Source organism: Clupea harengus, chromosome 5, assembly GCF_900700415.2.
Source record: "Clupea harengus chromosome 5, Ch_v2.0.2, whole genome shotgun sequence".
NCBI lineage: Eukaryota > Metazoa > Chordata > Actinopteri > Clupeiformes > Clupeidae > Clupea > Clupea harengus.
In genome coordinates this window covers 3083752-3155840 of record NC_045156.1, presented here as the reverse complement: position 1 = coordinate 3155840, position 72089 = coordinate 3083752, and the positions used below count along the sequence as shown (strand labels likewise).

Sequence of the window (72089 nt, the reverse complement as noted above, 5' to 3'; positions counted from 1 at the left end):
TCGGATACGCATGCACTGTCACTACAGACAACAGCATAGTGTATCACACAAACTTGTCATTTGTGGGTGCACCCCAGACATTAAAGACACTGAGAAATCAGAGTACAAGAGTTTACTGTGCCAAAACCTTGAATTCCTACACAATTATGATGGTATAACTAACCTGTGTACCAATAACCAATTTCTAAATGTCAGCAGAAATTTGATTTTGCTATGTACAGACCGTAAAATGTTATTAGCTGTAGTCAGGGCTTAACTTGTTTATGCCAAACTGAACAGACGCCAGTAAGATTTCAGATATTATGCATCAGATGCAGCAGAGATCTGTTTCTTTACTCTCAATGTAATTCCTTGATTTATTCTTAAATAGCTGACTAACTATTTTAATTTTATGGAGTGGACTGTGCATCTAGAAAGAGACTCTACTCTTCCTACATTTACACAATCCATCAATACTGTGTTTGAAGTATTGGTTGATATTGTGGATTTATAAGTGTGCTTTTTAGTATTGGTAGCATCCTCACCTCTGGGCCACAAGCACATCAGTAAATGTTCAATTGAACTCTGGGACTCAAGGACATCAGTAAGTGTTCAGCTCAACTCTAGGACTCAAGGACTCTCCTTCTCTGTGTACTTCTCATAATAATTCACATACTTCTTCAGTCCGTGCCTCCCAAAACGATCCAGACATTAAGGAAACAGAAAGTAAAGTTTGAAGGCACGTATTTACTTACGCTTGGTCTAAACGTGGTCCTGCTTACCGCTCTCAGCGTGTTAGTGACGCCAAACCTCAGACTTCTGGAAGCCCAGCGGAACCTTTCAGCTGCCATCGAGTACATGTAGTGTGTGTGAGGGAGTTTATTTAAGAACCAAACACAGGTCAGCCTTTCAGGGTTCCGTTTTTAGGAAAGGATGTCTCTGAAAAAAACATGTGAGAAATTGAAAAGAGTTCTCTTGGTGAATTTGGGGGGAAAAAAGCAGAAGAAGAGAAAAAAACAAGGAATGGAGAAAAGGTGTCAAGGGAAGGACTTTGACACTAATGCAAGCTGAAATGCCCTCTAATGCCACTGCTCTAAATTGGAAAAATTGACCTTGCAAAGAGAGGTGACACAAGCTTGCTCTCTGAGATGTTTGGGGAGGGAGAGGGGGGAGAGTGGGGTATGTATATATATATATGTGTGTGTGTGTGTGTGTGTGTGTGTGTGTGTGTGTGTGTGTGTGTGAGAGAGAGAGAGAGAGAGAGAGAGAGAGAGAGAGAGAGAGAGTGTGTGTGTGAGAGAGAGAGAGAGATTTTGTGTGTGTGTGTGTGTGAGTGCGCGAGTCGAAGGGAGGGGGTCAAAAGGGCTAAATGGAGTGTTCGGAGCAGGCTGCTGTGGAGCCTGCAGGCCAAGTAAATATTTCATGAGTAATTTAATATCTGGAACACGAGTGCGTCCCTCACAGGGGGTGGAAACAGACAGCGATCTGGGAGACAGTTGGGTAAAGTGTGTGAGGGAGTGTGAGTGTGTGTGCGTGTGGGAGTGTGTGTGTGTGTGTGTGTGTGTGAGTGCGTGTGACTGTGTGTGTGGTTTTGGGGGGGGGGGGTTGTGAGAGTTAGGGATGAGAGAAAGAGGGAGCAAAAGAAGGAGGAGGAGGAGGAGGTGATGGTGGGGGGTGAGTTGCTGTGAAGACCCGCCACCTCACGTTGCCCTCCCTTTCTCTGGGTCAGTGCAAAGGCGCAATCTGTCTCAGCCCCTACACACACACACACACACATCACACACACACACACTCCAACTGAAAGCGGCTCACAAGGGGCAGGCTAGCACGCACACAGCGTACCAGGATAAGCCCTTTCGATGTCTACACAGAGATCGCTCGTGTCAGACCACATTAATCCTGACGCTTCTTTAGTATTATATGAACTCCACATAGTAGGATTTCAGTGCAAGAGTGGTTTTCATGGTAATGACATGAATCATCTGAATATATATATATATATTTGTGGATGTGTTTGTGTGTGTGTGATGGCACAGTCATATACATACATCTATACATACACTGTATATACACATAATTCTGTGATGATTTTAGGGTCAAAATATTAAACATTGGTGGTGTTTTATATTTTTGATGTATATGATTTCCACCCTGAGCTGCGTATGCTGTGCTGCACAGTAAACAGCATTTCTTCCGCGACTTTGCGAGTGGAATAGAGTTCTCATGCTTTGCTTGACGGCCTCCTGGCACATTCAGTAATGATGATAGGCTTCTGAGGCTGACATGAGTCAAACAGCTCTGATTAGAGCCAGGAGTGTTTGGTGCATCCGTTACAACGAGCAAAACGCAACCAGCTCATTAATTTTTCAGCCTTCCCCTGAGGCCACGTTTTGGAGCACAGTGACAACTTGCAAAAAGATGTTAGTGTTTGCAAGCAAACAGAGCAGGTATTCAGCTGTGTCTACTCTCCGTTCGCTATAGCTACATGCTGGTAGATCACAACAGCCCGAAATGCCCGGCGTTTCAGTTTCTCTCTTTTTTTTTCAAACAAAACCCACCGTGAAACATCAGGTGTAATTACGATCACCGGGCATGATCAGATTTCCACATGTGAACTCACACCGATGCCCCCTTGGCCCTTTGAGGTGAAAATACAGGTCAACTGTTGACAGATGAAAAATTTCCCAGGTCACACCTCCAGTCCTACAACAACTCCCATTCCTGGCCAAGGGGAGGAGAGGGACACGTCACCTGGGAATTTTTCCAGAGGCTGCTGACAGAAAAATCAATGGCTGCCAATATATTGTCACCCGTGTAGTAGGCAGAATGCATGACAGAACATGTGGGGGAGGATTGACAAAAGGAGGAGATCGAGGGTTTCGAGGATGGGGGTGGGATTGAAAAACAGACAAAATAAAATGTGGATGAAACGAAAAATAAAGGGGAAGATATAAGAGTATGTCTGTTTGTAATATCCAATTTCCATTCCCGAATCATTTGTTAATATTAGGTTACAGAGTAATGAATGTCTTCTGTTGACAATGACAGATGGCATGGGTTGTGACACTGTATGCACAATAACTGATTTGTTACCACAGGTGCACAAAATCATTAGGAAGAAACCTGCAATCTGTTCAGGAGGGGTGAAAAAACAAATATGTTATTCACGGCAACAAGCTCCAGGAAGTGAGCAAAACACCATCAGTTGTGGAAGAAAAAGTTGTGCTCTTTAATTTGCTCCCCCGTTCCTCTCTGTAAAAGATCGCAGCTTCTGTGTCTCATTAAGCGAATGTTTACTTTATGGTTTTCTTCCATGAATGTCGAATTAGTTTCCCACCCCCGTGGCACTGATTGACTATTTCTCCCTAATTATCTTGCACACATGCTGTGATAAATGAGTCAGGACAGTCAAGAGTTTAAAATCTTGTGAACACATGTATTGCTTCGCCATAACAGGCGAAACCCCAATGCCAACAAGTCCAGTTTTTGTTATTAATGTTATGATCTGTTTAGCTTTACTTTAATTTAACTCATTTTTTAGAAGTGAAGGCATAATGTAAACACTTCATGATGTGTATAACAGTATATAGAATATATTTAATTCCCTCATTGTATGTGGATAGCAGAATTCAAGCAGAATTAAAAACTCAATCTGCAGGAAAGCTCTGATGTTATCAAATCCATTGTAATTAACGGTAAAGCTTTTGACATGCCTGATGAGCTAGGTTACTGCAGTTAAGAAAAATCCCACCTCCCAAACCATGTATTGAATTCAGACTCAGACTCTTTACCGAACCCCAGGCATTATCTCCTATAATTCTGTTTTGCCCATATACGTATTCTATATCATTTGCATTCTGTTTTTTTCTTTCCTTCGAAAATATAGGGATTATCTTTTTTTTTTCACACACTATTTTTTATTTCCCTTTGTTTAGCGAAATGCTGGAACTTAATGTAATCTGAGCTCTAAAGAGCAGACAGGATCAATGGTGTGTGTGTGTGTGTGTGTGTGCGTGTTTGTGCGTGTTTGTGCGTGTGTTAGTGTGTGTGTGTGTGTGTGTGTGTGTAGTCCATGCTTGCGTGTGTACAAATGTATGTCAGCAAGAGAGAGAGAGAGAGAGAGCGAGCAGGAGTGTATGTTTGTGTGTGTGTGTGTGTGTGAGTGTGAGTGTGTGTGTGTGTACTGGATTATGTGTGCGCACAACCATGTACATGAAATCTGAAATGTGTGCATGAGAAAGTGTTCATGGTTTATGTGGTTGCATGCGTGTGTGTCTGTGTCTGTGAGAGTATGTGTAAGCAAGCAACGGCCTGCTGCTAGGGCACAGGAGCCCCCTGTGCCGTCACCTCCCATGGCCTGACCCCGGCCCTCATAAGCTTGCCTGGATCAGGGGTGTGAGACAAAGGTCACTGGCTGGTGAGAGCCAACCCTCTGAACTCTGGGATATTAGTCGGGTCCTGTCAATTGTCACAGCCCCCCCCCGGGCAAGGCTGCTGCTTAATCTGTGTCACACAAGCGATGCCAACAGACCAGTGCTCTGACAGTGCCCTCTCCATCAAAGGTGGGCACCAGCGAAAAAACACTGTTGGGATCGATGGGTCAACTGAAGTAATTCAGGGGTGTGATTACATTTGACTGTGTTAAAGAGGCATGTTAATTATGTGCGTAAATAACTGGCACCCACCCTCACGAACCTTAACCTTACATTGCTGTTTCATAGGTTGGTGTTTACATTTGTGTGACCTTCATTTAGTGTGAAGCGTTCTGGTAATGTTAGTTACTGGACATGAATGAATCTATCTGTGTCTATTCTCACTTACTTTATCTTTTATGTCAGCCACTGCAGTCATTTTTAAATGATAATTTTCTGAAGTAGACAAAATGTATATTTTAAATACATACATATACAAACATACATACATACATACGTACATACATACATACATACATGTGTGTGTGTGTGTGTGTGTGTGTTAAGTGCAGTAAAATATTCACTAATTTAATAACTGAAATCCTACATTCATACATGGTAAGAAAGTAAATACAATAATTCTCAGTGATAAAAAAGTGTCCATGTGAAATTTGGATGAGAAATATTGACAGGCCCTCTTTGCGCACTCAGGTGTTTCTTTGCACCTTTGGTAGAAAGCTATATTGAGCGCAATGCTAAGCGTGAATTGAAAATGCTCAATGCTAAGTGTGAACAGCGTGAATTGAACATACTCAATGCTAAGCGTGAATTGAACATACTCAATGCTAAGCGTGAATTGAACATGCTCAATGCTAAGCGTGAATTGAACATGCTCAATGCTAAGCGTGAATTGAACATACTCAATGCTAAGTGTGAATTGAACATGCTCAATGCTAAGCGTGAATTGAACATGCTCAATGCTAAGTGTGAACAGCGTAAATTGGACATGCTCAATGCTAAGTCTGCAGGAGCACTGAACCACAAACTGGGCAATAACATGTTGTTGCTTCATGCCATACATGCGACCCCATCGCAAAAAAGAGGCCAGGGGCAGTCCATACTGCCCACCCGGAATACACCACACGCACACCCAAACACACACACACCCCAACCACAGCTACCGCCCACATGACTCTTAACTCCGATAACAGTGCAACAAGCATGAAGCAGGAATAAGCACACATAGCAGATGGAATGTCCATCCATTTGCATTTGTCATACCAAACCGAACAGAACTCCACAATAACACTACTCACCCCCACAACTATACCCCCCCCCCCCCCCCCACACACACACACCCCCCCCCCCCTCCACACACACACACAAATACACACACGCACATCCATACATACACACACGCAAACACAGGGCTCTGCATTGTCAGCATGGCTGACGACGGGACTCGGTGACCTACATCGACCACATCGCCCTAGCGGCCCTAAAGAGAATGCCGTGTCCAGATGCCCCTTCTCCACACGTTGGGTGGAAAATCGGTCAGAGGTCAGCGTTAGATGAGTGGAAAAGGGACGCGGGCAATCAGCACAGCGTCCGCGGCAGAACAAAGGTGGCCCCTCTCTCTCTCTCTCTCTCTCTAATTCTTTCTATGGGGACTGGCCCCCGGCCGCCGGGGCGAGCCTTTTCATCTGCGCTCATTACTCGAGAGGCTCTGGCTCCGACGGCCACACATCTGACACGAGAGGTGACAACCCAGCGTGCACAACAACATGGCGACCGAGGTGATAATGTGGGGAGACAAGTAGAGAGATGGGGATGGGGGGGGGGGGGTGGGTGTGTTGTGTCGGCTAAAGTTATTGTAGAATGTGTGAATGACCGAAAAGGCCAACAAAGAAAATAAATTGAGGAGTATTCTTCCCCTTTCTCTTGGTTGGAACTTTTTTGAAGTGAGTTGTTTGTCTGGTCACCGTGCTGCTGCATACGGTAATGATTCCCTTTCGGGGAGGGGAGGCTGACCTGACTGTGTTGCGTTTCACAACCAAAGGATGGTGCTACAGACTCAGGATCAGCGGCGCTGCTCTTTGATGTTTCCCTTTTGATGTGATCATATTTAAAACTAAACAGCCAACCTTAAAGTACTCCTGCTCACTTTGATGTTTTGCATGCCCTTAACATACCCCCTGATGGAGCAGCGGTGGTGTATGTAAATCTGTGCTTGGGAGACACTGCCAGTGACAATCAGACATTTCCTTGGTCTAACGATAGATAATACGTCAACACATGGTATCAATGAAAAGAGAGCACTTTCAGTGGCTGTAAATATTAATATTGTTCCCCACTGGCTAGAGTTGCACCAGAGAAATACAGAGGCACTCTCTTCCCATATTTTCGGTTGAGGGCAGAATCTGTAGTCAAGATATGATCTACCACCTCATCCCAATGGTTGTTTGTACTGTATTCCTGTCATGTAAGAAGCCAAACTTCATATTCATTCGACCATCGATGTCAGCAGTCGCTTCCAGCTTAATTTACACAGCTGGCAAGTTTCAGTGTTGGCTGCATAGAGAGAGACACACACTTCTCCATTCCCATGCACAGCAGCACAAAATGGACACCCGCTATCCGGTCTTCCCCTGAGGATTGGTCTTGATTGCAAAAAAATGTCATCTGGGAATGGAAAATCCTGTGGGATTTGTGCGGGTGGCAATAGTTGGCATGAGGGCCATGGCTTGGCATATGAAGACAAAATAAAACAGTTGGAACATGGCCGCGAGGCGAACCAGCACAAGGCGGCCAGCCCTGTTTTCATTAAACTCTGGTTCCTTCCGACAGAGAGGGGGAAAATGTCAGCAGCGCGTCTTGCGGACGGGTTCAGCGACTTCGGCTCCAACCACACAGCCGTGTCTCTTTTTGCCAGGGCTCGTTCTCATCGACATGTGCTCTCCGCGAGATAGGCAATCTGAGGGATCTCCAACAAGCGGCGTGCAGAGTTCAGCCTTTTTCATTGCAGATGCCGTCCTTGGCCTCAGAGGGATCTAACCGCAGTTCATCTTTCCCAGATTATCAAGATGTTGGAGAGTGAAACATTATAAGTGACAAAATAGATTTGCCTGTAGAAAACTGAAGAATGATGGGAAACATGTTTATAAACCCAACCAAGGTCCACAGGGTCCCTCTAGTGGCCACTGAGGCTATCACACATGTAAGAGAGTGGACACCCCTAGACTTCTTCACCCTGTCAAACACAATCACACAGTGAAGTTCAGCTAAAACAAGTAAAGGCAGAAATCAATTCAAAGCACAAACACTTAAATGGAGTTGGTCCATAACCTCTCAGTCTCATCCTTAAGATGGAAATTCAGGGAATACCAACATGGAGAAGAATAAAACAACTGAACTGAATAATAGATTTTCCCCAGAAGAACGCCTTACAATCCATTCTAAGCTATAGCTGAATTTAGGTGTTATTGGGTTCTTTTTTACCATACTTCAAATAGATAAAAGTTAATAGACACCTCTAAAAATCACGAGAGGACCCTAAAGGACCCTAAAGTTCTAACAATAAAACTATAAAGCGAAACAAAGCAATAAGACAGGATTCTAAAAGATGCATATTTAGAAAAAAAATGTATTTAACAAGATCCATGGCTTTAAAAATAGGAATTTGCTCTTCAAAAATATAAAACTAATAGATGAACAACCCAAACAATAAAAAACAAAAAGATGGACCTCTCATACACAGCACCTGGAAATTCCAGACATTTGAATTAATAATATATATTCAAGCAAGAATGTGCCGAACTATAGCAGTGCAGAAGTGTTTTAGGTTTACGTTTGAAAAACGTTCATATTTTTGACCTTCCCTCAGGTTATCTGGCAGGTTGTTAGAACAGTCTAGAAACACAGCAAGGAAATTCTGCCTCTCCAAAAGCTCTCACTCTGTGTTGTGTATAAAGATCAGTCTATTCTGGGAAGAGCTGGGGGGCCTACTTGGTTTAGCGAAATGGATCATTCTGACACATGTCCAGACACAAGGCCATGTACTGCCTTCTAAACAAGTAAAAGAACTTTACAAATCAATAGAGAAGCTGTTGGACGGGGGTGTCTGCAATCTTAAATAGGCAATGTCCTCTTTCCTCCTGGTCTGTGTCAGATATTGAACAGGTTTACACAGAGTTCTGTACAGATTCTTATGGATTTCTTTCTTTTCCTTTTTTAGGGATGCCATATGGGAGAGCTTTCCAACAGTGCAGCAGGCTATATAAAAGTGTAACCTCTACAAGTATTTCTTCTGGTGGTTTTTATTTGTTTGTTTCAGATGATGACTTTCATTTTTGTGTTATTCCCCAGCCATTCTCTCTCTGTGATCTGTTAGTAGCTCATCTAATCCTTAGATTAAACAACCAGCAAGAGTATAGACAGAATGTTAGCTGACATTCTACATGTTGCAAATGGTATCAAATCAATGCTACTTGATAATGCTAAAAACCAGGGGGTGTCCAATATATAAATATTTATATAATTTATATATTAATATTTAAATGAAACCCTGTCGATCCCTTTAAATGTTGAATCACCTTTGTGTATCAATCATCCAGATACTCTGGCCACAGTAAATAGGAGATGACTGACATTTGTGTGAAACAGGATTTGAAAAATGGAATGGGAAAAAGCGATACTGTGGCAGTTCGGCAGATAGCACAAAGATTTGGCATGGAGAGTGGCTTACAAGCAACTGTGAATGGTATCCAGATCAAGACGTTTTGCATCTGCAATTGCTACTCTTGTAGGCCTATGTTAAGCTGTTTTCAACACTGGTATTTTACACATCTATACTTTAGACTCTGGTTAGTGCTAGAGTTATTCCAGCAACGAGTATTCCATAAAAGTGATACATTTGGTCAAAAAGATAAACCCCACTGTGTCATCTGATATAAGACTGATGTAGTGAGCAATAGGCTCAAGGATATCAGTACTTTTAATAAGGGGCTACTGGGTTATTCGTTTATTTGATGTTTTTACAATATCATACAAATAAATTGCCGAAATGCAATAGCATGTGTAAGTAAACAAACAACCATGCTAGATTACCATAGGCTAACACGCCAAAAACCAGTGTCTTTCTGCAGGATTCTGTGACGTGCAAAATGTAACTTTAAGTCATGCCACAGTACCTGGTGTTCATGCCTCGGGTTCATCTCACATGCCACTGGATTCTATGATTTGTTAATAGTAGTCTACATGGTCATGATACAAAATGGTTATTTCTACCATGAAATGTCACATGCCACATTGAACTTCTGCCATTTAATTCTAGCAGTTACATGGAGGTGTAGGGTGACTAGCAGAGGATTTTCATGTTTCCTCTTTGGCTGATCAAAATTATGAATCATCTGCCATGGTCTCATTACACACGTAGGCAGGTCCATTAAAATTATATTGTAATAGTCTAGTCTAAAAGTAGTGAGGGCCTGCACGTTGTGTGAGATAGGGTCTGACCTTCTGAATATTGTAGAGTGTGAACCACCAAGACCCAAGAGAAATTGAGTTGGTCATCAATCATAACACCTAAGTTTTGTGCAGTTTTAGTTGGGGTCAATGACGAGAGAACCCCGCTGGGTTGGACGAGGCTGGCAATATCTGGTGGACTGGAAGGGCGACGGACCAGAAGAGTGCTGTTGGCGGGGGGCATCTCTGTCACACTTCACGCTGTTCCAGGGGTCTACCGTTACAGGGAGCCTGCTTCAAGGTACACTTCTGCGTATCGTTGAGTGAGTGGCTTCATCTGCTGGACCTGTCCGTGCTCAGGGGTATTTTGGACAATTTCCGCCTATTTTTCACTGTTTAATTTAAAACTGAATATTCTATGGACATTGCATTATAACCATTCATGTCTTAAATTAAAGAAGTCACTTGGGCCATCAACTGAAATTAGTTAAAGTTTTGTATTATGCTATTTTAGTTTACATTTCAGAGCAGCAAAAATAAAACATTTGTCAGAAAAAAACATAAACGCCCACTGTTTTTTTTTGCAAGTTTCAGTGTAGAACTGGGTTTTGGATGTCATAGCAATCTAACATTTACATTTCCTGATTCAACAACATATTGACAGTGTGTGTAAAAAATTTGAAGCAGATAGACAAAGGTTTACAAGTGTTACACATCAGTTTCCATATGGTATCTTTAGACGTCTCCAAGTGTCTCATAACCTCTCCAAAATCACCAAATACAAAAGCAAATACCTGTCACTACACTGTATGTCAAGCATTCGTACTCATTCTTGACTTCTGTACTACAGCAAACCATTTAAATTAGTTTCAGTGTAATATATTGTATTTTCTTGTGAGGATATATTTGATGTCTATAGCCCCTCCAAAATATACCCAACAACCTATCCAAATCCATATAGATCCATATTATCATGTATGTATGTATGTATGTTTCATGAGATAGCCTGTCTTGATGTCCCAATTGGAGCCCCGCAAGAAACACTCGGTAGTTGGAAAGAGAAATAGCAAGTTGTGCCTCCAGCAGGGACATTTCTGAAATGAAAAGAAATTGGCAAATGTTACTCACAACCCACCACAAATACCATGTAGCTAACGTTAGCAGCTTAGATAGCGAGCAGGCTGGCTAGCATTCATAGGCTGAGATCCCCCCCCAACAATCATTAGAAAGAAAACGAAAAAAAAAATAGAAATATTAAAAGCACGACGACACAAGCGGTGCTAATTATAAACGTAAAACAATGTGTTTTTTAAGTGTTGAAAAATCATGATCCCCCTATTCCTCAAAGTGGTTTGGTTCACATGCTGTTTCCCAATGGGCGGGGCTACCGGCAGCTCCGTATTTCAGTCAATCAGCCCACTGAGCCCAGTAGATGGTCAGGTTGTGAGATTGTTCCTGTTCCTCCTCTCTCCCCTGTCACTGCCGCTATGATACACGATATGTAAAGAGATTGACCTCATTCTCGAACGCAGTTAAGATCTGTATATAATATGTCAAGCTAGCTAATAACCTACAAAGATTCTTTATTCTTATTCTTAATTCCGTCTCTGGCGAGAGACTCTGGGGAGGTATCTATCTAGCATAGCTATCATAGCTAGCTAGGATGGTGACAATCTTGAGTACAGTACAATAACGTAGCAGTGTGGAGCAAGACAGCTGCTGGTAACATTATTGTTCAAGGGATGTGTGTGCATGTTGCCATTCACAAAATGCTACAAAGATTAAAATATAAAAAGTTCACAATGGCCTTTTGGGAAGTTCTGTTCAACATTGATACAGTATATTAAGCTCCATGCAACTTGCTGGTGTTTGCTATCGATAGCTCAGCGTGCAATTTTACAGACGGTAACATTAAAATTTTGATGGTAACATTAACATTTTTATTTTAACATTAACAAATTTGTTGGAGAGACTATTTATGTACTAGAAGTGTTTATAATACTAGTTGACATGAACCATAACTGTTTGGGTAGGGTGACCAGATTTCCAAGACCTAAAACCGGGACACTTTGCCCGTGACCGTAATGCTCGTGCACGCTTTTTATCCTGAACATGGGCCAGCCCAGGTCAGACATAGGCATAGATTTTGCCAACAGCACACGTAGGCCTACTGTTCACAACATAATGGGGTATCTCAGTTAATATTCATGCATTTTCTATGTAGCCTACATATCTAAGAAGTAATATTAAAAGACATTGAGTGAGTTAGTTTTGTGTGGGACCAACTTTATTTTTCAGAATTAAAGCATTATTTTGGAAAAATGTACCCACTGAACTTGTGAAAAAGTTTGTGAAAAGGTATTTTTCATTGCATGGCAATAAACGAACTATTTTGAACTGCTGCCACAGGCTTGAACTAAAGTTATTGTGACCCTTTACAGTAAGGGTACATGATTTATGAATTATTATTGTGATTTACTTCATTCCTTTATATCTTATGAATCATCAGGAATTGACATGAGTTTATAGCCTCTCATTCATGACCTCATGCATGAACAACACATCAACTAAAGCATTAGGTGGGTACATTATTATGCACAAGTTGTGTTCAAATCAGAATTTGCACAGTGATGACTACATTGTTTTGCATAAAAATAAATAATCATGATCATACTTATTAAATCATAATTCATAATGATGTGCCATATCTAATGCTTTAGTTGTGTTGTTCATTTATAAGGTCACGAATGACATACTATGAACACGTCAGTTCCTGATGATTCATGGGATATTAAGGAATGCAGTAATACATAAATCATTAATGACATAATGCATAATAATACATATACTACATCAATGAATTCATGCGTGAATTCATGATAATTGTATCCTGTACCCTTAGCGTAAAGTGTTACCAGTGTTATTCCAACAACACACACACACCCTATTGGAAACATTCATTCCGTATATTTGTTACAGGAGTGAATTTGATGAAGTATCATTTAATTGGCTGAAAGCCTGCTGTGAAATTGCGCACAGGTATCAGCAAAATTGTCTTCGGCATTGTCGTAGTGTAGACTAGCTATTGATATAGCCTGACCGTTAAAACGAGACCAATAAGAAGAGGCTTTGCAACAATGTTTACAAATGTACATTGTAACGCTGACTGCACAGATTATGCAGACGCAGACCGCTACGATTGATTGACACACACACACACATTGTTCAAATCATACGCTGGGCGCTTTATTAGTCTTTCTACATGGGTTTAGTTAATGATCGGGCTATAATAAGACCACATCAGCTATGTAATCGCTGACAACCGGGACAATTTCATAGTGGTTGGTGTAAACCGGGACATTTTAGCGTCCCGACAGGTTTTTGTCGGGACTCGGGACACGCAACTCAAAATCGGGACTGTCCCGGTAAAATCGGGACTGTCCCGGTAAAACCGGGACGTCTGGTCACCCTATGTTTGGGGATCTTCCCTCATCTAGATAGTTAGCTAGATAGCATAGTTCGTTAGATAGCTACCTGCAAGCAGCTTCCTTTACTTTAGAGCAGACATATGTGTGTTTGTTGATCTTTGATATATTGAGTTGGGAGTGGGGTCTCCCACACTGTTTAATCCACAGCTGGCACCTTTCCCCCTGTGTTTTGGGCTTTGGAAATTCGGGAAAAAACGACGTGTCACTCTAATATCTCCGTGCCAGATGTAAAATGTTATAAGAGAATTCGGCATTTAGCAGCTAAGTTATGCTAGCTCTCGTTACAGCAATTTTTTCATGTCCCCACCCAGGAATTACTCCACTGAAATGTTACCATGTATTGTCCCCCCCTACAATGAAATGGGATATCCGCCCCTGCTAGCATTCTTGCTAATTCGCCAGACAACTAGGTAGGCAAGCCAATATTGTGGAAAAATACCAAAATGCACACTAATAGTTTTATGCATGTCTGAAACCATAAATGCAGATACAGATACTTACATGTCATGTCGAGGACACAATCAAGCCATCTGATATAGCCATCTCCATAGCCATCTGAATAGCGTCAGTCATCTCCGGTTTCGCTTGAGCCAATCACACCTCTAAATTACTCAGACAGGCAATGGGTATATCATATTAAACCTGAGAATGAGTAATGTTGGATATAATAGGTGTCAATCAGTTTCTAGTGACTGTATTGGAGAAACAGACATTTTTGTAAGCGGTTGGTTTGCTAGGCATGAAAATGACGGTAGAACACAGAATAAAATGTACTGTGGCGAATAATACCTACACAGTTGCATAGAAGAGATATATGGCTTTGATTATTCAGGTATGTTTTAGAAAAAATATATATGTCATGGCCACAAGGAGTTCGAGAAAATTGAGATTGTATGATATGGGGAATTGGAGACGCGTTTTTTGCTGTGATGTGCGTACATAAATAAACCACAATAATATCCTCAGTTAAACTGTCCAGTGTCATTATTGAGTTGTTTGGATAGATTTTTTTCATTGCAGAAAACAAGACATTTTGGCAAAGATAGCATGTTTACATGGACGATTAGTTTGATGAGGCATCAAAACTATGCGCACAGCAGGGGGCATATCCAGCTTTTCTTTTGGTGGTTTTCTAGTGAACTGCTGGACACAGGCATTTGATATTACGTGTGCTTGTGTCAGTATTAGTGCTTATTAAGTTGGAATACTGTTTATAGTTAAATGTTTTTTATTTTCGTAGCTACATACACGTTATTAAGATGTCATCAGCTCGGTAACGTTGACGATCCCGCTAGGGGGCGCTTCTGATTCAAACTTGAATCGGATTGTCGGCGCTCAGTCATGATCACCTGTGAACAGTGTTGGGGAGTAACGGAATACATGTACCGGCGTTACGTATTTAGAATACAAATTATGAGTAACTGTATTCCGTTACAGTTACAATTTAAATAGATGGTATTCAGAATACAGTTACATTGTTGAAATCAATGGACAACTTGATGCATTTCCCAGAAGCCCAACATGAAAACGAATGAAAATGAGCTATTTGCGTCATGATCAGTAGCTGCTAATGGAGTCGGAAGAGGAGCAGGTGTCAGAGCCGGCACAACAGAGCCAGGGCAGGAATGCTTTTCTATTTCACGTTAAAGAAAGAGAAGGGAGGACGTAATATAACTGTGCAGTGCAACCTCTGCTTGCCAGCAACCAACCTCCTTTCAGCGTCCAAAGACTCCACCTCCAACCTAAAGAAGCATCTTAAAGTAAATTAATTTTTTAATTAGCCAAGGGTAGTCATCTGCTGTAGTTTAACTGGTCACCTTTCTATTTTATAGTTGTATCAGCCTGATCAGCGACTTTACATTCTCCTATGTGCTGATTTACTAGCCCCGGAGGTTGAAAGACTCTGATTAGCCCAGTTTGACATGCTAGCTAACATTAGCTAAAATGAGCTCCTGTTTGCTTAAACTGCGGTTAGATTTTTTGTAGTATGCAGTTCGGGACTGCAAGCACAAAATTGTATCTGCGAGTTCAGGTACTTGTTAGTAACACTACTGTGGAAGCTTTTATATGTTTAAATGCTTCCACATGGTTTTAGTTGCATGTATGCACGCTCCACTCATAAAATGCAATTCAATGTGGAAGTAATCCAAGTATTCAGAATACAGAATACAGAATACTCAGATTAGTTAATGTAACGGAATACGTTACAGATTACATTTTTGGCCATGTATTCTGTAACGGAATACGTTTTGAAAGTATCCTTCCCAACACTGTCTGTGAAGGAGGGATCACGCCATTGCTCCAGCCACAAGATGAATCCGAATCCACAAACTTTCTTTGTAAGGGAAGCAGGCTCTGCTTTAGGGGGGAATTTTGAAGGTCTGAGTTTTTTCTGTGGATAAGTGCAACATTTGTTTATGGATCAGCACTATGAGTGCAAGGTTTTAGTAGAGCATAACCTTATGAAAACCAGACTTTAAAAGTCGAAAGATTGTTCTTTGTTTGTGTTTTTCCCTGCCACTGAATTGGGTTTATTAAAAGCTGGTTGTCTGAATCGCCTCTGCCACTGCATCTGTGTTCCTAATCTTTCAGATTTGAAACAGACACAGTTTAAAGGCTGAGATATATGAAGAAGAGATAATCTAAGCTTTAATATGTTCCATATTCTGTGAGGAGCCCAGGGAATAGGTTCAACAGAGGAACACTTGTTTCTTGTCAATAGCTCTTTAGAAAAGAAATTATTGTGATTTATATGATGATGTGTCTTAAATGTGTGATAAATGAGGCTTTTGGTTTTCCTAACCTGTAACTGCAAAGTTTTCTCCCATTGAATGTACACGAATGGCCCATCACACAGTAATTACTGGGAGGCTATAATCAGCAATAGGTGTCTAGAATGTGTAAGCAATGTAGAAACCAAATTATGTGGGTTTTTCTTTTTCTTTTACCATTTTTATGGTATGTTTATCCTCAAATTAATTTAGATGGTATATGGTCTGATGAAGAACTAATAAACACACCTGTCATCCCCATTAGCCATTCAAGCTATTCAGTATGTAATGCTGTGCTCCGGATCGGAAACCCCACAAATATATCACTGTAATGTATGAGTTACTAAGATAGAGTGTTAGTTATACGGTGATAGTATTCACAACTAATTTGTCCTTCATTCTACCAAATATGATTAAACGGCATATGTTATTGCACCCGTGAGGCAAGCGTGCTGCTCATACAAAAGCTATCATTAACGTGAAGTGGAGTTAACTTGCGGCCAACACATTGTATTACAAATACTGACAACATAGCTGATAAGGTAGGCCTACACCTGGCGATTCTCTCGCCTTTTATCTTTCACCTTTGAATAATGTAACTTATAAACACGTCGTTTTAAAGCGCTGTGCCCGTCCTTAAAAGATGTGTCAATAAACAAACTTCTGCATCATGTGATCTGTCTTTTTCGCCACTGGTACTGAATTGCCAATCTTTGTATTTCGTGTAACAAATGTATTAATTTTCCTTTGTCCCGCTGCAATAAATACGCTTACTTCACTCAACATTCAGAAGGGAAAGGGAGATAACCCCGGAGTTAAGAATATAGATCACTTCGGCTCTGGAGCAGTAAACAAATGTCTCCCCTGTAATCTCAGACTACGATTAGCAGGAAAGGTTAACAACAGGCTAATTAATAAAATACAATACTTAATAGACTAACAATACAATATTTATTCGTTTGAGTGTTGTTGTTTAGTGCAATGGGGGTGTATGATCGTTATTGTCTATAAAGTAAGGCATTTTCAACAGAGAAATCTCCCGTTCATCGTGTCCATTCGCGTCATGGGGTAGGCAAAAAAACATTACTCCACCTACTGTTTTGGCGTTGAATCGCTTTGCAACACGCACAACCCTTGGGGAACCTAAAGGAACTATAAATCAAAACAACTGCGCTTATGTATCTTACGTGCTTACGTTTCTGCGTAAAAACCGAGTATAAAACACCCTTTAGTTAGCTATGTAGCTCACTATTATGTAGATATAAATCTGTAAGACCTCTTAAACACTGGATTATAAAACCACCATTTAGCCATAAAACTTCTTTACAGTAACAGGCCTTCAGAACCTCCAATAGGATTTGATTGCTGCAATTTGGAAGGCTGCAATATCAAGACTAGCCACCAGAGGGTGGCAGGTGTTCAATGACTGATCCTGAGTAAGTTTGAGTGTGCTATCTGTAGTGAATATACAAGCTCTCAGCATTCATGATGACTCTGAGTTGCTGGTGTATGTATGCCTATATGAAGTCTGAATACAAATGTCTTTAATAGCAGGTCAAGTAAGGACAGGGCAACACTCAGAACCCTCCAAGGGATTTGTAATTCATAGCTCATTTAATTTGGAATAGTGTTTCTTGTGCTTGATGGATGGGCCACAGCATAGAAATACCATGCATTCCACTGCATTAAATAGGTTGTCTGGAACAGTCTGCTCTGTATACTGGACAGCGGGTGACTTTGCAAATAACCTTTGCAGAATAGTCATTGTTCTCCAAAGATAATATTTTGTGTTAGAAATGAAGTCTCTGACTGCAAAGACTAATGGATGTATAGACCTTAAAGAATATTACTCTTTTCCATCATAGGTCGCCTGTTGGTAATCCTGTATTCGATGCCTTTTAATCATAATCATCATTTACACTTAAAAAACAAACCACCTCTGTAATCCACCTCGGGGTCTACCTTATCTTTACTGGGTGACCTTTATTCTTGCTTTGTTTATTAATTCAATTCAATTCAATTTTATTTATATAGCGCCATAACAATACAATTGTCTGTAGGCGCTTTACAGAGCCCAGAGCCTGAACATATTACACCTTTCCAGTATTCCCCTGTAGCCTCTGTGTGTTGTGAGACATTGAACAGACCCTGCTAATGTTGCGTTATTATTTTCCTTATTGAACTTAATTCATTATGTTCAAAATTGCCCAAAAGGGTCCCTGATAGCTTCTGCCTCTGAACTTTTCATTCTTATTTCTGACACACCCGTGCTTTTACTGTTGTTCACAGCAAAGTGCTCATTCTTCCTCCATTTGGGTAGTAGGCCTGTGCATGCTTTTTGCTTCATTGATCATAAGCTTTGGTAGATGAAGGGGACGACGCAGCTTTCACTCTAAAAGGGCTAAAAGGGGGTACTCATTGAGACTGACGATGGTCAGATATCAAAAAGCATAATTTAAAGAGAAATGACAATAGAACATTTGTCTCCTACAATACAGAGTTATTGCCATGAGTCAGTTTTATGTAGAAGTAACTAACTACAAAGGTTTCATGTGCGGAGCTGCATTTTGGGCGCACACCATGACTGTTGAGGGAGATGTCATGCTGGCTTGTGAATTAAATTGTACAGTAAATGCATGTTATCTTGGACCTCTCTGCCATCATCTTCCTCACAGATTGAACAATAATGTTCTGTACGCAGGGGTCCTGCATATAATAATCTGTCAAACTGAGCTGTGGATTAACTCTAAAACACTTCATCAAAGGAGCCAAGTGAAGTATGTCGGATTGATCAGCTTTGTGTTCTCTCCGTTGATTCATCCATCCATTTTGTTTTTTGTCGTAATTACTTGCAGCACACGACAGCATGAAACCGGCCCCTGTACAGGGATCGTGGCGTGCGAGCCGTGGGTTCAAGTCTGCGACAATCAAATCCCCTCTGCCTTGTTTGCATTCCGCGTCGAGAGAGAACCCTGCCAGGGCGACGGATTAAGACAATGAGCACAGTGAGAATGCATTAAATTATCCATTTGCTTCAGGACACAATAACTTATCCAGACCCCATACTGGAGTGAGAAGCAGAGTAGCACCGCAATCTCGAGCTGCAGCAAATGCACAGAATTCCGCTCTAGGGTTTAATAATAAAACACCTTCCAGTCCCCAGACTGTGGCGGAAATGTTTCCCAGCATATTTCATGATATGTGAAGAACGTGAGCTGACAGTGTAGTGTAGACTATGGGTAGCGTACAGAAGCCCATTTCAAATTATCCATGGGAATGCAATAATAGTGTCGTTTGCTTCAGTCGTTTGATCTAATTCTTTCCACTGTGGAGAACACCTTTGGGAGAAGCAGCTGAGCATCACAAGGTAGAGGGTAATTTCAGTGTCTAGGCCACGGTGTAAGTGTCCGTCTGAATGGTTCATTGATGCGGTTCATTGATGAAGTTCATTGATAATGATTGTCACAGCGGCTATGATTAGCTCACTTCACATAGGATTTGAAGCATGCCTAGTACCTTTGATGTGCATGTATTTGATTTCCTTAATGCAATCAGAGGTTTTGTTATTTATATTATGCATTTGCTGCCTATGGAAGAAGGTGAAAATATAGGATAGAAAAGCCATTATCTTGCTCTTGATCAGTGGTATCATGCTCTATGTTCTATTGCTCGTAGCTTGACTATTCTCTCCCTTGTACGTCGCTTTGGACAAAAGCGTCTGCTAAATGACTAAATGTAAATGTCAATGTAATGCAGGTGTGATGTTTATGGAGGCACTCACTAGGCTGTGAGTTCTTTTGAAATGTTTCCTTGGCCTGATCCCCTATTCAGAGGAATATTATATTTTCACCACTGCTGAAAATCTAAAGCCATCTCGAAGGCCCAGAAATGTATGTTGTGTTTAAGCCACAGGCAGTCTCTCCTGGACAAACAGTCGTCTGGGGGGATACTGGCTCAGGACCCAGAATGGCCGAAAGACATCCAGCGAAAGCAAACTTTTCTATTCCTTTATGGCATTAGGCTACAAATCACCCGAGACTCAGTTCAGTGTGTTTGTATTTTTACCTCCTAAATTTGGTTCTTCCCTGGACATACCTGTGAGGCTACAGGGAAGAAAAAACAATCCTTTTGTTTGGCCTTAATCTTGACAGATCCTCTTTGTATGTGTGCGTGCTCACGTGTGTGTGTGTGTGTGTGTGTGTGTGTGTGTGTGTGTGTGTGTGTGTGTGTGTGCGTGTGTGTGTGACCCTTTTCGACAGATGTCTCTGACTGAATAAAAGAAAAACACAAACCATCAAAAGCAAATCGCTGTCTGTTCCTCCGTGCCCCTGTCATGCCTGGGTAGAGAAGTAACACAAGCACGTGCAGAACGGTCCTCAGTGACAACTCACACGGTCACAAGTCATTAATTAATTATGATAATAATTAGCTCATTTGCAATTTTCTCTGATTAACCTGTTTAATACGCTCATAAAAGGGCACATAGACATTGTTTTTGCCCCCATGAAGTTGTTGATGATTACGAGACATAATTGAATTGCTCTCTCAGTCTGTTCCTGATTTTGCCGGCTTGTATACAACCCCTGTGGTGACTAAGAGAGGGAGTGTTCAAAATGATAGCTTCTCTGTCGTTAAACTCGGTTCTGAAATGATTGTGGGATACGCACCCCTAAACGAATCCCAAACAACACTGCAACAGGGAATAGAGGACCTGTTTTTCTCATTTTCAATGTTCAATGTTTAAATGTAAAATTCTTTATTCACCCCTTTTTCTGAAAAGTTCTGTTAAAGCTCTTGTGACTTTAAGCCACCTCTGCCCCTTGATGAGCCCAGTGTGCTCTGATTGGCAGGAAATAAGGATTGCGTTATGGGTTTGTGTCAAAAAGGTATACAACACACTTAAGGAAGGGGGGGCGGGGGGGCAATGGAAAAGTATAATAGAACCCTCCTTAAAAACTGGTATAAATCAATGTTGAATTAGCTTGGATAAAGATGTTTACTCAAAGCCTGTGGAGTGACAGCATAGCTGCGGTGGGCATATGGCTTTTTAGAATCTAGCTCCGAGGAGAGGCTGAGCTAAGAGTGGCGGATTAACTCACAGCCCAGAAGGAGGACAAAACTGTTTTGGTTTAACTGTTGGCAGCTGATTGCTTTAAACATTGAGAACCCATCAAACAGTTCATTTTTCAAGTCTGACAGGTGCCCCATCTAATGAAATGTGATGGCGGTTGTTAGTTATCATAAATCAACCCTGCATTGCGCATGCAGTGATGAATATTGCCATAAATGCCATAGATGCTTGAATAATGAAGATGAGTTTGGAGCTGATGACGTCAGAATCCACAATTCGCTCTCAAAAACTCTAATTTCTTCTCATTTCAAAGCACATGCTCACATTTAGTCCAGTGGATTCATATCTGTGACCCTCTAGATGTGCCAGACACACAATGATTTGCATATTCCTATCCTCCTTAAAGATCATATCTACTGTGATTGACTACAGTCAGGACAACCATGTAAGAGATTTTTGCCAACTCACTATCTCGCTTTCTGTCTCTCTCTCTCTACTTAATCACGTGTCTACTTGACTACCTCTCTCTCTCTCTCTCGCTCTCTCTCTCGCTCTCTCTCTCTCTCTCGCTCTTTCTCTCTCTCTGTACCATTACATGTGTAGCTACTCAGATTTATTCAGCCTCCACCAAATTACTCTTTTTCAATTCCTTCGTCATTATCGTTGTAATTTAAACTATGGCCATCTTGTAATTCCATCCCAGGAGGCCATGTTTGACAACGTATTCCAGTCATGACAAAGCAGAGCCTTAAATATGTTGAATTGTAACTAGACCATGTAATTAAATGGCTGTTAGATAAGAGTCTGATGGTAATATGATGATCAGTGTGTGACAGCAGATGTGAGTGAGATAATGGCTTTAATCTCATTAACAGAGATTTTTTTTTCAATTTGCATATTCACATTCGCACATGCGACGGCAGAGATACACGAGACATAAGAAAGACTCAAACAACTAAACTGAAACAATTATTGTGGTCATTCGATGGGCCATTAAGATTGGTCATTGGCAGGAGAAAGCGTATCAGTCACGGCAGCTGATGTTTACATTTCTGAGATGCAGTCTGATCTGGCAAGTTTAAAATATTTTATTCATTTTTGACATCAGGCAGATGGCTATATTTTTCATTTGTCCTGATGAAAATGAAAATGAGCCCGAATGTAGGTCAGACAATGAATATGATGAGCGTATTTGGTGTATCAAAGGTTAGACTGCTGTCTGCCCTCCTGCTCGTGTTGTGGCTGTCTGTCATCGTGTCTCACTGTACAGTAACAGTCTGCAGAGGTAATAAAGCCTACATGTAGAAAAATACAAAATGGATGGCAGGGACTGGAGAAAGCCAAGCGGTATTCTATCAGTATTCAAGGGATGATGTTATTTGTGTGCCTTCCCTAATAGTTTTGATAATTGAAGTCCTGTATGGACTCATGCACAAGCTTTGAATGTGACTAACTTGAAAGACAAACTGTGAAACTGGATTAATGGGGGGGGAAAATGAGTGAAAGTAAATCTTTTATTTTGGGCGCATCACAGATCACATGTTTTGTATAAGATGTTTTGAATGTGCAACACAGGTAATGTCTCTTCAAGGGCTTAAATCAGGACCACCCAAATTTTCTATCTCTGTAAAACTTGTCTGAACTTTTGGCCTGGACAGATTGACACACACATGGATGTGCATACCATCAATCTCTCTCTCTCTCTATCTCGCTCTCACTTTCTGAAACACACACACACATACAATCATACACCATACACACACTACTATCTTTTCCTCTTGTGGGGGCGTCCATTTCCCTGCGCTGGCAGATGTTGATGATGGCTGCTGTAGATAATCCCGAATCCTGGGCCTGGTACCAGGCGGAATTAACTCTGGCTATGATCACAACATCTGTCGGCTCCTCGCGCCGAGTGCCTGCACAGAGAGGAGGAGCGGCAGACCCTCGGCACACGCGTCTCCAGGAGGAGGACGAACTCACCTCCGGCTCTCACCGTCCCACACGGCCGGTAAGTTTGCACCCACGGCGGGTTTTGTAGTTGTGCAGACTTGGGAGTTGCACGTTTTTGAGTGGTTCTAAATTGGATGTGTGTCAAAACTCACAGATGGAATGAACAGGCTGATGAAGGATATTTATCTGACATTTATCTGAATAGTCAACGGCACATTGGTCGCCAAGTTTATGTTTGTTTTTATATATTTGAATTAGAAAGACAAAAAAGACAATGGTCGAATTATTTTAGTTAGTATAGTTTTCAACAGTTCATAGATAGTGCAGCATCGTGCGCTATTGGGGTCAGCTTAAGCATTTGTGTGTTGCGTGTTGCGTGTTGCGTGATGCCTATCATTTAGCACATCAAGGATTTGGGCCAAAAAGATGACTGTCCCTGACTCCCTGTGTTGTAGTTCTGTCGGTTCTGCTTAGTAATTCCAGAGATCATGCAAAAAGCATCCTTTTTAGGGATCAGTGAGAGAGGCAGGCCAGAATTATCCTGTTGGCAGCAGAAATTTCACGGTGCATCTAAAAATGATGGGTCATCGCTCGTAGCATGTTTTTCAGTCTCAGCCGTTTGATGCTAGAGGCAATATTACACAGGCTCAATCATTGCATAGCGCTACAGTCAAGTTCTGTAAAACATAGATATTTTGGAGCATGCTTTACAACAACACACTCCACTGAAACACTCACCGTGACGTAAAGATCATAGTAGCCACTGAATGGCGATATGTCAGAACAGATGTACATAACGCGTTGAGCTTATCATCCTTAAGACGGCCAATGCAAGGTGAACATATTCGCAAGAGTAAACATCACATGGGAAATCCACGTGCCTGTCGGGGTACATGACGAACAGGCAAGAATGGTGTCAGAGGCGGCGCCATTCAAGTCACCATGTTTGTGATGGATTTACAGAGCAAAAGCTTCTGGCCCACCTGAGGTTTGTTTATCTGTGTTTACCATTGGAGAAGTCAACATCTGAAAAGCATACTCCACCCCAACCACAATTATGCCTGAAGATTGAAATGCGATGTGTTTCGAAAAATAATAAAACAAGAAAGCGAGACATTTAGAGGTCTAAACACTGGCTGCAGAAAGCATTATTCAACTGATCAATGTGTGCCTCATCAGAACTTCTTTTACAAATGATGCAATTACGCCGTTACGAAAAGACTTTCCTTTTTTGGGGATTGCCGAGTAGCCCAAGAGATCCATATTTTAAGGCTGTGAGGTTGTGAGAATGTAAGATATCAAATACCGAATGGATATCAAAGATATCCATATTTTGTTTTTAAAACTGTCCATGGGGGTAAATAACATAATGAATTATTCAGCAGTGGATTGATGTCAAAGTTCAGGAACACCATCACACATATTGAAAGACAGGAAGCAAGAGCATGGCTCAAGGTCAGTTGTGTGGGTAAATCCATTACATTCTTCTAATGCTGTGCAGGTAGTGAGAAAAAGTCTATACTTCATCATATTCCCATTTGGTCCTGCAAGCCATATTATTCCCTTCCTTTACATCTCAATATCTGTGTGTAGGCTGCTTTGGATTGGCAATAAAACAATGCTTTAGAGGTTGATAGGTTAATAAATATCTGCGCTGTTCAGCCACACCTTCTTCTATGCTGAACATGCTACTTGTGACGCTTGCTTTGCCAAGAAAAGAGAGAACAACCACATTAGCTTATGAGAGGCTTACAGCTGCTGTTCCGAGCAGAACCAGCCCTGGCAATGCTAATTTAGATATTCAACATGAGAGCAGAGACAGTGCCTGCCCTCCTCAGCCCAATAAACACGAGGGCTAACAGCTCGAACCAGGATTTGGCTTTTCTCACATGAAACTCTCCCCCGCCGCCCCAGCAACTCTGATGCTATCCTTAAATATTAATTGGAGGATGAGTCAGCTGAAAGACTGTGTGTGTGTGTGTGTGTGTGTGTGTGTGTGTGTGTGTGTGTGTGTGTGTGTGTGTGTGTGTGTGTGTGTGTGACTTTTCAGCTTTGAAGATCTCACCATGAAAGATGTCTTTTCCAGTCTGGTGGCGTCTCTAACAGCTCTGGTGCCGTCACTGGTAGACTCGAGCTGAAGCGCATTTAAATCTGCATTAGAAACAGCACACTGTTTTTCTGTTGACTGAACTTTTCATTATTGATGCCTCTTTGATTGGAGCGGTCAGAGGCTGACAGATGTAATGTTTGTAACATTCAGTGGCAACAAAAGGCAGCTACCTGAGGCACATGTGGTAATGCACTGTGCAAATGCCAATGACAATGAATTGACAGATTGAGCAAACATTTACCATTGCACACACAACCCTGTGACACCACGCGCTATGCTATGTTTTTTGATTATCTTTCCCATTCAATGAACTGCTGCAGCAGCAAACAGTGGTTTCAGATAACATTGGCCCAGACGTTGAATAGATATGGCCCAATGATACACAGTCTGTTGCAACAGTGCAACATAGAGCCGTGGTCTTTGAGCCTTTTGTTCCATGTTAAAAAGAGGCTGGTACAAAGGCAATCTAAATGAAATCATTAGAAATAGCTGCAAGAACTGTAAGGGTGTTTTGAGATTTGATGGCAATGAAGCATGGATGTGACATGAAAGCGTATTTGAATACCAAATTCTTCCCACTGAGCAGGCCGTAGCAATTTTGAGATGCCATTTTTGGCATTTTATTTTCATATTTTTTATAGAGGCATTTAGGCATTAAAGGGAGCCTGAGATTGCACAAATAACACATTTCTTAGATTTGAACTTCTGCAGGTTGAACATATGGAACAGAAGGCTTTCTGTAGCCTTATTACCACAGTTCAGAGTACAATTTCTGCCTGGCCATATGCACCTGCATCTGTTCTTGTTAACTGTTTATTTATTTGAAAAAAAAAAAACTAAAGAAAAATAAACCTACAGAGCCTAGACTGAGGTCAATCAAGGCCACTTCAAAATAGTTACATTTTGTTTTTAATCAAAAACAGGTTTCTTTAAATATGTTCATTAAATCTGTATGATTTAATTTTGGTGACTGTGGAAAGAAGATCTGATAGTTTGATCGTCTTTGCTCTGAACTGTACTTCACAGAGGCCCAGCCCAGCTTCAGTGCGTGTTTGGGTACAACTGTTCTGATGGGAAATGAATCCTCCTTAGCTTTAACTTTAACTTGAACTTTAAGTTTAACTTGAACTTTAAGTTTTAAGGAAAGGATGAATAGGACTGTAGGGGTTTCCTGCCCAGCAGTCTGAGTAGACACAGTACAGCACTTACCTTTCCCTCATCAAACTCTGGAAAACTCCCAGAGGCTTCGCAGGATGGTCCCACTTATCTGTGTGTGTGTGGGGTTTAGTTTGTCTGTGTGTGTGTCTGTGTGTTGTTGTGTGTGTGTGTGGTTTAGTTTGTCTGTGTGTGTCTGTGTGTTGTTGTGTGTGTGTGTGGTTTAGTTTGTCTGTGTGTGTGTGTGATTTAGTTTGTCTGTGTGTGTGTGGGGTTTAGTTTGTCTGTGTGTGTGTCTGTGTGTTGTTGTGTGTGTGTGTGGTTTAGTTTGTGTGTGTGTGTGTGTGATTTAGTTTGTCTGTGTGTGTGTGGGGTTTAGTTTGTCTGTGTGTGTGTCTGTGTGTTGTTGTGTGTGTGTGTGGTTTAGTTTGTCTGTGTCTGTGTGTGATTTAGTTTGTCTGTGTGTGTGTGTGGGGTTTAGTTTGTCTGTGTGTGTGTCTGTGTGTTGTTGTGTGTGTGTGTGGTTTAGTTTGTGTGTGTGTGTGTCTGTGTGTTTGTTTGTGGCTTGTGTGTGTGCATGTGTTCATGTGTACACAAATGTGTGCAGTTGCGGTTGAGTGTATGTGTGTGTGTGTGGGTGTGTGTATGTGGATGTATAGCCTTTCTGTGTGGGTGTGTCACAACATATAGAGTGTAGCAGGTTGTTCCTGTGCTTGTGCAGAGGCTCTGTCAACCGTCCCTGGGTAAACACGGTTTCAGAAAAAGAGGAAAGTGCAGTGGAATGCAAACAAGTGAAGGTTTTTGTTGATTCACAAATTCTGTGCAAGCTTTTACAGTATGAGATTTACATCCATGATTTACATCCAAGTGGTGAATGAGACATGTGGCGAACACATATTTTGACTGTCAGTATACATTACCACCTTATTTTCTACCATGACATTAGTAATTACTTAGTGTTAGTACATTAGTAAATAATTATTTAATGTTGTTGGAGAGGTGTATATTATGAACTGTTTCAGCTTTTCATAAAGTATTGAATACAAACAGTGAGCAAAGGCACCATGATTTTCAGTGGTGAAATGTGTGGCAGTGAGGGTGACTTAAAAACACTGGAGAACTGAAAACACCAAAAATCTGTTCCGGAACTGGACTAATGAATGAATGATGAGACCTAACCTCCAAGGCCACCCTCCAGAGCCTCAGAATAGACCTGGGGTCTTATTGTGCATAAATAACATACATGCTACCAAATAGGTAACACCTGAAACCTCCATAATAAGCCCTGTGCAACCAAGATGTTATAGAAATGCCATATCCTGGTATTAGTAATCATGACAGGCAACAAGATGTGATGACCGGATTATAACATAGTAATGCAAGTTTTATGATGGGTGTTTCAAGTAAGGTGTTACCATTAAATATTTAGCCTAGTGGATGAAACAGTGTTTGTACATGAGGAATGTGTAATTGACCTGGGCACACTGTGGTTCATTGTTTCATGAAGCTGTGGTTGCCTCCTCAGGACCCATGATGGGAAAGCCAGGGAGTAAGGTCTTACGAGACCCCTCAATGGATGGAGTCCAGCCCCAGCCTCAGGTAACACTGTGTGCTATGATGACGTGTGTGTGTGTGTGAGAGTGTGTGTGTGTGTGTGTGTCTGTGTGTGTGTGTGTGTGTGTGTGTGTGTGTGTGTGTGTGTGTGTGTGTGTGTGTGTGTGTGTGTGTGTGAGAGAGAGAGACAGACAGAGAAGGAATGCGGACAAGAGAGAGGGTTTGTGTGTGAGAGTGTGTGTGTTTGAGAGAGACAGAGAAAGAGAGAGAGATAAAGAGAGGTATACATTTCAGTCCCAAGTATGTTTCACACATTCACAGTGTTGTGAGCAGCCGGCTCTACCAGTGGACACATTTGGAGCAGATGTGTACAGTAGTGTGGATGGACCTGCCACCGAATTCTGTTGATATTACATAACATGGATCAACTCCTGCTTTGTTTCACAGTTTAGAATGCAAAGCGGAATACTGCGCTTCCCTGTGGGCCTAATACCAAACAACTTTAGCTGTATCAACAGGGATTGAATCAACCACATCAGAATGTTAATAGATTGCTGCACTTTGAAAAATATTTGTTTCATAATCCCCGGTTACATGAACCAAAGCACAATTTTGTTTATCTCACCCAGCAATTTATCATAGGAAAACATTTTTTTATATATCTAAAGATAGATTGGTAGATTGATAGGTAGATAAATAGATAGATGGATAGATAGATAGATAGATAGATAGATAGATAGATAGAGTACTTTATTGATTCCCAAAGGGAAAAATACAGAACGCGTTGCTCACTCAAAGCTGATTGTGTTTGCATGTTTGCTATAGTAAACGCACTGATCATCTCACTTATGAGAATTACCCACTGCTGCCAGCCCCAACACTAATCCCTCTGTGTGGGAAATGCCCCTGGCTCACATCAGTGGACCAATTAGTGACCAGACGGACTAAGCTCCTACCTGTATTTTGAAAAGCGCCGATAAAAGCAGGCTGTGACTGACCACTGGCACACAACATCATCGAGCAAGATAAGGCCAGTGGAGACCGCAGAAATAGAGGTGAATCATGATTGGTTCCAGGACAGACTAGGAAATGGCCGTGTCAGGTTTATCAAATATGTTTGTGTGCCAAACATATAAATTATACTACATTATAGTACTGTGTTATCTGTAGTATTATAGGCCTGTTAATATTATATACTGTACATTTGTGCTTAAATGGGTATTTTCAAGTCCGACAATCTGAACTAGCAGGTGATGGATGTGCTATCAGTCTTTGATTTTCAGTCTTTGGATCAGTCTTTGTTTTTAGGAGTACATCTGATGGTGAATGCTTTATGTAATCTGACTGCTCTGATGACCCGTCACATCTGACACACCGACTGACAGAGTTAACACTCCATACCCCCAGCCATCTTACATTCCCCTTACATGACGATCAGAGCCGGGGAAATCTCTTTTGTCTTTTTTGGCTCCCTGGTTGTAATCCCACATCTCCAAAACAGTGGCAGGGAGACTCCATGTTGTCATCCCATAGCTCAGGAGCTGCAGCACCAGGCTACAGTTAGCGGCGGGGGAACTGGAGTGAAGTGAATTGAATCGCCGGGATTAAGATTAAGACTCTGCTCTTTGATGGGTTTTAGCAGGGTAAATCTGGGTGGGATTATGATGTCACTAGGTCCCTGCTGCTGTCAACGGAGAGAGAGAGAGAGAGAGAGAGAGAGAGAGAGAGAGAGAGAGAGCGACTGGGAGAGGGAAATTGAATTGTCAGGGGAGCGCCGCTGATGGCCAGGATTACGGCACGGTCGGCGTGGAGATGGTGAAATGCCAACAGCCGATGCCACACCACTCTCACCAGCGAGGTCTGGCACCTGACACGGGGAGAAACAAGCACTTAAGGAGAGCAGGATTACCAGCGCAGGGCCGGAACCCGGTAGAACTAATAGCACCGCAGAGGGAGCAGAGAGGGCCATGCCATTTCCATCACCTTACACATTTCACCAGCTGTAGCTCCTCACTGTACTGTGCATGTGGTGAGTAGACTGTTATGGTCATTGAGCGTCAGTGCTTGCACAGAAGGAAAGCCGTATCCAGTGAGTGCCTAGACAAATTGGATTAATTTACTGTAAGCTTGAAGTGTGTGTGTTTGGCTGTAGTGTCATTTTCGCTTGTGTTGCTGAATCCAGTGTTCTTTGCTGTGTGACTGCGTGGTCAATTATGGCTTCCTGGAGTTATTTTAAGTAACATTGGAGGTGACAAAGTTATGTAAGTTATGTAAATGTTATCAGTCTGTACGAGAACTCGGCATCCATGCAAAAACAAATGTTACTTCCTCCTGACATAGAACAGCTGTGGTCTGCTGTGGAGGGTCTGCCAGCGGAACCTCTGGCTCTGAGACCTAAATTAGCACCCTTCCAGTTCGCTCCAGGCACCTGCACTCACCTAGACTTCACCTAATCATTCATACAGTCTGCTGTGGCGCACCTGCCAGGGGAACTCTGAGCCTGTCAGACACAAATGACCCGCTCTCTAATTCAGCCCTGGCACCTGCAACTAGCTGAAACTCCACCGCACAGAGTTATTACTGTAATCTGCTGTGAGTGACCAGCAAAGGGGACCTGTTATACTGAGAGCAAAATGACCCACTTACCCCCTTTTTACCCCATGGTTCCTGGAGCTAACCGCAGTGTGTGTTTTCTCTTCTCCTTCTAGCCTACGCCGGTGGTGGCACTCGATGGGCTCACCAAACCCAAGAAGATGAAGGTGAAGTGGACTCAATTGGGTCTGGTCTTCTTCCTGCTCCTGTCTGTGGTGATGACTGCTTGCTTCATCTGGCAGTACCAGCTACCCAAGATACTCAGTGGTACGTTTTGACATGAGAAAGACCACCCACAAGTCTGATTGCCATTAATGAGTAACCTGATATCTTTCAACTTTGACCTGCATAGATATATTGATGAGACCCTGAGTGGGATTATGTTTGGTTTTAGAAACAGTGCTAAGTTATTCTACGGCTAGTATATGTACTGATGTACTGTGGGAAAAAGGCAACTTCAAAGCAACTTTTTAATTATATTATGACATTGCAAAGTGAGGTTGGGTTCCATACATTCCCCTGTCTTGCTAAGGGCTTTGAATTGATGTATTGCCCCGCAATGGTGGATAATGGAGAGCCTTACCTTTCAAACCCATATATTCCCCCGCATATTGTTTTTGCTCTCAGTAAACACACACCACACTTTCATGTACATAAATGAAATGTCACATCATAAAGAAACCCTGTGGTGAGCTGGGTGTTTCTGTGCATAACAGAGAGGAGTAACGGATTTAGAGAAGCACTGACTGTCAGCCAGGTGTCTGCTTCAACCACCCCCCAGGGCGCAGTGGATTTTACCTTAGCAGGCTATTTATTTTTCCCTCTAATTGAACTGATGGATGTTCCAGTGAAATGCATGGATTTTAAGGCCAATGTTTAATGTCAGCACACATTAGCCTATCTGAAGTCTCTCCTGAAATGACCACGAGAGATAAAGTGTGTTTTAGATGTCTGAGATATCCCTGTTGATGGATAGTAGGAAAGTTAAAAGCGTCGGTAGCACGGTGCTGTTCAGTGAGCTTAGGAGGTTTGTTCCAGGTCAGAGGCCTAAGCTGGAAATCTATATCGGTCCAGTAACAGTATGCACTGTCTTGCATAGCTGCAGAATACTAACAAAAAACTCTTCTTGCCATTGATTTTCAAAGGAACTGGTTTTTTTTTTCATCACACAGCGAAGTGAAAAGTATAAGGACGAGTGTTATGTGCTAATTGGCGTGAGGTGTGTACAGTGTACAGTGTGATAAAGGGAGGGGGTGAGACAGAGACAAGATAGAGGCGGGAGAAATACAGACTGCTCAAGAGAGGTAACAGGCTCTTTCCTTGAACCGTATCAATGTCAAGAGTTCAGCTTGACGAGACGCGCCGCACAGAATTAATGAGCCTGTATGTATGCGGCAGCCACGAAAGCGCCGTTGGATGATGAATGTTTTCCCAAAAGAGCTGATGAATCTCATATCACATCTTTCCCTGTTGTTTTCATCAGTCTCACTCCATCTCATTCGCTAGCTCTTGGATCTCGTCATGTGTCTTTCACCGAAAGGAGACGTCATGAGCATAATGGCTCCTTTCGAGTGAGTCTCTCTGTCTGTCTATCACTCACTGACTCTCCCTCTTTTCACTCTCTCAGATGACGCTCTGGGGAAGAACGCCAACGCTGAGCGAATGTGTCCACGCTTTCCTGAGCCCGCCACGCTCGAGCACCCCATTCCTATTTTGAAAGAGGCGCTGGAGAAGGTAAATCCTGGTGTGTAAAATCCATCACAGCAGGGTCAGAAACCAATCAGGGATCGAGGGGGAAGAAAAATGCCCCTGTGATGAGACCATGGAGGGAGCATATGACACTGTAATACATCTTGTTGGTAATAAATAAGATCCATATAAAAATGTCTTAGCACTTGGGAGTCTTGGACTCTTTTAGGTAGTCTGACATGCCTTGATGTTTTTGTATACTTCCCCTAACTAAAATCATTTAGGCAAAAGTGGCATGTATGATTATATTCTAGAAGACCTCAGCACTAATAACATGAGAGTAAAAGAAATGTAGTAAAGTAGTTTTTTATTTAAATCAAATCTAAACACACCCTTACAAAAACCTCAATATTCCCCACAGGGAATAAGAAACTTATAAGGCACAATTCTTCCTTAGCATTTTATGCAGTGGTTTATTGTCATGTTGTGTTTAGCAGTTGTGTGCTACAGACAGTGTACTGTATGTTGTACTGTGAAGGACGCCTTTTATGCATGTTACGCATGTTGTGGCTGTCACCAGCCAGTTGTGCGTTATTGTTGTATCCTGTTGCTCAGGATCTATCGTTGGGAAGTTGTTGTATTGGTCAGATTAGGTTGTTGGCTATGAGTACTTGCAAATGACAATGAGAGGATTGGCTGCTGTGGGAAGTCCCCAACCAATAGCACAAGGAATTCAACGTCTGTTCCTGTGTATAACTAAAAAATAAATGTCATTCCCCAGGTTGACGCACTGCTGCGTCAAAGCATCAACCCCATCAGCTTGCCTGCTATGTCAGCCATAATCATCTACAACGACACTGTGCTCTGGACAGGAAATTTTGGCAAGAGGAATGGCAGCGACCCTACCTCCACCCTACCAAATGAGTACACAATCTACAGGTATGCTTCCTGATTTAGGGCACAGGAGATATGCTGTCAGAATTGGACACATTTTTGGACACAGTTTTCTCCTGTTCTCTTTGCCTTTCTTACTTAGCTGACATGAAGTATTGATTATAGTGTGATACTGTGCAATTACAATGAAATAACTGCATACATCAGACATTTAAAACACATAGGTGGTAGATGTATGGACTAAATTTCACAGTACTATTGTTGTTTTTAAAACATACAGATATAACCCCTTGGAGAAAAAGAAAACACCTTTAATATTTAACAGCTATAATGAATTTGGCTTCAAGGCAATACGTTATGGGTGGCAGGTGTTCAGATCATATGTTTTAGCTGGATGGTGTTTGTCTATTTCAGGCTTTCCCTGATACCACTGGTGCACCTGTCAGCATGCCTATGTTAGCTTGTCTTCACCTTAAAAGAATAACCTTGGCTGCTCTATTTTGCTGGTGAGCTAAATGGAAGTGAACATTTGACATGCTGCACTATAATCAGTGTTGAAACATAAAAAGAAGCAGAAGGAGTAGTACATCCAGAAGAAGTTATATTGCATGTCTTGTGATGGTAATTACAGACTAGTGCACCAAGATCTCTAAATCATAGTCAGCTGTGCATCAGCTGTGTCGCAGCTCGTTAAGCAGTGTCTGTGTAATGCAAGTTCAGGTGGGGAAAGCCAGACAAAAGCAAATTCCTTAATGAAATACTGACAGACATAGGGCTAAGGCTGTGTAATAAAAAGGCTGTAAAAAAGAAAATAACAAAAATAAAATGAAATGAATATTTAAAAAATTGCTCAAGTCAGTTGTTAACAGAAGCACTTGCATTCTCACAAAGGTGATGCCCAAAACTGAGATACATGAGTTAATATGTTCGATGTTTGAACATGTTTGATGACACATACTGTAGTAGTACTATAGTCATCTTTTTTCGGTTTTATTTCATTTCTACACTTTAACTGTCAGCTTTTTGTAAGCTGTGAGTTTTCTGTTGTGCAGTAATAAGTTAAATAAATCTTAAACGAAACAACCACATATAGAGCCTCCAATATTGGACCAGGCAACTCATTTTGTGGTGATTCACATGAATAAAAGAGATTGGAGATGATCTACAAATAAGTTTCTTGAATCTCTTTACAATCCTAATGACATTATAGGCCCATAGAAAAATGTTGCTATACTATATTATTAACTTTAATTAACCTTAATTAGTAGGCAAACATAACAATAGCAGACATCTGATAAATGTTTACAACTAAAATATAAAATGTAAGATGTACCCTCATTGTTAAGGGTTCATATAAATATACATGTCATATAAAACATCCGTTGAAATTAAATTAAGCTGTATTACCACGGCAACTCGGTGGCATTACAGAGGTATTCCTTTGACCAAATTATATATATATGAATAATGGTGACCAAAGCCTTGAAAAACAGTGCAATGATAGATTATATCTGTGGAACTGTATATGTTACATGCATTTAGACTGTGAAAGGCAGACTGGTATTATTTCCGGGTGAGTGAACTGAACGAACGTGATCAGGCACTGTTTGGCAATGCGTCTGACAGCAGAAATCAAGGGTGGCAATTGATGTTGCCTTGCTTGAATACAGATGGCCTGGTCAGCTCCATCGTCTTTATACACGTGGGGTGCTAATCCTCGGTGAGCGCGGCTTATGCTGATGTGAGTTTCCGTCCGTGTCAAATAGTCTGTACAAAAGAGCCGACACATACAGTTCAGAAGTCACTGGGGCACAGACAAGTGCTGTCTTCCTCACTCTCTATCTGTCTCTATCTACAGACATCCCCTCCCACACACACACACACAATCTTATTCAAAGACGCATGGGACCATCTTGACTTTAGCTGCTGTCAGTAGATACAGTATATAGTTTGCTGACTCACATGTTTACATTGCGTCTGAACTTGAAGCCTTTAGCACCAAACAATCAGTCTCTGCCCTTGTAAAGCACAGCAGGGAAACTGATGGGGATATTACAACGCCTTCCAGACGACTATTTCATCTCAGTCCCTTGACATTCGTTTGCATTAATGCTGTGCAATTTTTAGGGGCCGCTGAGATAAAAAAAACGCATAGACCTATGAGCTATTGTGTGTGTTGATCCAGCCCTAAAGAATGCTCTCACAATGAAGATCGATGGCCCAGAGATGGCGGCCATGTTCGATTTCACCTTGGGTCCTTTCCACTCCATTTCCCTTTCATCAGCCGGGCCGCTTCCACGAAAGACGTCAGTGGCGCCGTCACCACTGGCAGCAAACTGTTGATCAAAGGTGGAGTTGAAACCCAGTTTGAGGACACACCATTGTGGAGGCACAATGAGAGAGAGTGGTCCAGCCGATGAAGTCTCAGACGAGGCCTGCCCTCTGCTCTCTGTCTGTTTTGTATTCCCTTCTATCTCTCTCTCTCTCTCTCTCTCTCTCTTTCACCCTGCAACACCTCTGTCTTACCACATCTCTCTTTTATATCTTTGTTTCGCGACCCCCCCCCCCCCCTAATCTCACACATACTCTCTCTTTCACCCTACCCACTGCCCTCCCCCCCTCACTCTCTCTCTGTCTGTATGTCTCTCTCTCTCTCTCTCATGTCTACTGAGTTTGATGGCAAATGCGCTGATGGCGCATGTTTGATGGCAAATGCGCTGATTTTTACATAGCAAATGTTTGTTTTCCATGCTTCTTGGAGTTTGTGTTATTTGAACACAAAAGTTCAATAACCTTAATGGAACAGGAAGATATGATTAGAGGAGAAGAAAACTGAACTGAATCTGATCACTGTGTCCGTGATGCTTATGAGGGTAAACAGACCGGAGGATGGTGTTGGATTTATGATCATGAACCCACCCTTTAAAATGGTCCCTCCACTTGAGGTGAGGCATGTCTGATCACAGCTGAGTGTCTGGAAACCGGAGACCGCAAACACAACAATTTTATATATGGTACTACTGCATATTGTCTTGAATTTAGCACAGTTATAACTTTGTTAACACAAACGCACATAATTCCTTTCTTTTTCTTTTGGGGCAAACCCATTTTTTAATGCATGTGTTACCAGAATTGCCAGCTTGTCCAAGATCTTCCCTACGCTGATGCTGTACAAGCTGTGGGAGGATGGTAAGGTTGGCTCCCTGGACGACCCTCTGGAGAAGTATGTGGAGAACTTCACCATCAAGAACCCTCTGGGCAGGGCGCCCAATTCAGAGCTTAAGTATGTGACAGACGGCCTGATCTTCCTCGACAGCGGGGAGGTCCAGATCCGCTCCTCCTCTGTCACGCTGCGTAGGATGGCCAGTCAGCTCTCCGGTGAGTTGCGTGTGTGTGTGTGCTTGTCGTTTAGTTTGTGTGTGCACAAATGTCTGTGTGTGGGTGTGTGTGAGTGTGGGCGTATAACCTTTATGTGTGGGTGTGTCACAACATATCAAATCATAAACACCTGCAGGGGGGAATAAAAGGGTTCTCTAAAGCTGAGATTTGCACAGTAGTGCACACACTTCTCCCAAGGTTTTTTCCCAACTGAGTAACTGCCCAATACTGAGCATGGACCAGCTGCAACTATTCTGTGCAAATGTATGTTTCTTTTCAATGTCAGCAGAATAACAGAAAAATTTGATAATTAGAGCAACGACAAATGCCGGAAGTGGGTGTACATTTCCAACCACTGTAGATCCCACGCAGCGAGCCAGAGTGCTATTGGCACCACAGCACAGGCAAGAATGCAGCCATGAAACACAAAAGCTGGTTTAATATTGCCTGAGAAGATCATGTGGAGAAAATGGCATGGGTGAAATGTCATAGGCGATCTAATACACATGCAGTACTGCTGGTTAAAAAGGGTTTAAAGCTTAAGATTGAAATTCCAATTTCACAGTATCAGCAAGAACAGACAGAGCTCGTCGTTTCATGTTTGATGAGGACCCATTACCCATTTGTCACCCTCTCTCTCTCTCTCTCTGTCTCTCTTTCCAACATCATCTTTCTCATTTCATTCATCAAATATTATGTGCAGGTCTTCCAAGGCGTCTACGGGCCACTAACCTGTTGTGGAAGGGGAAAACCCAATCTGCCATCAATTTACTGCAAGATGATGTCCTCGTGGCAGACCCTGGCACTAAGTGAGTTATTCTTTCAGAATGATTTGGATTGATATCATTCAATTCAGGGACAATTACCAATGTGCAGTGAGTTCAAAGGGGATAATTATTCCCTTGGGTGGTAAAGGAAATCACTTGTCTGACTCTACTTTTCTCCTTCAATGATTTCATCTGACCATAAGGAGGTCATTTCAACTGTCTTCTTCCCTCCAGGTGTCATTACAGTAACCTGGCCTTCTCCTTACTGGCTCACATCATGGCAGAGAGGGTGTTGGGTCTAGACTACCAGCGATGGATCAACGACAACATCCTGGACCGCCTGGGCATGGAAGACACGGGATTCGACATCACACCCGCGATCCAAACCCAGATGGCCGTGGGAGTGTACAGCAACGGGCAAGCAGCGCCGCTCTATGACCTGGGATGGTACCGGCCCTCGGGCCAGATGTTCTCCACAGCAGCCGACCTGGCCAAGATGGCCATGATGCTGCTGGGCGCCTATCACCGCAAGGTCCTGGAGCCCGACACGCTGAAGATCATGCTGACGCCGCTGTTCCGCTGTGAGAAGGACTACTTTGCCAACCGCACCGGCACGCCCTGGGAGGTCAACGAGGTGCTCGGCTACGAGATGCTGCGCAAGGACGGCGACCTGGACGGCTACTCGGCCACCTTCTCGCTTGTGCCGCGACTCAAGATGGGCATGGTGGTTCTGATGGCCGGCACCAGGCCCCAGAGCCAGGACGTGGTGGCCAAGGCCTACACCCACATCATCCCGGCCATGGAGCGGGCTTTCCGGGAAGCCAAACGGGTGCTGGTTCCCCCGCCAGACCCTGGCCCGTATGTGGGCTTCTTCACCTACGGAAACATCACCTATTATGAGATCAAAGCCGGCTCGGATGGAGTTCTGATCATGCAACAGTTCGGACCCCAGATTGCAGACCTGATTCCGGAGCGGTACCGGACGATTAAGCTGAACTACCTAGTGGACCGGGTGTTTCGGGTGGTCTTTGAGAAGGAGTACCCCTGCGTCCTGCGCGTCAGCACTGCCTCTGTGTCTCTGGAGGCGCAGGACGGACAGCTCTTTAACTTCTACGTCTTTGACAAGAGGGGGCTGTCTCCCGGTTTTGACGCCCCAGGCCTCAACACGTATAACGTGGTCCGAATAGCCCGCCGACCGACTTTCTCCAACTGAGCCCAACATTCTTTTCAAAAAACTTTGGGGGTGGCCATATTGGACCCATCAGCTTTTCCATCTACCTTGCTAAAGCTTACTAAATGGGTTATAAGTTGTGTGTTGGGTGGCAAGCGAAATGAGCTGGACTGACTCCTTCTAAGCAAACATATATCCATATACCATTCTGTGCAAAATTAGTAGTGCAAGGGCTGCAATAGAGCAACTCTGAGTGACACTTCATTGACAGAACTGTTTTCTTGCTCTCTTTTGTTCTTTCCCTCATTCTCTCGTTCTTCTTCTTCTTTAACTATTTGTTTATTTATTTATTTAAACTTTGCTGAGCTGTATTTGATATCCTTTTTATACACTTGGCTGACCAAACCTCAGGCCTGTTTAACATGTATATTGTCATGCCATTCCTGTGTCAATCCTTCTGGATGTTTTTTTCTCTGTGTCTTGCAGTGTCATGCACTACCAAACCAGAACATAAAAAAATCCCTTACCTGTTTTATATCAGGACGGATCCTCTGTTATTAGCAACAAACGCCATATTTCATCTGGGCTTCCTGGAAGTATGACTAATAGATGCTGTTTTGAAACGCATCCATCACCTAAAGTCAAACTGAACCCCTAATAGAGACTCGCTCCTTGCTTTTGATTGATTTTTGTTGGTGTTGTTTCTGATGTTGCTGTTATTTTCATGTCATGAAACAAAAGAAACATTCTTTTCTTTTTTAAAGATTGATAACAATTATGTTGGTTTTATTTTTTTATTCCGTGAAAACAGCTATGGGTGAAACATGTACATTTAATCTTCCATTTTCTAAACTCTAGAAAATTGGTGCTTTGGCCCCTTGATCCCTCTCCATTGTAGTCTTTTGATAAGGGCCAGTTACATCAGCACATCAATTCACTGCCTATGGCACCCACCGCATGACTCATCATTTGGGCTCAGAGTCACCTCTGCTGACTGAGTCATGTGAAAAACTGACTTATGGCAAATGGCAAACATTCATGTCTCTTAGCACTGCGTCAACAACCCCTTACACATACAGAACATGCTGTGCACAAACTGTGGTCCAAATCAGGCACAGATCATTTTGATACCAATGCCCTCTGAAGATCATCTTTTTTATATCTGTGGATGAATGATGTGGGATCTGTGGTCCAGCTGATGGGGCGTCATAATCAATCAACAAACCATTTGTTGACCCCTTTGCTGACTGCTAGACCCTATTTAGTGTAAAGGTTAGGCTTGGCTTACAGATAGCAGTTTGTTGAGGCTTAGAAGCTTATTTGAGAGTTATGTTAAATGTTTGTTCGCTGGTTATGAAATAGAATCCAATATTTAAATAATGTTTGTCAAATTACCACTGATAGTTTGGTGATTTTGATATAACGGACTGTTTAAACAGTCTAAACTGTTTAAGTGTGGCCAAGTCTTGTTGTCACAGACTCACAATAAACACACAGGCATGATAATTACTTTCCAGCAAACACAGCGAAAATGCTTCAAGCAGCCACCTTTTTGTTTCGAACAACACAAAGCTAGATGGTAACCACCATCAGTAGTGGTGTATTCAGTTAGGCTTTCAGACACATCTGTTCGAAGGAAGCCTCATCTCCCCTGAGAATTCAATACAGAATTGATTGGCTGTGGTCAGGCGCATCTGTAAAAAAGTCATGTTCCCTTGTCATACGTCACAGACACACACATACAAATGCACATACACACAAGCAAACGCACATACACCTACACACAGAACCACAAATTCACCCACCATCACACACTCAGCCGCACACTTTCCCACAGACACAGACACACACAGAAACGCCACATACACAAATGGAAAGTGGATTGCTCTCACGATGTCTATCATCAGGTTTTTCTCATTATGGGAGGGTACCCAATTGTATCCAGCCCCTGGGTGTTTTGTTCTCACTGTGTACCTTCATCTAACACTTTATGCACACACACACACACACACACACACACACACACACACACACACACACACACACACACACACACACACACACACACACACACACAACAACATGTCAGGGACTGATAAACAAGCAATAACCAACCCACACAACAGGAGAACCATTAAGTAATTGGCTCAATCAGCAGGTGCCTTTGCTCCCAATGAAAAAAAGAAGCGATGATAACACTAAAGAAGGACAATCTATCAGAGCCTACACAGATAAAACCAACAGACTCATCAAAAGCTTTTCTCTCGCTCCATACAGAAGACAGGATGAAGGTTAAAAAGGAGCGAGGAACAATACATAGATCATTAGCATTTAAATGACTAGCTCTTTAGCCATAAGCATATGTACATTTCTTCCCACCGTCTTTCCCATGTAACTCTTTGAAAGGTCTTTTGAAGCAATGCAGTCAATGATTTCTTACTCCCAATTATGACCCACAAAACGTTTGCAGGATCATCTACACACACAAAACACACACTCTTATTCGGTTGTTGCCTATGAAACAGTTTATACACCCACATAATGAACATATCAACATCCAACACATAATCTAATTAATGTTGTATATTCCCTCTGAAAAGAACGGATGACAGTGCTCCAAACAGTTCATTAAACAGACTATCTACAACCGTGTGTCTTGCTTCATGTCAACAATACCCTCTTATTTCCCCTTGCCATGTTCAACATTCATTTTGATTATAGCTGCAATCTGTGTAAAGTTAAGCTTTCGACCCCTTGGACACACATGGATGCACCCTCCAAAAAACAAAATAATAATCTCATTTTGCGTGGACATTCAGCAGAAGAGTGTTACATGTGGTAGGAATTCCAATAAGGTGATCAACGGCCAGTTGTCAGTCATAGTGACTCACACCCATGCTAGTCACCTCACTCCTGTAATAGCTCAGGCCCACAGGCACATCCGACAAAGCCGTGCGTATAACTAGGACAGAACAGCTGCACACCACATTCACATTAAATAACAATCCAATTACACCTAAACTATTAGCATACAAATGTTTAGTTCTGTATTCAAGGCAGCATGTCACACTCTGATGATGTAGCACAGGTTTCAGCAATATTTGTTTTCTGCAAGGCAACTTAACATTTACATTTAGTCATTTAGCAGACGCTTTTATCCAAAGCGACTTACATATGTGCGACTTACAATGTATACACATTTTACATTTACACTGATGGCACACTGCTCATCAGGAGCAATTAGGGGTTCAGTGTCTTGCTCAAGGACGCTTCGACAGGGAATCGAACTAGCAACCTTCTGATTACTAAACGACTTCTCTACCACTGTACCACTGTCGCCCCCATATACATATACCCCATACTTAAAGCACATATACAACAGGTTCCAACAATGTCTGCACTGCCAGGGGTGCAAGAAAGACCTTGACGCTCTCCTCCTGTCTGGAGCCTTGCTGGACCAGTCAAACTAATGGAGATAATTCTCCATCATCGGTCTTTCACATGAAGGTGGTCTCATCCTCATGCTCCCAGCCGCTGTTGGAGGCGACATCTCGGGGACGGCTGCTGCGGTTGCTGGAGACGTGGGTGGCGCAGGACGAGCTCTTGAGGATCTTGCGGAAGGGTGGCGAGCTGTTGCGTGAGGCGGTGGCGCCGCCGCCCTTGTGGCAGACGAGCTCGCGGAAACGCTCGCGGAATCGGCTGGAGAGCATGTTGTAGATGATGGGGTTGACGGTGGAGCTCAGGTAGAAGAGCATGCCTGACAGGATGTGCACGTACTCGTAGACGGCGTGCATGTGGTCCGTCCAGTGCGGGGTGAAGCTCCACAGTAGACGGTCCACGTGGAAAGGGGCCCAACAGATGGCAAACACCACCACCACCACAGCTGGAGGAGAGGAAGAGAGAGGAGAGAGATAGGGGGGGGGGGCACAGATAAAAAGAGAGACAGTGGGACTGTTAGAAAGGCCAGAGATGGTAGAAAATTGCGCATGCGCAGAGATCTGTTCCTCAGCAGATCTCGTGATTTGGTCAGTTCGCGCAAAACACCACGAGAGTCTGCATGGTGTTAGTTTCATTATTCCTATTCAGTTTAGTAGTAAAAGTTATTACTGTTTCATATTCCTTTCAGACATGTTTGTGCGTCACTGACGAACTGTAAGTCTGTTTTTTTCCTATTATATAATGTACGCGAGAATTCCGTACTTTAATGACGTTTGGTTTAGTTAGCAGCTAGTATGTTAGTGTTTGTTAGTATGTGGAGATGATAGCTGTATGTCTGGCTAGTCTAAACGTAGTTTAGTTGAACTGTTATTAATGTTAGGGAGTATGTTAGACCTGTGTGATATGTGTAAGCTTTCTTGTATTATTATTTGTAGCGTGAGTGAGTATTCTATTCCTACTGCGAGGATGCACGTTAATGGCATTATAGTTATATTTCTAGATTACTAAAACGGACGTAAATGACCAGTAGATGGCAGTATAATTATATTATATACCATGGTTATACTGTAATTACCTATTTGCTGTGTGTCTGAGATATATATATATTAAGCCTTTATGTTAATGTTGTTTATGCATGCTGATGTATAATTTGTACTTAATTCCCTTTTTGATAGACCACAAACACAAAGATAAAGATCCTTGAGTTTCAATGAATATGCCTGAGTCCTGTGCATTGCTGTGCTGCCTACATTAGCCACCCATTATCCCCAATCCCATAAAACTGCATTCCGACTCCAGAGGTGTTCTTACAGACACACCAGGGCGACATCACCATACCAGAACCATCAACCTATACAGTCCTTTACTCAGTTAGTCAGTTTTACAGGGACAGTAGAGGACATGATAGAGGTTGGAGACAAAGAGAAGGAGAGAGGACGTGATGGACATGAAAAGAAAGAAATACAAAATACAGGACAAGAGGACCGGCAGTGTGGTTGGGGAGGAGGAGAGGAGATGCAAATAAAGTCTGATCAAGTAGGCGTTTAGAGATATGGCTAAAGAAACAGTAATCAGACTCAGACTCAAACCATTCATCTCCTACTCTTCCTTTGCCCTTTATGTGCAACTATGCCTCTGAATGGTGCTTGTACCAGGATTTGTTCCCTTTCAACGTATTTACTTACTTTACCTACTTCTATACTTGTTGCATGAAGTTGACTTTATTCAAAGTATTCAAGAATACCTCAGACTTGATGACTGATGCAGTATGGATCCGCTGGTCATTAATCCACCTTGGAACTATCAGCTACAGAAATGTTGTACCTTGGATTTATCAGCTACAGACTTTTTATACATTTCCTTTGGGGTTTCAGTAATGATCAAAAATCCTATTTGGATGAGAGGAGTGGTTATTGCATTTCACATAACAGCAGATCTCGGTGTGCTTTATTTCTCAGTGGATTACAGGCTGGCTGGTAACTGCAGATTGAGCTTCTCCTGACCCACGCTGATTGGCTCATTTACGAAGGAGTCACTGATGATAAAAGACACCTTCAAGCGAGTGCAGGAAAACTGAGATAATGCTGGAGCCGACACAGAAAAGAAGAACACATTCCAGGTGACATTTACTCATGAGTGGCTTTAGGGAGGTGGCTGAAATGATTATCACCAGAAACAAGAGCGTGTTACTGAAAGCATTTGGCAACCTTCTGTGTTCATCAAAAAAATTTAACTCAAAGGGAAAAAATGTCGTCACTCTCAAGAAAAAGACATCTTGCAATAGACTCATGACTGCGTAGGCTAATTTATGGCTTAATTATGTATTATGTAATTAGTATAGTAAAGAGAGGTGTGAACCTTTACTGGCCTCGCAATTCAATTAAATTACAATTCAAAGGGAAACGATTTGATTGTAAAATGATTCTCGATGCGTCTTAGCCTTCATGTTTTATAGTCATTATTACAAGCACTCAGACTTGTTCTCCATTTTCCCTTTGAACCTTTTATTAAACAGCTGTTTTAAAAAATGAGACTCACATGAAAAGCTGTCTCCTGACTTCCGGGTTGGTGATGGCGTGAGTAGGTGGACGGTGAAGTGGCTCCCGAGTTTTTAATTTATTCTTGATCATTTACCCCATTCATTTTAGAAATATCAGTCAATGCTGTAAGTTTAAGTCATTTTCGACAAACCAGCCGACATTTATTATGTCGAACAAGCAGTCTCGTCGCTTAAAACCAAGTGAAAAAGAAAGTGCTTCTGTGACCACCAGCCAGACTAGCCGAGTTTGAACAACTCCGCTCAGGGCTGCTTTCAGAGCTAACTCAAGCTATCCACGCGGTTATAAGGAAGGAGCTAGACACAGCTTTGGCTCCTCTCAAATCAACTCTGAGTGAAATAAGTTCCCTGTACGAATCACACGAAGAACGGATCTGTGGAATTGAAGCTACTCTCGACCAAAGTGAACAGAGGCTTGTTCAGGTTGAAGCTAAGCTAAACACTGTTCAGACTGAGAATGCCTGGTTGAAGGAGAAAGTTGACGATTTGGAAAATCGCTCGCGCAGGCTCAACTTAAGAGTCGTGGGCATTCCTGAGAGGATGGAGGGGTCCAACCCGGTTGCTTTTATGACACATTTTTTCGAAGAAATATTTGGAAACGTTTTTTTCCCGACCCCCCTTCTTCTCGCTCGTGCACACAGACTGGGGCCAGCCAAGTCAGAGGCAAACGGTAATCAACGCCCAAGAGTCTTCATCGTTGCATTCCACAATTTTCAAGACAAGCAGCGGATCATCGTTCAGAGACGTCAACAGGAAATTAAATTTGAAAAATGTTCAGAGACGTCAACAGGAAATGCAATTTGAAAAATGAGTGTTTCTCCACGAGGATGTCAGTGCCGAACTGGGACGCAAGCAGGCAGCATTCAAAGAGGTGAAGGCTCTGCTCTACGCAAAGAGGGTCAAGTTCAGAATGGTGTAACCTGCCCGCCTCCGAGTGTTGTTTAACTTGACAGAGTTGCATTTTGATACACCGGTTAAGGCGATGGCATTCTACCACGAGCACTGGGGCTCTGTTGCCTCTGTTGCACCTGCATCCACTGAGGCTTGAGGTAGGCTATTCCATGCGGTCATTTGAATTGATCACAAATTGGAAATTAAGTTGGACTGTCTTGTTTGGAAATTAAGTTGGACTTATCAATATAAATATGGCCAGTGCCTTTTTTCTCCCAGTTCATTTAAAGCCATCAACTGTTTGGGGTTCTGTTTTGATGCATGCCTTTGGGAGCCACTCCAGTGGCATTTGTATTATTTATTTTCTTCTCTATAAATATATGTTTCTTAGGAAATGTCAATCGGAAGGTCTTTAGTTTGGTTAAGCCTGCGATGCTCCTCAGGTTCATTAATAAAGGAGGATCTAGGAAAGTGTTATTGTTGTTGCTCATATTGCTGTGTTTATTCTTTGAATTTGTTTTCTTTTCCACCCCCCATTTTTTTATTTTTTCATGTGGGTTAGCCCAGGACACACGCCTTTATCACAGTCCTATTTACTTCAGCTTTATGTAAGGCTTTGGAGAGCACATGTGTACTGGCCTCACTGAGCTCCTTAGTCAGTTATTCAGTAAGTTAAACACCGACACAAAACAATCTTGATCACCGAGGGTGAAGTTTATCTTGGTAATGGTGTGAAACTGCAATACAGATATGTACAAATACGATTACAATTACAATAATAATTACGATCGATTACAACATCGTAATACAAAACATAGTACAAAAGTATCAAGTAACCTATTAGCTAACGGCATAGCGATGACTAGCAACATCAGTGTATCCAATAAATATACAATGAAACAATGTATTTACATTAACTAGTAGCCTATCTCTTAGTGATTGACATTTCCTGAACATTTAAGTAATATATCTATACTTACAGAAAAATGCCTTTTAAAGAGCAAACGAGGGAGTCGTTAACAAACACATAAGCAAACTTTTGATATTAATTTTCTAACTGCCGAATTATGACCGAATTATGATTTAACGGTCTTTGTTATTTCTTGTTTTTTGAACTCTTTCCCAACAATCGAACGTTCGCTGGCGGAGCCAGAACACTCCCCGCCTGGTATCTTTAAGATACCATGACCAGCTGTTGATATGGACTTCAGAGTGGGGATAGGAGGAACACCAGTTCTGAAATGGGTCTGTAGTAGATCTTTGCTGTTCCTTGCTGAACAACCTTTACCTCGGCCTTCCGTATGAGCCCATCTTGGCTAGGGATAGTCTTGACAACGACCCCTGTCGGCCATTCGTTTCTCCTGGCTTGCTTATCCCGAAGAAGAACCACATCTCCTTCTTTGATGTTCGTTCTCTTATGTTGCCACTTCTGACGAGACTGTAGGGTGCTGAGGTACTCTTTCCGCCACCTGTTCCAGAATTCATCAGCTAGCAACTGAACACGTTTCCACTGATTCCTCAGCATGTCCTGCGGGCCGCAGCTGCTTGGAAGGGTAATAAGCGTGCCTGATTTTTGGGTCAGCAGGATGGAGGGTGACAGAATATGTGGGTGCTCTGGGTCGGACGAGACAGGTATCAGAGGACGAGCATTAATTATGGCTGTGACCTCAGCCAGGAATGTAGTTAATATCTCATGAGTAAGCTTCACACGTCCAACTTGCAGCAGCATGCCATCCAAAATACGCCGTGCCACCCCAATCATGCGTTCCCACACTCCACCCATATGAGATGAATGCGGTGGGTTGAAGGTCCATGCACACCTCTGGTCCTGCAGGTAGTTCTGGACTTTTCCGTGCTCTGTTGTGTTGATTCCCATTTCTCTGCATGCACCAATGAAATTCGTGCCGCAATCTGAGCGTAGCTGTTTGGCTGGGCCCCGCAGCGCAAAGAAACGCCTCAAGGCATTGATGAAACTAGAAGAGCTCATTTCTTCGACAACTTCAATGTGGACAGCCCGTGTACATAAACAAGTAAATAGTATTGCCCATCGCTTACTGTTGGCCTGACCCCCGCGTGTACGTCTTGAGGACACCTCCCATGGCCCAAACATGTCCATGCCCACATATGAAAAGGGAGGGTCTGTATGGAGTCGGTCCACAGGAAGGTCACACATTTGCTGCTCTTCGATCTTGCCTCTGAGTTTTCTACAGGTAACACACGTACTGATTACCTTGCCTATGCACCTCTTGGCTCCAACTAGCCACATGCCGCCCTCTCTTAGGGCGCCCTCGGTAAAGTGCCTCCCTTGATGCTGGGTCCTCTCATGGTGGTGTCGCACAAGAAGTGTTGAGGTGTGGTGACTGCCGGGTAAGATGATGGGGTTTGTTTCCTTCGTTCCAAGGCCTGAATGATTAATGCGTCCACCTACTCTGAGTCCCAGGACACACGCCTTTATCACAGTCCTATTTACTTCAGCTTTATGTAAGGCTTTGGAGAGCACATGTCTACTTACACTATGATCTTACCGCCCCCTCAAGTTTAATATACTGTACAATCCCTTTTGCCAAAACACATTGATATGGTTACTTCTTCTCAGTGGTTTCCAAACTTTTTGTGCCCAAGGCACACCAAAGGGCAAGCCAAAATCTCAAGGCACACCTGTATTCATATCCGTGCAAAATAGCCTCTATAACATGTGTTATCACTCTGTAAACGTTTATTTGTATTTACTAATGTTATAGGGAAAGGTGCAATCACTGAGGGTCATCCGATTAGAATGAAGAAAAAAAGGGAGACTTGGATATCCAGTTGAATCATAACTCTTTGTAATAAATACTTGTAAAAAACAGTGAATGCATTAATTTATATTTTAATCAGCATTTAAACATTTTATATTGTACATTTGCTATTTAACATTTGCTATTTTGCCTACTTACAAGCTAGTGAGAAACATGTGCCTGTCGTTGCTCGCAGATTTTTTTTATTCTTGGTGGTACTCTTTTTAAAGCGGGGAGGATGAGCGTCTCCGCTATTGTGTGTGGTTTATTCTGCTTTGCAATAAGCTCCGCTAGCATATAACTTGCCTCCATAGCCTTATCAGACACTTTAACACAATCCAACAAACAGGCTTGCTGCCTCTGGTTCAGATCACTCGCTCTTTTAAAGAAGGCCAAGTTTCTCTCAACATGAAAGGGATGTTTGGTTTCCAAGTGCCTCTTCAGTTTACTTGGCACCATGTTAGCATTAGCCAACTTCTCCCGACAGATGACGCACTCGGGATGGGGGCAGTTGACATCCCCGGTCCAGCTGAAGCCATAAGACAGGTAGCTTTCGTGATACTGTCTACTGACAGTTTTTCTTTTCTTCTCTTTAAGTGGTTCTTCTACGCTGACTATCTGTGGTTTGCTCCTCACAATAAAGCGATCCATTTTCTGTCTTTCTTAATGACGTTTGAGCAAAACTAGCTAACCGCAAGCCGTTATTGTTGTTTGACAGGACATTCTAAGGTAACATTCTTCGCGCGCCTGTGTGTTTTGCAGCTCCCACTCTTTGCGCGAGAGCTGTTCGAACGCGCCACCAAGTTCATTAACTTGTACGCTGTATGTGCCACCAAGGCTGATATTTTGTTACAAATCTTACTGGCGCTGCCATCAATTCTGATATTTTATTGCAAAATTTGTATGGCTGTCACAAAATCCCACGGCACACCTGGCCTTGCCTCACGGCACACCGTTTGGGAACCATTGGATTAAACAGTAATTCAGTAGTACGCTTTGTTTCGTGGAATGTTAAGGGGCTGAATGGACCAGTCAAACGATCCAGAGTTCTTTCTCACCTCAAATCCTTCAATGCCGATATTTTATTTTTACAAGTCGACACATTTACGGTTAAAAGATCACATTTGTTTGCGTAAAGCTTGGATTAGCCAAGTGTATCACTCCAGACATGATGGTAGCTCAAAAGGCGTTGCTATTCTCATTAATAAGAAGGTACAGTTTACACCAACAGAGATCATCACCGACCCCTATGGTCGTTTTGTTATAATCAGTGGCTGTCTTTACCAGACCAATGTTCTTCTAGTCAATGTTTACGCTCCTAATTGGGATGACACAGAGTTTGATAATAAGCCTCTGTCCTCGCTCCCTAACTTGGACACTCACAAACTGATTCTGGGAGGTGACTTAAATTGTGCCATCAACCCTACTTTGGATAGGTCATGTTCAAAGAGATCATCGCCCTCAGGCATGGCAAAGGCATTCACAACATTTATGGAGCAGAGTGGCTGTATTGATCCATGGCGGCTTCTTAACCCAACTTTGAAGAGGTTTTCTTTCTTCTCCCCAGTCTACCATTCTTTTTCTCGCATAGACTATTTTTTCATCGACAGCTCATTTATTCCTTCAATTAAATCTGTTGACTACTCAACCATCATTATATCTGATCACGCCCCTGTTGTTGTAGACATTTCTTTTGCTCTGAATATAAAGCAACGTCCTTTATGGAAACTAAATTCCCTTATACTGTCAGATGAAGACTTCCGCCGCTGTCTGGCAATCAACATAGATGTATATATCAGCACAAACAAAAAGGAGAACACTTCATATTCATTACTGTGGGAATCGCTCAAAGCTTTCCTTAGGGGGCATATTATTTCATATGTGGCATTTACCAAAAGGGAACACTCTAAGGAAGTCTTAAGCTTAACTGACTCTATACATAAACTTGACCAGCTCTATTCAGAATCCCCCAATGCTGAGTTACATAAGAAAACAGATAGAATTGCAAGCCAAACTGAACATTCTTACTACGAAACACGCAGAGCAACTTCTACTAAAAACCTGTGGGACCTCCTATGAATATGGGGATAAATTTAGTCGTTTACTTGCTCACCAATTAAACGGCAGACTACATCTCGTCTTATCCCCCAGGTTAAAGATGAGCTAGGTATTTTAGTTTCAGACCGAAAACACATAAATTATATATTTACTTCCCATTTCATCTCACTTTATTCTTCAGACTTGCCCACAGACATAACACCCATGACAGCTTTTTTGAATAATATAGAGGCCCCCTCTCTTGATCAAACAGTTGTTTCATCACTTGAGCGAAAGTTGGAGATAGGGGAGATCATTGGAGCCATTATGGCCATGCAGAATAACAAAACTCCAGGTGTGGATATGGAGTTCTATAAAAAGCTGTCTCCTTTTTCAAAGATTACCCAGCAGTATGCCTATGTGTAAATACTAACTATTTTGTAGATTACTGCATTGTAAATACAACTTCTTTAAAAATGTTATTGTTTTTAAATTAACACAAATTAGGCCTACAGGATTATTCAGTTACTGTACTGTGAAACAAAATGCTTACATAAAAACAGCTGGCTCTAATGAGATCAAACATGATTATGGTATCACAAGGTATTCAACAGAAATTCATATGTAGGCCTATCTGTGGTAAATACAGTACATGTAAAACTGCTGGTTACATATATAACTGTGGTTCTCTAAAGAAGTGGAATACTGACAATCAATAGATTAGTGGAAGTCCTCATGTGCATTGGTTAATAAACATATGTATAAATATGTATAAACTTCTGTCATCAAGTGACCAACCACGAGGTACATATAAACCAGTAAACATCTCATGATGTTCTCAATGGCCATTCTCTTCTTTCTGAGGCTTTTCCAGCCAAAGAAAAAGGCATGTTGGTAAACTGGGGTGATACCACCTTAGGTAGAAAGGCAGGGTTAGGCCATAAGGTTTCATGACTATCCTCGGGGCCCCAACGCATATACTGAGGGCTTATTGACAGGGCATGAATTACATCTACCCGCCTAGCATAACGGCCAACAAGAAGACGGTTTTATATGTGAGCGACTTGTTGTCAAAAGACTCCATCTTCAGCTTCATATAGGCCATTCAATACGGGAAGATCCCATAGTGGATAAAGGCATTATTATTAAGACATTTAAAGCTTAAATCCCATTCATTTCACAATGAACATGCAAAGAAACAGGCTCCAGGTGAAGAATGGGAACGTTGTTGAATGTTGTTTTGTCAGCTTGATAAAAGAACAGAACAAAATTCAGAATGAGACTTGAATGAGCTGATTGAGCTGTCCATCATTGCCCCCTTACTCACAATCATACCTGATGGAGATCATTTCAAAGCACTGTTAATGGCTTAAGAATATATGAATCAAATGCCTTGTATTAATAATTACTTTGTATGAATCATGTGCTTATGTAAGCAGAGCCATGGCTTTTCTGTGTTCCTTTGTATATGTGTAACTTTGATTAGTAGTTACTGGTACCAGTTAGTCTGCCTATGTGTAAGATCTACGTGCGTAAGTAAAGGAACCTCTTGTCTTTGTTTAGGTGAGCTCAGAGGTGATAAGAACTGTGCCTGTTCAACCCTGCGTAGAACTGACATCCTTGTATCTCAGCAGTTGGGATGACGCAAAGGGACTTTTAGTCGAGCGTGGCTATTCCTGCTGACGTTAGAATGATGTATGCGTCAGTGTTAGATAAAGAGTAGATAAATGGATTCCAACAACCTCATCGACTCTCTCCGCCGGGCTAATCATCAGGACCTGAAACCGTGCACGGGGGGACATCTCCACTTGAATTGAAAGGAGGCCAGGGTCTGCCAGCGAGGAGAGCCGAGGGTGAAGGAATCTAATTGGACTAGGGGATTGGACTCTGAGCTGTACGTGAGTATATGGTTCTTTGTGACAGCGCTACGAATATACGGTGGTATATTCAAGGGGTATACGTGGAGGTATATCCGAGGGGTATATGTGTGTGTATAGGAGAGCTATCTCCGGTCCTCTGGTAGGCCTCTGGAGAGCAAACATAGCCAGGGGTTTGAGACTAACCTTTTTGAGAGAGTTAGAGAGACTCCTGTGTTTTTCTGTGGTGTAAGACATTTTTCTGAAAGAATTTGCTAGAGTTATGAACCTTTTTGAGAGAGTTCGGACTTTTTTTTAGATATATTTCTGAAAGAAATTTTCTAGAGTTAGAGATACTCCTGTGTGTGCTTTTCTGTGGGGCTGAGACTAACTTTTTTAGATATATTCCTGAAAGAAATTTGTTAGAGTTACTCCTGTGTGTGTTTTTCTGTGGGGTTGAGACTAACTTTTTGAGAAATGTTCCTGAAAGAATTTGCTAGAGTAACAAACCTTTCTGAGAGATTTCCCACTTTTTTAGATATATTCCTGAAAGAATTTGCTAGTTACGAACCTTTTTGAGAGAGTTTGGACTTTTTTAGCCTGAAAGAATTTGCTAGAGTTAGAGATACTCCTGTGTGTGTTTTTCTGTGGGGGTTGAGACGAATTTTCTGAGCAATTTTAAATATAAAAAATGGGAAAACAGGTATCGTGAATGTAATGGTCATGAGAGGTGGATTACAATGGGTAAATATGGCTAATATCTAATTATAAAACTGATCTCGCATTACTGAGGTGCCTTGACCCGGAACCAGTAGGGGACTGATCACCCCAGGGAAATTCCCTGGCCTCACAAAACAAGTAAGACGGAGGACCTCTGGTCGGGCTCGGGTTGACTCAGCATTGGAATCTCAAGAACAAACTGTGAGAGTCTGAAAATAAAAACATAACTAACCCTAGTGTGGAGATCAGACAAAGGTAATAGATTAAGATAAATACATAAAATTATTACAATCGGTAAAAGTGCGTCAAAATCAGAAGACGTACATGATAATGGCAATAAGAGGTGGTTTAAAATGTCTAAAACACAGACTTAAGAGACTTCTCTAAAATATCTAACTGTGTGTAAAAAAAAAAAAAAGAAGGAAAAACATAGGGAAACAGTCCTTGAATACCTAGAACAACTAAAACATTTTGAAAATGTTTTTGCATTATTGGCTGTGCCAAACAGAGCAAAGCTTACGTTAATGGTGGCAAGAAAGCCAATGTTTTTTTTGTGTGTGTGTGTGTGTGTGTGTGTGTGACTCTGGTGCCTGCAGAGCAGTAATCAGAGAACAAGATATGCCCAGTACAGTGAGGTTGTCAGAAGAAAGAGACATCTAAAATCAGAGTCATACACATAACCAGAGGTGTAAAGTAACAAATTACATTCACTCACGTTACTGTAATTGAGTAGTTTTTTTGTGTAGCCTACTTTGTAATTTTTTAAGTCGTTTTTGAAATCGGTAATTTTACTTTTACTTAAGTAGATTTTGACTGAAGTATTGTACTTCGCTACATTGGAAATTACATCCGTTACTGAGTAAAAAAAAAACATAGTTCAATGCGGGAAACCGAAAGGACGGAATCGCGCACTACAATTCTCACTGCAGTGGTGGATGCTGCATAGAGTGGATGATGCAAGCCGCCGGTGCAATGCAAGCCGCCGGTGCCGAGTCACGAGAGATAGAGATGGAGGAAGATGATATTCCGGACTACCAACAAGCTGCGGACGACCAACAAGCTGAAGCACCGAACTTTCCGCCAGTTAAAATTAAAGAAGATGAAGAAAACCTGTGGCCACATCTCAGCAAGCAGTTTGCCTTCCAACGTAAAAGAGGCAACAGCTATATAATGCTGTGTAAGCTGTGCCTGCCCCGCCAGACAGAACTTTCTGCTTATACAAATTCATCTTCAAATCTGCGCAAGCATGTGTTGGTAAGTACAGTATTTGTCCCTTTCCATTAGTAGTTCAGACAGCGTTTTTGTTGTTTTGTTAGCTTTGCTCCATTAAGCAAAATATGCGTTTCATGGCACTAGTAGCCTCATTTTGGCTAGCACTCTCAACCGCCCTGAGTATGCTAACGTCGATGGTAGTAAGGCTAGCTATACACTTGTGCACACCCCTCGTGTCCATCCTTCTGTTAACAGCCATCATCCAATAGACTAATAATAATTCCATTCCTGTCTTTCATTCGTTTCAGGTCATTTATCACGATGTTTAGTCAGATATTGATAACGATAAGTGATGGCTTTGCAACATGCACGTCTTTCATGTTCATGCTCAGGGGTCTCGGTTAGCAAGAATTGAGGATTATGAATTGTGATGCATGTAGAAATAGAAAATAATGCTCTAATTCTGTATATATACTGTCGGTCTGTCATCTCAAATAGCTATTTATAGCCATTTCTGTGTTATGATGCACTCTTGATGGCAGCTCAATACTATGTTGTTTGTCATTCTACAGGTCTAGTCTATGTCAGACAACACCTCGACCGGAAGGTAGAGGCTGGAGCAAGTTGGACAACATTCATCAGATGAAGATGATTTATTTTCCTCAATGAAGGTCAGAAGGTACAGGGGAGTTAGAAGGGTACCTAGCCTGTGTCTCAGACAATATGGATCTGCTGAACTCCTTTCAAAATATAAAAAAACTGTCCCTGAAACTCAATACTGGCCTACCTGCCTGCCTATTGCTGTTCACTGCAAAGCAAGTCAGGATGAACTCTACTCACCTTGAAAATCAGCTGCTGCTCAAACTCAACAAGAAGTTTGTAGACTAATGCTCTAAAGGTGGACACAAGTAAAGTAACCAAAGTTTTATTTTATCTGTCATGTGGTTCATGTCTTGACATGTCCTCCCAAAAGTTATTAAATGTTGTGTTGACATGTTTAATGTTTGACATGTTTAATGTCATTGCACTTATATTTCTAAAGATTCTCCTTTAATTAAAATAACTAGTTTTTGTATTGGCTTTATGACCCCTTGTCCTTTTTTGCACTGTATAGGAGCGGCCCCCATCAAGTTGTTGAAAGTAACTAAGTAACTTTTACTTAAATTACATTTTAAATGAACTACTTTTTACTTTTACTTGAGTAGATTTTTAGATGGGTAATTTTACTTGTACTTAAGTAAAATTTCATCAAAGTAATTGTACTTTTACTTTACAACATGTCAGTACTTTTTACACCTCTGCACATAACCCATTACTTTTGAAGATTCTACAACAGGCAGCCAGAGCTGACCTACAAGATATGCCTTTTCCAGAAGCTGATTTAACTATTGTTTGTTGATGGTTCAAGCAAATAAACCTTGAACGCACAGCCACTACTTCCACACTATTCCGCACAGGCAGCGGATCTAATTGCACTGATTGCGCTTCGCACACACATGCAAAAGACCCGGCTTCATTGGGAAACCACAAAGCAGACAAGGCCACTAACCAGGCCGTACTGCAACAACCATCTGACACGTACACAATTGGAGAATTAGATCTCACAATACTAAAAGATATGCTGCAATATTGAGCCATGGAAAAAACATGCCTCAATAAGTGGGGATAGTAAGCATGTATATATTTGTACTTCTTATTTATATTTTTTGAGAAAGATGTTTAATCATTCAGTATTGATATTATTGAGTTAAATCCAAACTATTAAAAGCAAATTGAGAATCCAAGAGTGAAATTAGTGAAATTAAGCATGCATGTTGTCAAGCCAGTAAAGGGTTATCACTGTTTGAAATAATGTATGTAAAAAAAACCTACACTGCCTCAGCTCTCAAACCATTTGCTGAAACAGATAAAGAGATTGAATATACATTTGCAGAATATATGGTAAAAATATGAATAAGCTAAATGCTCTCAGAACTCTCTCTGCTTCGCCGGAACCTGTGAGACTGAAACCAAGGTTGGGCCAGGAGATTGTGTCCTAATCAACAGTCTCAAAAGAAAACACTGGCACTCGCCCAAGTGGGACGGACCATACCAAGTGCTAATGTCAACATCTACCACAGTCAAGATAGCGGAGAGAGCCACCTGGATACATCTAACACACAGTTGACTAAGCCTGCCTTAGACCGAGACAGAGGATAGGAGCTGTCTTCCTCTACAGTTTTCCCAGGTCGGCCCACTGTGTGTCACGCCAGAGCGTGAACCTGCACCTGCCAAGCCCCTTGCAGACACTACTCGCTCACCTGCACCACGGCATCAATCACCGGAGTACTGATGGCCAGCACCTGTTACTCATGCATATACACCCCTCACTCCCCTCACTCAGTTGTCTGGACTTGTATCACATGGACTAGAACCCCATAGATGTTCTATAGAGACAACCTTACGTTCCTTCGCGAACATCTTGCCCGTTTCCAACGTTTTCCAGTCCGGTATTGTACCGCCGTTTTCTGTTCTTGCCTTAGTCTCAGCCCGTTTCCCGAGTACGACTTGTGGTGTATTGTTTCACGCTACGGCGTTTCAGTTTAGTCAAGAGTTTATCTCTAAGTTTTGCTTTCTGCACTTCTATGCCAGTTCCTTGTTTTGTCAAATGTCCGTGATGAGGCCTGGCTGAAGATCATCCGTGGTGGAAAACCAGACTGCCCAAACACACTTTCCACAAAGAGACTGTTTACATTTTCCTGCCCAGTGTGATATTCAACAGCGGATGTTTTCTTCATAGGAAAAGAATCTTAATGTTTTGTGTACAAATGATGTTACTTGTCCTGTGTTTATTGGCAACCTGTACATGTTATGTAATACCCTGCATTCGAGAAATGATGACCGCTATGATAGTGAAAACAGTTGACGCCCACTATGTTAGCTTACAAATGCAAAGTATACAAATGTGATGAGAAATATGATGACATTTTAAATGACTGACTTATGATGATATGGAGTGATGCTCTGTAATGATGTATGTTCTGAAAATCCATGTAATGAAGCTCAGAGTGGTGATTTTGAAGTTATCAATTGAAATTGATAATTGACGAATTAAGAAAGATGATTTGTGATTTTAAATTATCCATTGAAACGGATAAAATGAGGGACTGATGGAGATAATTTCCAATCACTGTTAATGACTTGAATATATGAATCAAGTGCCTTGTATTAATAATGACTTTGTATGAATCATGTGCTTGTGTAAGCAGGGAGATGGCTTTTCTGTGTTCCTGTGTATATGTGTAACTTTGATTAGTAGTTACTGGCGCCACTTAGTCTGCATATTTGTAAGTTCTACATGCGTAAGTGAAGGAACCTCTTGTCTTTGTTTAGGTGAGCACAGAGGTGATAAGAGGGTCCAACTGTGCCTGTTCAACCCTGCGTAGAACTGACATCCTTGTATCTCAGCAGTTGGGATGACGCAAAGGGACTTTTAGTTGAGCGTGGCTATTCCTGCAGACGTTAGAATGATATATGGCGTAAGTGTTAGATACAGAGTAGATAAATTCGATAAATCCTAAGTATATAATCCCTGTGCAATTTTAGTGAAATTGCTTCACTTTCATCCTTGTGCTGTGAGTGAGCCCGATTGCAATTGTTATTGAATAAATATACTAATCTACAACTCCGGAGTCCTGAGATAACAAGAGTGAATTTTCACCTATCAATACCCACCCTTCAGACTTCCCCACCTCTAACCCAGCGCTCCCCACAAACTCTATCAGAATCTGGACACTGTGGATCAACAGGGTGGCCTCACATCCAGCTTTTAGTTGGACAGACCATATCTTCCAACCCGACTTGGCTAGAAGCCTATTGATTGTCCACCTTTTCGTATGTAATTATATAACTATTAACGTGATACTAGGAGTCACTTACATCAGTAGAATTAAAATAATAAATCATGTCAAATCATTATCTAAAGTCAATTTATTTGGGCCCCTGGGATGTAAGCATTTAATAAGTATCTACATACAGTCAGTCAGTCTTTTATGAAGTATGTCTCACTTCTTCTGTGCAAATAACCCTCTATACTACAAGAAATGTTAGTAAAAAGTAATGTCTGATATGGGTTACTTGTTGACACTTCCTATTACAACTACTGTCATTGGTTACAGTTTACATTTTGAGACTTTTACCTAATCATGTCCTCTTTTTGAATCTGTGTCTTTCTTTTGGGGGTCATGGCAGTGGCCTCTTTATCAAACACAACACATAAAACACATCAAATGCACATTCTATAGTATCTATCCAGCTACAGTTGTAGGTGCAAGGAGGGACAGTGTTGAATAAGCACAATAACAGGATCAAGACAGCATCTATCAGGCACAGTAGCAGGATCTAGACTGTGTCAATCAAGCACAGTGGTAAGAGAGAGAGAGGTTGGAACTCACAGAGCATCTTAGTGACCTGCCTCCTCTTCCCTCCCTCCACGTGGATGGTCCAGCTGACCTCCGAGCCGGTGCCCTTGCCGGAGTTGCCCCCCACCGACCTCTGCTCCTGTCCCAGCCGCACGCCGATAACCATGTACAGCACACTGATCACCGTCATTGGCACGAAGTAGAAGGAGATGGTGGTCACCTGGATGACCAGGTTGTAGATCCACAGGGGCTTGAGCACGTGGCAGGTGGCTGACTCGGGCACGGGCACGCCGTGCAGCTCCAGGTAGTAGATGCCGTGCAGCGAGGTATTGGGCAGGGCGCAGAGCACGGCGCCCAACCACACAGCAGTGATGACGCGCTGGGCGTGGCGCGTGGTGACGGTGTAGCGCGTGCGCAGCGGGTGCACCACGGCCACGTAGCGCTCCACACTCAGCGCCGTCACGTTCAGCACCGAGGCAAAGCACACCGTCTCGAAGAGGAACACCTTGAAGATGCATCCGCCCTCGCCAAAGATGAACGGGTAGTTCTGCCACAACTCATAGGTCTCCAGCGGCATGCCTAGAATCAGAACCAGCAGGTCTGACACGGCCAGGCTGAACAGGTACAGGTTGGTGGGGGTACGCATCTTCCGATGCTTGGCGATCACCGTGCAGGTGAGCAGGTTGCCCGCCACGCCCACCATAAAGATCAACAGGTAGGTGAGAGCCACCGGCAGGAAGAATGGAGACCTGCGCGGCCCCAGGACGCGGTGCAGGATCTCCTCTAACGTCTCCAGCGCACTGTCATTCCCCGAGACATTGCTGAAGATGATGCTGTAGGCACTGCTGTTGAGTTCGGAGATGTTCAGGAAGATATCCTCAGGGCTGCCAGTGGCCATGGTGGTCTTGGTGAGGGCAGACTGGGTAAGTGGAGGACGATGGAACCTTGGGAGTTGTCAGCAATGTATCCTGGGACCCAGTGGGCTTTTTTCTTCCAGTATCTGAGGCACCTAAAGTAACGTGGGAAAATTAAGGCTTTCAGTAAACAGCACAGTTTCCACACAATTCATTATGCCCATTTGTGTTTGTGTGATGTTTGTGGTCTTTCTCACACAAGAAAGAGTAGGTGACAGGGAGCTGTGGCGCAAGCAGCAGCCCCGACCATGAATGGGCTTGAACGCCCACGGGGACCCGGGGTTCGAATCCAGCCTGCGGTCATTTCCCGATCCCACTCCCCACCTCTTCTCTCCAGCTCATTTCCTGTCCAAACCTTCACTGTCCTATCTGATTAAAGGCAAAAAGCCCAAAAAGAAATCTTAAAAAAAAAAAAGAAATTGTAGGTGAACCCAAAATCTCAAGTCAACTCTCAGACTTTGAAGACCACTACGAACACTGATGATGGAGGAGTTACAAGACAAAGTACTTCATACCAGTTGTTGTACAGTATCTATTCTTTTATTTTGAAATGTTGTTTCTTGAGTTAAAACAGTTACTTATGTGTTCACCATACTCCTTCTCCACATTGCCAAGTATGGAATTGTGGTAATTTACATTCAATCTGTGTCGTCTCTTTCATCAGTTCAGTTCAGAGTTCCGTGTTACACACCCAGACAAACATGAGAAGCTGGACATAACCTGGAACAAAGCCACTCAGACAGAAACACAATTTTGCAGTGCAACCAAAAGAGCCACTTGAGGAGGGTGGACCTGACTGAAATAACTATATGATGCATCTTGACACCACATCAGTCATGGTGTATCCAAGACAACACTGGCACTCATAGTTGGTAACCACCTCATACACTGGGTTCAAAAATCCTTCTCTTCTTCTTCTTCTTTGTGCTCTGTGATCATTTAGAGTGACAGTTACTGTACATTAGCTCTGCATTTATTGATTACTTTATGGTTTTATTGTTATTAATTAGTTTACTGATTCCATTAGTTATTGAATGAGTGAGTGGCAGGTTGTGTTCAAAAAAGCTTATTCTCAAAGATAATTCAGACTGGCCAATTGGCCTGCTACAATGCATTGACTGTGTGTGTGTGTGTGTGTGTGTGTGTGTGTGTGTGTTTGTGTGTTGCAGGTACTTGTTGTACCGATGTGCATGGGATATGAGGACAAAGTAGTCAGGATGGATTTTATCTCAACTGATTAGAGTAGGCTTGACATATGACATACTGGTTCCTGTCAGCTAAGTACAGGGGAGGAAGGTGAGGGAGGCAAGGTAGCCCTGCTCTACTGCAAAGTGACAGCTAGAAATAATGACCTTAATTTAATTTGGAGCTTCAATTTCACTTCCTTTAGTTTTGCTGGTTTTGATCATATAGCGCCGGAAACAGGGTATTCCAAACTATTAATTGAATATAAATTTTAAGATAAAGAGATAAAGTTAAGTCAATGCTGTATGTTATTTGACTCATCTTATCGTGTGTTTTACAGGTTTTTGTTCATTATCAAATTACAGGACCATAGCCAACTTACTATGGGAAGTAATGAACATTTACATTTAGTCATTTAGCAGACGCTTTTATCCAATGCGACTTACAAGGATGTATATACATTTTTTTTACATCTACACTGATGGCACACTGCACATCAGGAGCAATTATGGGTTCAGTGTCTTGCTCAAGGACGCTTCGACAGTGAGGCAATGAGGAATTGAACTAGCAACCTTCTGATTTGAAATGAAGAATTTCCCAAAGTATTCCTTTGTAATAGGTAGTTCACTGGTTCGCCCCTCAGAATGCTTGAATAGAGAGCTAGTAATATGTTTGGCTTGGTAGCTGGCCTTGGTCCTGGAATGCCTGTGTGTGTGTGTGCGTGTGCGTGTGCGTGTGCGTGTGCGTGTGCGTGTGCGTGTGCGTGTGCGTGTGCGTGTGCATCATTGTTTTGGGCCCCTTTTACGTCATGTTTCATGTCACAAAACAAAACCTTGGTGTTACTTTGGGGTGTTTTAGATTTTTTGCTGACAACAAAAACGTTTTTGTCCTTGTGACTTCCAAAGCCACCAGTTTGGCTGGCCTCCCTGCACGCCGTCAATCAGGACCAGAACCTGGTTATTTTCCATCACAGTGGTGGACCTGCTACATGATGCCAGATCTTAGCAGGTATGATAGCTATTGCTGATGCCTTCTGTCAAAGACTTTAAAAGTGACAGTAAAAGCCCACAGTAAATGTTAAGGCCATGTTCTGCATTATTACCCTTTCGAATTATGTGTTAGTAGCGGAAAAAAGACAGCTGGAAATATGCCCTCCGATGCAAGATTTTGTCTGGTGAATGAATACATAAAAATTCTGAGACATTCCTGGAGTGCCTCACATCTGACTCACCCCCATAACAGTGACTAACTATGCTATCGGAATGGAATTACAGAAATCTCCATAAAGTCTTTATTATGAAATTTCCTATAACATTACTATAGCAAGGCAAAGTATTTCTGCATAAGCTGTTGCCCAAGAGGGACTGACAAAATGTGGTATCTATCCTTATAACCCAGTCTGGCCAAGAACCCATTTTCAGAGCTCTACCTTGTCATCCCACACACAGCCATGCCTACACATGATACACCTTCCATACACAAGCCCTATCTTTTATGACAATCTTTATCTTTGGATGGGGACCTTCATTCATTCAAATCACTGCAGTGCTTTGGAGGAGGCAATGATTGGCCCAGCTTCTCCACTTCAGCCACAGTGTGTGTGCGCAGTGTGTGGCTTCATTGACAATTATACTGATGCCCGCGTTTTGCCCGCGGGCTTGTCTAAAGCGCCACATGAACAGCATACTCTGCCAGATTGAATCATTCTTGTGCTACTCTTGTAGTGACACCAAGGCAGCTGATGATAAAAATGCACATTTCCTTTGATGTGCACAGGTCGGCTTGGATTAGTTGCTCTGACACAAACACTTCCCTGGGCCATGCATGGGATTGCTGAAGTGAATCTGATTAATGATTGACAGGCTGGTTGGTTAAATGTACCCTGGATGAATCCATGGCTAAATATTCAACCAAAGGCTTGGCTATATGGCTTGTGAATCAGAATATAAATGGAATGTAATGTGTCTTGGAAGTTTTAATGAAAAAATGTTAATGATCACTCAAGCTGAAGCATAATGATCCCCATTAGATCAGAGTTATGACATTAACATCCAATTAAATCCTTGGAATGTGTCATAATTGTCACATTCCCTCACAAATCAAGCAACAGGCAGTTTTCAGCACTTAAAACACTTGTTTATGTGTGCTGGTAATGTTATTTACATTTCAAGATTCATGTTTCTTGGATCAATCCGGATGCTGTTAGATCTGTGTAGCCAGCGAGTGAACAGCGCTGTGCAGTGAGTAGGGCTACAACAATAACTGCATCACTCTGAAAGAGTTGGAAATATCAGAATCAATGGGTCAGAGTTTACACAATATTTAATAATCCAATGCATCTTATATTCATTTGTAACTGTTGCTTTTATTTGGACATAGGCTAAAATGTAAGACTTCTGGTTGTATATTCGGTTAGAGGAAATTACCTGAGGGAGAAGTGAAAGTGTTCTCACCTCTTCCCTCCTCTTGGTCATGTCAAAGTGACTTTGATGGCCCTTGCATTCATGAATACAGGCCTCTGAGACAGTGCTCACAGCTGGTTCTCTTAACCCATTTCCCCTGTGTAGCAAATGGCTTGGAGCCTTCCCGTCTCCAAGACAATAATCTGATACATATACATGAAGAGATGGGACTGAGGGGTGACACCCCTTTGTTCTATGAAAAGTATAAGAACTGTAATGTTACAATGGCTGACAGAAGAGATTCGGGTGTAACCCGGGAGTGAAACCTCTGTCTCTCTCCCTTTATGCGCATAACTGTACAAAATTAAAACCTGTTGACTCTTGACTGAGTCTCCAACAAATATTTTGGAATAAAAAATTACCATCAACTGCCATACCGTCCCACATCACCGCCATTACTATCCTGACAGCTTTTTCCCCCTTATCTTAGAGTGCTGCCATCCTCATGTAGCTTGTGGCTTGGTCTGTGGCCTTGTCTACACGTATCTGGATATTTTCTAAAACTTTTTTGGATCACATCCACAGTACACAGGTTTCTTTGATCTCTCCACACGAGAACAAGAAAACTATCCTAAATCGCCCAGACCTCTGCATTGAGCATAAACATAGCAATTGTAACCTTCTGGTCGACTGACCATTAATTGCTTGAAAAACACAAATTAAATATTGCATTCAAATAAATGTGAAATGACATGAACATGACTACAAGTCGCTGTGTCCCTAGTGATTGCAACAAATCCTCATGACATCATGCCAACATTAACAGACAGTCAGTAAGTCAGAAAACCATGCAGAAATAATCTGTTTAATTTGAACTCCTTTAACACTTTCAGCTCAGCAGTGTCAACAAATGAAGGGACAAGTAACGTCAAATGAATGAACTAGAAAAGCACTCAGAGAGCACAGACCTCTGCCAAGGCCAAATGCCATCTCCCACGATGTTACCGAAAGTGAAACTAAATTTGTGGATCCGCCCCGTGATTTGGATTCACTCCAAGATGTATTGGGTTCTTCGTTGGCCCGTGCTACACCTTTCCGCCAAGTTTCATGAAATTAGGCTGGTAGTTTTTGCATAATCCTACATACAAACAGACAAACAGATTCCACCGAACGAACACATAACCTCCTTGGCGGAAGTAATAATTAAACACAGGGGGGTTTGGTTGAGGTATTACTGCAAGCTGCAAGGTGGCATTTTTCACATACCACAGTAAGGACATTTCTATACCTCTGTAGCCATATCAGTGAATAAACCTCACTCCCCTACACCTTAAGAGATGTGCTAGCAATAGGCACTAGCACCTATGGGTTTTAGCCTCCTTGCTAGCACATACGGCTCCCATGCCCAAGGTTGCGAGGTCGAGTTAGCGGCCGGTTTCAAGGATGAACCTCTACAAGGGATTCGACGAACGTTCATTTTTTACACGCATTCCGCAAACAAGCACGTAATGCACCCGCGTATTCCATGCTTTGCTGATTTTTTTTCCATGTGGCCTTAGAGGCTCCACATGTCCATGCAAATCTCAGTTGGTGATATCAGGGGACCTCACAGCTGCCTTTTGAACTTCATAGGACCTACATGCAAATTGACTTAAAGGTGGATAAACTTTAACATCTGCATATCAAACTTAAGAATAAACATCTGAGTAGAGCTGTCACACACACACACACACAAATAATGCTAATAATTTAAAAAATGATATTACTCCATATTCAGATTGTTTGTTGCATGACGTGTCAACATCTTAGGCCTACTCAAGACGTCCAACATAAGTCTGCTCCTTGCCACTTGCAAGTGTCCTACAGTGAGTGGCATGATGCCTGAGCAACAACGCTTATGGGTATCTTTTAAGAAGAAAATGTGAGGATGAGAAAGATAGGGAGAAAATAAGCAATTTTTTTTTTTAACTCTTATTCATTATCATGTTTTTTTTTTCTCTAATGGAACTTCGGAACCCCATTCTCCTCTTTTGTTCTGCACTTCTAGGCCCTAGGCCCTACTGAATGTAGGCTACAATATGCCCCCTACTAAAAAAATAAGATCAGTTTAGAGAAATGGAATCAGTAACAACTCTGCCAATGTCTCATTTCCTAACTTTGCCAATTATGTGTAGGTATTTTTTGTTGTAATTCTTTATTTTTCATTATTGCTCCCCCATATGACATTTTTGAAAATATCCTTTTAAATAGTGTCCTGTAGTGGGTTTTAGGAAGAGAAATTAACACATTTAGATTTTAAATATGGCACAACAATAAACATATTGAAGACACCTGCTGAGATAGGTGCTAATTATACTGTAGCATGGTAGGGATTTGCAGCTCAAGTGAGTAGGTTAACGTAGGCTAGAGTTCACTAGCTAGTTATAGTTGGCGGAGCTACTGAGTAGGGTAGCATACCAACAGGATCAATGAACCGGCATGATAAATGCTCCAGCCCCCCCCCCCCCAAAAAAAATAGGCCTAGATACGCCACTGCTGGTGACCCCAGTGAGAAGTCCCGGTTAAGAAGCTCTTGAAGAAGTTCTTGTTAAGAAGTTCTACGACTACACTGGACCACATGTAAATCTACCAGTACTTTCAGGTAATACTTAAGTTACATTGTTTTGGGGATACGCCCAGAAATTGTAAAATGATTGGTAAGAGGGATTCTACGAATTGCGTGGGCTTACGATCAGGGGCGGAGATCCCAATTTGTTGTAGGGGGGGACAATACATGGTCAAATTTCATAGAGTAATTCCTGGGGGGGACATACAAAAATTGCTGTCTGGCCCTAACGCCCTCTCTATGCTGTCCTCGTACTGCGTTTGCTACCTTGAAGGACTAGACAGCTAGATAACACTTTTCATTGCAGAATAAAGATGATGAATTTCAAGTGAATCCACAAGTCTTGTTTCGCTTGAGTTTACTGAAGTTATCAGCATGCAATAATTCATATAGGACATTTGATTTTGTAAAACTGTCAGGAACAGACAGAAATAAAGAGCAGAGGTGTAAAAAGTACTGAAATGTTGTACTCAAGTAAAAGTACAATTACTTTGATGAAATTTTACTTAAGTACAAGTAAAATTACCAATCTAAAAATCTACTCAAGTAAAAGTAAAAAGTAGTTCATTTAAAATGTACTTTAAGTAAAAGTTACTTAGTTACTTTCAACAACTTGATGGGGGCCGCTCCTATATAGTGCAAAAAAAGGACAAGGGGTCATAAATCCAATACAAAAACTAGTTATTTTTTATTAAAGGAGAATCTTTAGAAATATAAGTGCAATGACATTAAACATGTCAAACATTAAACATGTCAACACAACATTTAAGAACTTTTGGGAGGACATGTCAAGACATGACAGCTAAAATAAAAAGTTAAAATACCGCTGCCCCACTTAAACTTTGGTTACTTTACTTGTGTCCATCTTTAGAGCATTAGTCTACAAACTTCTTGTTGAGTTTGAGCAGCAGCTGATTTTCAAGATGAGTAGAGTTCATCCGGGCTAGCTTTGCATTGAACAGCAATCCAGCACAGCTGAAGAGTCGCTTGCAGGCGGCCGAGGCAGGTAGGCCAGTATTGAGTTTCAGGGACAGTTTTTTGATATTCTGAAAGGCGTTCAGCAGATCCATATTGACTGAGACACAGGCTAGGTACCCTTCTAACTCCCCTGTACCTTCTGACCTTCTGGACTTCATTGAGGAAAATAAATCATCTTCATCTGATGAATGTTGTCCAACTTGCTCCAGCCTCCAACATCCGGTCAAGGTGTTGTCTGACATAGACTAGACCTGTAGAATGACAAACAACATTTCTGACAATTAAGTATTGAGCTGCCATCAAGATTCAAGAGTGCATCATAACACAGAACTAGCTATAAAAAGCTACTTGACATGACAGACCTACAGTATACAGAATTATAGCATTATTTTCTATTTCTACATGCATCACAATTCATAATCCTCAATTCTTGCTAACCGGGACCCCTTAGCATGAACATGAAAGACGTGCACGTTGCAAAGCCACCACTTATCATTATCAATATCTGACTAAACATCGTGATAAATTGCAGATAACGACATACACATTGACTTGTCCAACTGTCTGAAAACGATGGTGTGCGCATTCACATTGTTCTGTTTCAAGGCATGGGAGGCAGCCAAATGATTAGCCTAATATCAGTTTATGTGGTGTATTTCATTGCTGATGACTGATCTGCAGTTTTTAACATAATATGAGAGACTGAACATAATAATTATATGACCTGAAACGAATGGAACAGGAATGGTATTATTAGTCTATTGGATGAAAGCTGTCGACGTTAGCATACTCAGGTCGGTTGCAAGTGCTAGCCAAAATTAGGCTACTACCTACTAGTGCCATGAAACGCATATTTTGCTTAATTGAGCAAAGCTAACTAAATGACAAAAACGCTGTCTGAACTACTAATGGAAAGGGACAAATAATGTACTTACCAACACATGCTTGCGCAGATTTGAAGATGAATTTGTATAAGCAGAAAGTTCTGACTGACGGATTAGGCACAGTTTACACAGCATATAGCTGTTGCCTCTTTTACGTTGGAAGGCAAACTGCTTGCTGAGATGTGGCCACGGGTTTTCTTCATCTTCTTTAATTTCAACTGGCGGAAAGTTCGGTGCTTCAGCTTGTTGGTGGTCCGCAGCTTGTTGGTAGTCCGCACTATCATCTTCCTTCATATCTATCTCTCGTGACTCGGCACCGTACTGGCGCCTTGCATCGACTCCGTCATCCACTCTATGCAGCATCCACCACTGCAGTGAGCATTGTGGTGCGCGATTCCTGCCTTGAACTATGTTTTTTTTTTTTTACTCAGTAACGGATGTAATTTCCAATGTAGTGAAGTACAATACTTCAGTCAAAATCTACTTAAGTAAAAGTAAAATTACCGATTTAAAAAACTACTTAAAAATTACAAAGTACACAAAAAAACTACTCAATTACAGTAACGTGAGTAAAAGTAATTCGTTACTTTACACCTCTGATAAAGAGACACATACATTTCACGTCAAATAATGTGGCATAAATGTAGCACGATACCAAGAGAGCTAGCATAACTTAGCTGCTAAATACCGAATTCTCTTATAACATTTACAAACAGAAATTAGACGTAATTTTTTAATTCTCTAAACGGCATTAACAAAACATCTACTCACAGACAAATAATGTCAACAGTTCAAACGCAAATGAACGTCTTCTCCATTCTATTCCACCATGGCTAAACTTTCATGAATGCCAGAATTGTCCCGGGAACTATTGTTCTTAACTGCGTTTAAGAATGAGATCCAATGTCTGTCAGCCTCTTTACATATCGTGTAGCATAGCAGCAGTGACAGGGGAGAAAAAGAGCAGTATGACATGACATGAGGAAAAAGAGCAGTGTGTGTGTGCTTTGTCCAAAATCAGCCTCTTTTTAATCAGCACGCTGGTAAAGCAAGTATTTGTCTGTCAACCAATTTAAGAGCCTTTTAGATAATAAGGATGTGCCTCAATGCTGTTGTTTTAAATGATTCTCTGATTTATTTATTTTTTACTTTATGTTATTTTATTTATTTATTTTTTATACTTAATTTCTGAGTTGTTTAATGTGTTTTTTTTTATGTATTTTGTCTGTTTCGTTTTGTTATGGTTTGTTTATGTATTGTTCTTCTATACTATGTAGCCTCAATCAGGGCATTGCTGCAAAAGAGCCCTGTGCTCAGTCAATTTCTCCCTGAATAAACAAAGCGAAAGAAGAAAGAAAGAAAGCCACTAGCTAATGAATGATTGTTAACAAGCTCAAGTTTGAGCTTTTGCACACAGCAGGATAAATCACTTTTCACGTTGCAAGCCTGTGCTTGTTGAAAAAGTGGTGTGATAAATTACTTACTGGCTTTTACTTGTAGAGGATTTACCAGTGAGGCTGGTATCCTCACAATTTGACCGTCTACTGAGCTGATTGACTGAAACACGGAGCTGCCCCGCTCGTTAGAAACTGCATGTGAACCAAACCACTTTGAGGAAAAGGGGCATCATGATTTTTAAACACTTAAAAAACACATTGTTTAACATTTATAATTAGCACCGCTTGTGTTGTGGTGCTTTTATTTAATATTACTTTATTATATAAAATTATTCATTTGTGTTAACAATGATTGGGGGGGACAACTTTATGGTAAGGGGGGACACGTCCCCCCTGTCCCACCGAGATCTCCGCCTATGCTTACGATGTTTTTGAGAAACCCGACACTTATCTACACAACGCAGGTCACATATGCAGTAGTCGGAAATCATATCAACCATGTCCACACAAAATAAATCCAGTGTCTTCCCAAGTACAAGGAAATATACTGGTGATTCAGTATCTTAACTGAACATCCACACCAGTTGTTATGACTGATCTGTAAACAGTGAGTGACGCAAATCTGCATTAATATCTATAACTGGTAAGATTCCAGAAGACGTCGACTGGTTGATTAAGTTACAAAAATATATTTTTTTACAATGTCAGCGTGATAACATGACTTTTATAATGTAGATGTTCAGATGAGTGATTTTACAGTAACAGCTATCTTTCAAAGAGATTTCGAATAAACAAGAGAAATGTTTCCTCTGCTCAAAATACGAGTGTGTTGCCATAGCCTAACCTACATATCACAGAGCATACCATCTAAAAAATGATAAACATTTAGTGCTATTGATTTTAAGGTACAGGGCTGTCTACTGTTGTCTTTCTACAAAGCCATTAGTTATTATAAAGATCTGTGTACGAAGTAAAAATCCAAACAGCTATGGCAATGTCACCACCTTAAGTTTTACATTATAAGATACTTACCATGCGCTCGCCAAATGTATGTCCTAGGCGCGAGGGTGACCCCACGAAACGTCAAAACTTGTCCAAATTAAGTCAGATCTTTCCGTGTGGGGAAGAGCTCAAGACATGCAAGGAACGGCACACGGCGATCTGTACTAGTACTGTGAGAAGATGCGCGTAATATTTCATGTCACTACTTGGAGATGGTCGGTGACGCTGACAGACATAAGCCTACCACTGATGTTGCGCTCTGATGTTGCCTCACTCAAAGCTAGCCAAACAGTCAGAGCACCATGTAGGTAGTCTGAACCCACGACTATAGCGCGCACATTTGCATTCCTACACCCGTCAGTATTCCAAAGCACAGCGACTGTTAATGGATCTGTGCCGAGACGACGGTGTCGAGAGAGGGCATAGCAGGTGCTGAAACAGTGAAAGTTGCCCGGGGAAGGAACACCACTCGCTGACGTTCTAGCGACTGCTGGTCGACTGCTGGAAATATCGTATTGAAAAATATGGCATCTTAATATCAGTTTTTGGCAAAGATTAGAGCTAAAATAAGATGTTTCTCAGCAATTTGTCTATCATTGTAGCCGCCCAAATTGCTGAAATATTAAAAAATGTTGTAGGCTAATCTTTGCTGAAACAGTAAAACATGGCATATCAAGTAGCCTACAGATCAAATGGCAACAATCAATACATAAGTGATTTGTTTAAACAAAATGCAGTGTCTCGGTAGAATGCATAAAATGAAATTAACTGACATTAGAAAAGCGCTGAAGTGGCGCAGTAGACCATAATTCATTTTAGTGGTAGGGATATTTTGAGCCCAGAAATCCTCCTGTCTTTTCTTTTTATTCAGCTAACCACCAGTTAAGCAATAGCAGGGAATAGTGATAAGGTACATGAGTAAAAAGAATGACGCATAGGCTCACTATTTCATGCATGCCAGTTGGTGTACTGACAAGGGACACATGGACATCATAAACAATCCTTGGCCACTCTAAGCAAAGCACCACTGCCATATTATAACAGTTTGGGCTGTGAAACAGAAATCAATACATTTACAAGGTCTGCTGGATGGAAAGAAGTTTTGCTGGGGGTTTCCAAGACTGGAGAAGAAAGTCAGGGTCAGGGCATATGCATTATATACTGTATGCAAACTCACAGACAGAGAGAGATGCACACTCACAGAGAGAGAGAAGCACACAAGCACTGAGAGAGATGCACACTCACAGAGAGAGAGAGAGAGAGAGAGAGAGAGAGAGAGAGATGCACACTCACAAAGAGAAAGAGATGCACACTCACAGAGAGAGAGAGAGAGAGAGAGAGATGCACATGTAACAGGTACCGCAGCAACGACACCTAGCTGACAGATAATATTCTGAAATTTCAGCAAAATAATTGAAGAGGCAGGGCAACAGCTTCTCAATTTTTGCGTTCTCTGCAGTTTCTTTATTGAACTTCAGTTCACCGTTACCACGAAAGTTCTGGAGATCACTTCAAGACTGGAGACTGGCATGGAGCAAGTTTATTTTCCTTCAAAATAAAATACCTTCATACAATCAATGAAAACAGTAATATCAGAATAAAACACAGTTACGAAAAACACAAAGATTAAACTTTTGTGGACGTCACACACTCCCCGGCAAAAAGAAATGGGTCCCACCATTTACCACTCAACTTTTCTCCACTCTTTTATTTCTACCTCCACACAACATTTAGAAAGTTATATAGTTCTGGCTTAAACATGACGAAAAATACCTTATCTTTAAGGAAACGATACAAAACTGTATTTTCTATACTTTACATTTCTTCAATGTATGACAGGTTTTTACTTTGGTTGACAGAGTAGTGTACAGCGGAGGTGGAGCTGTTAATTAAGAAAGTAAAGGTAAAGGTAAAGGTTCTCAACATCTGGAGAATGGTCCGATTGAACCGCTCAGCAGGATTTCCTTATGGGTGGTATGGCGTCGTTCTCGAGTGTCTGATACCTGACAGCCGGCGGAGTGTGTGAAACAGCTCATTTTCAAATTCACAGCCTTGGTCGTGGTGTAGTTTTGATGGGTACCCAAAACGGAGTATGAAATCATTGAAAATGCGCTCAGCTGCCGTCTTGCCACTCTTATTCTTCGTGGGGTAGGCGTGAGCAAATCTTGTAAAGTGGTCAACTACTACGAGCAGTGGCGTTTCTACATTAGGGGCAGGTGCCCCACCAGATCCAGATGACGCTGTTGTGCAGAAAGCTCAATACATTCGTACTTCGCGGCAAAATATATATATATATATTTTTTTCATGCAAAGTAGCGTGAATATGTGTGTGAATAAACTTGACTCACAAGCATTATAGTCTTGTTTTGGAGTAATTTGATTCGTGTGTT

General features: G+C 41.9%; 2 protein-coding genes across 3 annotated transcripts; one reads left to right on the top strand and one right to left on the bottom strand.

Annotated features, from left to right (window-relative positions):
* The first annotated feature begins 23063 nt into the window (after window positions 1-23063).
* Window positions 23064-39310, top strand: lactbl1b (lactamase, beta-like 1b). 2 transcript variants are annotated; one of them, XM_031567338.2, is made up of 8 exons: window positions 23064-23192; window positions 27925-27998; window positions 30662-30812; window positions 32173-32279; window positions 33016-33173; window positions 36259-36506; window positions 37210-37315; window positions 37508-39310. In XM_031567338.2, exons 2-8 carry the CDS (start codon window positions 27930-27932, stop codon window positions 38484-38486), a joined length of 1818 nt encoding a protein of 605 aa, XP_031423198.1. In that variant the 5' UTR covers window positions 23064-23192; window positions 27925-27929; the 3' UTR covers window positions 38487-39310. The 2 variants fall into 2 exon arrangements, with proteins under 2 accessions (XP_031423198.1, XP_031423199.1); XM_031567339.2 differs by lacking the exons at window positions 23064-23192; window positions 27925-27998 and adding an exon at window positions 29028-29982.
* A 2370-nt stretch (window positions 39311-41680) lies between these two features.
* Window positions 41681-60037, bottom strand: nmur3 (neuromedin U receptor 3). The gene is made up of 2 exons (XM_012827465.3): window positions 58366-60037; window positions 41681-42327 (listed from the first exon to the last, which is right to left on the bottom strand). Exons 1-2 carry the CDS (start codon window positions 59228-59230, stop codon window positions 41942-41944), a joined length of 1251 nt encoding a protein of 416 aa, XP_012682919.1. The 5' UTR covers window positions 59231-60037; the 3' UTR covers window positions 41681-41941.
* Between the last annotated feature and the right edge of the window lie 12052 nt (window positions 60038-72089).

Coding starts and splice junctions, on each gene's coding strand:
- lactbl1b (XM_031567338.2), top strand. CDS start 27,930: ATGATGGGAAAGCCAGGGAGTAAGGTCTTACGAGACCCCTCAATGGAT. Junction 32,280..33,015: donor TGAAAGAGGCGCTGGAGAAG/GTAAATCCTGGT, acceptor GTCATTCCCCAG/GTTGACGCACTGCTGCGTCA. Junction 36,507..37,209: donor GATGGCCAGTCAGCTCTCCG/GTGAGTTGCGTG, acceptor TATTATGTGCAG/GTCTTCCAAGGCGTCTACGG.
- nmur3 (XM_012827465.3), bottom strand. CDS start 59,230: ATGGCCACTGGCAGCCCTGAGGATATCTTCCTGAACATCTCCGAACTC. Junction 42,328..58,365: donor GCAGGTCACTAAGATGCTCT/GTGAGTTCCAAC, acceptor CCTCTCCTCCAG/CTGTGGTGGTGGTGGTGTTT.